This window comes from Phyllopteryx taeniolatus, chromosome 17, assembly GCF_024500385.1.
Source record: "Phyllopteryx taeniolatus isolate TA_2022b chromosome 17, UOR_Ptae_1.2, whole genome shotgun sequence".
Taxonomy (NCBI): Eukaryota; Metazoa; Chordata; class Actinopteri; order Syngnathiformes; family Syngnathidae; genus Phyllopteryx; species Phyllopteryx taeniolatus.
The window spans coordinates 5,466,988-5,539,076 of NC_084518.1; the positions used below are offsets into that span (position 1 = coordinate 5,466,988).

The following is a 72,089-nucleotide window of genomic DNA, read 5'->3' on the forward strand; positions in this document are numbered from 1 at the left end:
CGCCCCAGTGCTGGAGATAATGTGGTTGCAAAAGTGTGCACACCCTCTTATCACCGGGGTATGTGGTTGTCTTCAAAACGAACCATTCACATGCAAACAGAGTGATCAGTTATTCTAACAAACAAAGACTGTAGGTAAAAGTGAGCAACGGCATAAATCGCTCTGTTTACAAACGACGACTTCATGCTCCGCTGGCCACCCTGCAATCAGTAGGCATTAGACTGACGTGGCTGTTCCCTGCAGAAATTTAGCAGCAGGTGACAGAAGTGCACCTATGCAAATGTGACAGGCTACAGTGTTACTTGTCACAGCAGCCGAGTGCAGTCGTTTCATGCAAATGCCCCCCTGAAGTGCATGTCTTCTTCACCATCCCGCTGTGTATTTGTGTAAAATGCTCCTTATGATTTAATCAATCCGAGGAGCTGTCCAAGTTAGATTTGTTTCAGGGTGATTTTGTGTTCAATTCTTTCATAAACCTTCTGGGGACCCTATTCTGGGCAAAAGGTTACCTAATACACTCTTTGGTCACCACACAGGATCTATGGAGGCATGTGAGCATGAGTGATGTGTATTTATAAATTACTCATCTTTTTAAAAATAATAATTTTTTTTGTCCTGTTTGGCTGTTACTTCAAGCAGAATGGAAGATCTGTATCACTTTTATGCCGGAACAGTTTTATTGTGTCACAGTGGAGTTTTTAAGCTTGAGAGTAGACCATAAGTTCCTGTCCTTCAACTCTCATGTGATACAGCCATGTTAACCTCTTGCCTTTTTCCTTCAGTCACCTTTTCTTCTATACACGCAGATAGAATAGATCGTAGGAGGTTGCTGTTTGTATGCAAATGAGAACAGCCTATCCTTTGGAAGTGACTGTGTTTGCCTCTTTTCATGGAGGACCAGAGAAACATTTGTAAATTAAACCAAAATGCTTTTGGCATTAGCAGGACTGCAAAAGAAAAAATAAAGGGAGTTCAAATTTGAGCCCAACATAATGCTATGACACCCGTGAGTCAACAGTTGACTGCTCATCATTTTTAGATCTCCGATGGATTTTTTTTCATTGCACAAATGGAAAAATGAAAGACAAAAACTTCAAACTGCTGATGAATGTTGGCAACACGCACGACTACTGATGGACATTTAATTGTGTTAGGGTTAATTTCTTGAATGTAAATGAATGAAGTAATAATTTCAGTAAGCCGCCACAAATGCGAACGTTTTTCTCAAGTGATGAAAGGATGGCAGTGATGAGACAACAAGAGATTGCCTCAAATGCGCATGGTGGGTTCGCTTCGTGGGCTGACCAGGAGAGCAGGAACAAGGGCCATTCATGGAACTCAAGCATGTACCGCTCCGTGAGGATGCCAAGCACGGGATACACTGAGACCAGTCTGAGGGGGACCAGGGAACCAAAACTAGGGGTTTGGCGGTGCTGACCAGGCCAAACAGAGATGTCTGGGCCAAGCAAGAGGCCTCTATGGCTAGCCGTTTGAACGTTTTTTCAACATTCAACTAGTGTGCAGTATTGTCCCAGTACTAGTATGCTCTTTGTCCTCACTAGTAAGACAATTCAGCACACTAATAGAATGACTACTGCATTCTACTAATGTATGGCATTCATACGTACGAGTAGAACAACTGTCAGGCACGCGCACAGACATTTTTGGGGGCAGGTGCTCAAGCCAAAAATAAGGCCCCCATTGCCAAAATTATGAACACAATTAAGAAAAATAGTAGTAGATAGATTTAACTTATGTATTAATTTCTGTGAACACAATCAACACAGTCAATAAACGTATACTCTCAGTTGAAGGGAAGCTACAATGGATATAAAATGTCTACACACCCCTGATCAAATGTCGCCGGCTTGTGTGCAGTGTGGATCAGCGAGGGGCACAATTCTTACTATAACTCAAATAAATACCCATCTGGCATCAAAACACTCGGGGGGAATTGATGACAGAGGGAGTATTTTTCATTTTTGATGAATGGAGCAATAAAAAGGGCTCCAGGCAAAGAAACAATGTCTCATCCAGAGCTGAAGGGGCTAATGCTACAGCACCACCGGGGGTCTATCTGTGCATATGCATGACTACTATGTCTTACTAGTGACTTTTGTGTTACTACTGCAAGGGTGTCCAACTCACTTTTTCTGTGGGCCGCGTTGTCGTTGCGGTTTTCCTCAGAGGACCATTTGTGACTGTGAAAGCAGAATAATGCATAATAGGTTGCCAGCCAATCGCAGGGCAACAATTACAAACACAGACCCACCTGCTATAGGCAGGCCAATATTTGTTCAGGGGGGCTAGGATAATAAAACTTTGCCATAAACACATACTACCAAATATATTTGGGGGGTTGCTTGACAAGTGTTTAGGGGCGCTTCAGCCTAGCGAAAATAGCGACGCCACTTGGTTTAGTCATAAAATAATACTAGCAATAGTTCATTGTTATTAAAAGTGAAGTCAATTTGCAATTTTAATATAGATTCTTGCAAGAAACAAAGTAGACGCACGTGATTTTCTTTAGCGGGCCACATAAAATGATGTGGCAGACCAGATCTGGCCACCAGGCCTAGAGTTTGACACCTATGTACGACTCCCTTCCACTACTGTATGATATTTTTGTGGACTAGTAGAACAACTACATGTTACTAATGAGGCAAAGCTGGGCACCAATTGACAACTTTGTGCTACTAGTACTACTAGGGACATACATCGTATCTGTTTCTTGTAATTAATCGTGTGGCTATTGGGGCTGCTGGCGCACTGATAAGAATGGAGAAATATACCAGACATGATCACTGCGTGGCGCTGTTTAATTCTGTGCATAGGCTTTCGCATCCCACAAGTATCTTACAAGAAATCACATGCGAGTAGAGAAGAGTAGCCAAAAATAGTACTCAAGTGAGAAAAGGGTTCCTTTAAAATAATATGAGAGATATATAAACAGATGTATAGTCTCCAAATAATTACTTAAACAAGAGTAAGTGGATGTACAGTGAACTACTACTCAAGCACTGAATAACTGGTAAGCCTTTGTTCTCTTTTTTAAACAGACCATAAACATCAAACACGATGTTGGATGGATGGATGAAATAACTGATGAACCAAATCTTTATAAAATAACACTAATTAAGGCAAATTAAGCCCCAAGAAATGGTCTTATACTTTTTTGTTTACATTTGTTAAACAGTACAATAGGCTCACCAGGCAGAGATTACAAAAAAAGGAAGGCTGCTCTATAGTGGATCCAAAAGGTCTACAAACCCTGTGCAACAATCCTGCCTCTCAGAGGTCAGTCTGGTTTGGGATAGGGAACTTGCAATTGTCAGTGAAGATATAATAATAATAAAAATAATAATACATTTTATTTGCTACGTGTGGTCTGTGCTATGCTGGTCATCTCGAGTATTCTACTTACATACGACAGTATGCATTGTGTGTAGGTTCTCTCATATTAGAAAAAAAAACTGTTAAGATGTTAAAAACCGATATGTGTACTACCGATTGCAAAATCTGTTCAGCTGTAATGTTTAATATTAAGATTTACGTATTACAATAACACTATCATCATGCAGTGCTCCTATCGTCTCCAGCTCTGTCGTCGCTCACCCGTGTCGCTTTCACCTTCAAGAAAATGGCACAGCCTTTGCATGCTTAAGTAAACTTAAGTAGAGAAACTCCGAGTCACAAATGTACTGTATAAGCATGTTGTGTTACGTGGCACTAAAATGCCAGAGGATGCCAATCCGTTCAAGTTTTTATGACAGATGACTCAGAAGCCTTTAGGTAGCCAAGAAGGCTTAGTCTGAAATGAACAACCGTCTGTGAATAAGACACCTGTTTAAGAGAATTAAAATAAGCTTTCAAGCTTGTCTGCTTCAAAAGATGAAACAGTTTGTTACCAGTCCTGTCCTTATAGGACACTCACTTTTCCACAAGTGGGATTTGATTTTTGTGTACCAGCACTAAGGTACTGAAAATTGAGGGTGTCCTTAAAATCATTTGAGGACACCCACAACTGTACTATAAAATCCAAATGTGTTTTGTGTCATTCATTTTTGTGTTTTAATTGCTCATATAATATTTTGTGTATTCTATTCCTAAGTAGAGGCATCAAAACAGAGTAGGCAAGGCAGGCGTTTGCTTAGGGGCCCCAAGGTGAAGGGGTGCCCGGCCGGGGGTTGGCTGACACTGGCCCATATCAATGAAAAGGACAGCACTGCTTTCACAGTGCAATGACATGTGGCTGTCAGCAATGCCCGCAAAGGGGCCCCTTACTAGCGGCCGGTGGTGAGGCAGGTATGTGCTAACCCGTCGGTCACTGTGCCACCCAAAACAATACGCATCACTTTAAATTTGTTTACACAGACAGGCGTATGCCATTATTAGACGTTGCACGAAGTTAGCCCTGTGCTGACAATGATCATTTCTCCCATTAGTAGAATAATGGATTTCTTGTCAAATGCTAAAATTGATAACAACCTCAATTGTGCCTTGGAATTGGTTTGTCCAAACTGGTACTTATTTGTGCTTGGATGGATGGATGGATGGATAGATAGTCACAAATTAATTCCACAATTGACGGCATTTGTTTTTTTGGAAGCTTTGCTTTTCTCTCTAAACTGCTGCTGTACCTTCGCTGCCTTGTCTGTGTTCCTGTCTTTGAAACACACACACACTTGCTCAGTAGTGGTAAATATAATTTCTATAATATTCTACTGTCAGGTGAGTTTTAACATATATGACAAAAAGTGTTTTTGTTTTTTGACTACAAATTCTCCCTTTAGGGGTTTCATTGTTGTTTTTTTGTCATTTATTTTATAAGTCAATTATGTAATAAAATACATCTTTTTTACTTATTTATTTATTTGTAATTTTTTTGCAGGGGGTGGGCGGGGCAGATGGTCCTTCTTGACTGGGGCCCCCCATGGGGTCTAGAAACGCCCCTGTTCATAAGCATCTGCATATATGCGATACACAATTATACGTTAAAACAACAGCTTCATATTGATGCAATATTGCTTTGCAATCATCACAATCGGATCTCTGGTGTTTACACCAGCAAAAATGATTGAAAACAAAGTGCTATTGTGTCAAGGATTTTTACTCGTGTTAGTTAGCTTCTTTTGCCTGCCTCTCATTTGCCTCTTTGTTGGTTAACAATTTTGGGGCGGCATGGTGAGCTAGTGGTTAGCACACCCGCCTTGCAATTCTGAGATTGGGTATGCTCTGGGAGCTCTCCCGTTCAAAAAAACTTCTTTCTTAGATGCATTGAAGACTAAATTGGTTGTAGCTGTGAATGTAAGTGTGATTGGTTGTTTGTCTATATGTGTCCTGTGATTGGCTGGACCAGTCCAAAGTGTTCTCCACCTCTTGCCCAAGTCATCTGGAATAGGCTCCAACTCACCTGCAACTTGAATGAGGCTATAACGACTGGATTGACGGATGCCATGGTGCCCCTTATATACAGAACTACCTTGTCAATCAGAGTCACCAGCAGCACCTTGTTCACCTTCTTGCGTCTCCTGATGTGTGACCTTTGCATTTGAGAAATGACTCATGTGAGGAAAAAGCTGAATTACTAGGAAAAGAAAGGCTCGCACATTCATTGATTTTCGCTTTTCACAGCAGTGTTTGGACCGTAACTCCTGTGAAAGGGATTATTGTAACGTTAATAAAGGAGCAAGGATCTTACATCTGTGCTCATGAAAACTGCCTGAATGTTTATTTACACGAACATACTGGCTGTATAGAAAAATCAGGTATCTTAGAAATGTTCAGAGCACTTTAACTTTACCCAAGAAAACATATTTTACTGAACTGCAACAATTTCAACATCTCTTACAACGTAATGTCAATGTATTTAATGAAAAGAGGCAATATACAGCAGGAGTTCAGTACAGTCATTGGATTAAGAGTCTGCAGCATGTAATAACATTGAGGCTTTTATCCATCAGATTTGCAAATCTGTATAATCTGCCTTTTCTTGCTATCGTCTGTGTTAGCACAACAGGAAATGAATATGGGCGTAGACTAAAAGAAAAACATTATTGTAGAGAAGTTGAGGAAAAAAAAAATGTCCACCTATAATTTGCACTGTCATGTGCTGTGCAGTCAGACACTTTGCTCAAAGATCCGACTTCTGCTGCTACACATCTTGTCAAATCCTCTTTTAGTATTCATCGTATTTGTTGTTTACAGAGAAGTACGTCCAGCCTGGAGGCTTCTATGGTCACCGTACGATGGCACAATGATTTGTTTTCTGCTCTAATCTCCTGTATGGTTCCATTCAAAGTGCATCTGGCCTGACAAAGAAGCAGTTGGTCCACTTACATTGGCCAGTGTGTGTGTTTTGCTCTCTTGTTGACTAGATGGATGATTTTCCATGGCATCATCTGGGTAGATATTCTCTTGGAAGTCCACTAAAATTCCTGCTCTGTAGTGCCGTGTCGACGTTATGAATGAAGGTATCAATCATTTGCCTCATGTGAGGTGTAAATGGGTCAAAGGACGGCTGCTGGGCCCCTGGCCTTTTAAAGTAGCCATCCTGGTTGCTCTGCGCACAGATCAGTCTCTCCTCGGTCGCGGTGACATTCAGGAAAGCTGTGATGAGCCTGAGCTGAGGGAGGAGAGCCCTTTGTAGCTCCTCATAATGTACCACGTGCAGGCGACGTCCAAACTTCAGCCAACTCAATGCATGGGATGACCACCAGGGGGCGTAGCTGGAGACGAATTCTGGCCATTCTGCAGTAAAACAGCATAACAGAGGACTGTTAGGAACTTGGACATACGATGTACAGTATATTCGGAGCCACTTTCATTGCATTCATTGTTACATAGAGATGAATTCATCTAAATTTTGTCCAGGTTTTCGCACTTTGTTTCCATACAAAAAAAACAACAACAAAAAAACTCGCCCATTTGTTTTCCGGAATCGACATGCTCATCTGAAGCATTTCGTAATTGTCTATAATGGGTTCAACAGACAGAAAGGGATATTCCACAATGCAAATTTTATTAACAACTCAAAGTCATCCGCTATATGTGGAACGTCAAGTGACCAAACCTGAAAAACAGGTTAGCAGAATTCCTGTATATGCCATGATGACCAGCATCACAACGGGGTGATGACATTATGCTTTGAACCCAAACTTTCTGAAAGAAACCAAAAAAATCTTTGTCTGGTGTCTTCGGAGAAAAGTTAAATACATGCATATCATTTATCTCTATTCAAATATGAATTGATATATGTAAACACAAAGAGTAAACATCGGATAGTGTCATCTTTGGTATGTTGTGTAAAACAAAAGACATTGTATACGGGTGCTTTGTCCGGGACTCATTTTATACACATACGCATAATGGCTTATCTAATTGTCACACTCAATAAACAATTACAAAATAGTTTGAGTGTAACTGTTAAATAAACCACCATAGGGCCCAAAAAGTGTTTTTAAAGTGTTTCAATGAGTTAAAAATTTTGGGGAACAACTATTACATTTGCATAACAGAGCAAATGACTAAATATGCTCTAACAGGCTAAGGAACTAAGTGGATTAAATGCATCACATACAAATAGCTCAGTAGTCTGTTTGTACACAGAATGTCCCGCCTGCACACAACCTAACATTAAGAAAGGCAAAAGCTCAATCAATGACTATGATTACGAATGCCGGGGAGAATAACAAAACTATATGGCAAAACATACACAAATTAAGTGCCAGAAAGTCTACACATTATAAGAACAACCTTGAAATTAAAGTTAATAATCAACTAGAGAACAATGCAAAGATGGTTGCTGATGAACTATTATTTAATCAACTCCATCCCAAAAAAAGAAGTGCTTTTTAGATCAAAATAGCTGTTTGGAGTTGTATTTCTAGATTTGGAAAAGGGCTTTTTATTCTGTTAACCATTACATTTTACACAACCAACTGTTCCACACAAGCAATCATTTGAATGAAATCATATCTTTCCAATTAAAAGGTGTTGTGTGCAGGTCAGTGGCATAAAATCCTTGTTATTGGAGTGTTCTGCTGGTGTTCAACAAGCTTACGCCCTTGGACCAATTTTATTCTCTTTGTACTGTATATTAATGAACTACCGAACGTTTGCTCCATTAATATTCAAATGTTTGCGGATGACACCGTAATTTATACACTGAAGCTGCTAAGATCCTCACACTACCAGCAACTCAAATACAGTCCTGTTTGTCAAGTAACTCTCTGCTACTGAATACTAAGAAAACAATACGTATAATATTCTAAAAGAACAGCAAATATATGTCTCTAAAATCTTTCTTGCAGGAGAAATGCTACAAATTGTTGTTTTGGATTCTGCTCTGTCTTTTAAGAGTCATCTAAAAAATCCAATACTTTAAAATTTAACTTTAATTTCAAACAAGGCGGCCTTTCTGTATTCAGTGATTCTCTCACAAATTGACTACTGTGTAGTACTAGCTGGCTGTTTTACTGGAGCAACAAATATTAAACCTTTGGAGTCCTTATTCAAAAAAGCTTTGGAAAATCTCACAAAAAATTATTATTAGTATTGCAAAATCCTTTCAAAGTAAAACCTGGTCCCTTTTGAAAACATTAAAATATTCAAGTTTGCTTGCTTTTACAAGGACTCACACCATCACCAATCTAAGACTTCATCAAACAGAAAAATAGGTGGCCTGTAAATTCTGGAACAGTCTATCACTCCCAGTCAGAGAATCACCCAGCTACATAACATTTAAGAAGCATCTGAAAGTGTGGATAAGGACCAACCATATCTGTGACAATGTGTAATTACTTATGTATACTTGATGTAACAAGGCAGTGTGCAACAGGGCCATGTGCAATTTCTCAAGCACTTTAAGATGCAGTATAGACTTTTTTATTTACAACTAGTAGCTTCTTATACTGCTTTTTAATAGGGTAATGTGCAATATTCTTTTGTACTTTTGTAAAACTAAAGCACTTTATTTAATATCTATAACAAGTAGTACTTTTGGTGATATGCAGTAGGGCAGCAACGTGCAATATTCCTTTGTACAACCCCAATTCCAATGAAGTTGGGACCTTGTGTTAAACATAAATAAAAACAGAATACAATGATTTGCAAATCATGTTCGACCTGTATTTAATTGAATACACGACAAAGACAAGATATTTAATGTTCAAACTGATAAACTTGATTGTTTTTAGCAAATAATCATTAACTTGGAATTTTATGGCTGCAACACGTTCCAAAAAAGCTGGGACAGGGTCACGTTTACCACTGTGTTACATCACCTTTTGTTTGAACAACATTCAATAAACGTTTGGGAACTGAGGACACTAATTGTTGAAGCTTTGTAGGTGGAATTCTTTCCCATTTTTGCTCGATGTACAGCTTCAGCTGTTCAACAGTCTGGGGTCTCCGTTGTCGTATTTTACGCTTCATAATGCGCCACACATTTTAAATGGGAGACAGGTCTGGACTGCAGGCAGGCCAGTCTAGTACTCGCACTCTTTTACTACCAAGCCACGCTGTTGTAACACGTGCAGAATGTGGTTTGGCATTGTCTTGCTGAAATAAGCAGGGGCGTCCGTGAAAAAGACGCTGCTTGGATGGCAGCATATGTTTCTCCAAAACCTGTATGTACCTTTCAGCATTAATGGTGCCTTCACAGATGTGTAAGTTACCCATGCCGTTGGCACTAACACAGCCCCATACCATCACAGATGCTGGCTTTTGAACTTTGCGTCCATAACAGTCCGGATGGTTCTTTTCCTCTTTGGCCCGGAGGACACGACGTCCACAATTTACAAAAACAATTTGAAATGTGGACTCGTCAGACCACAGAACACTTTTCCACTTTGCATCAGTCCATCTTAGATGAGCTCGGGCCCAGAGAAGACGGCGGCGTTTCTGGGTGTTGTTGATAAAAGGCTTTTGCTTTGCATAGTAGAGTTTCAAGTTGCACTTATGGATGTAGCGCCGAACTGTATTTACTGACATTAGTTTTCTGAAGCCTTCCTGAGCCCATGCGGTGATATCCTTTACACATTGATGTCGGTTTTTGATGCAGTGGCGCCTGAGGGAGAGAAAGGTCACGGGCATTCAATGTTGGTTCAGCCTTGCCGCTTACATGCAGTGATTTCTCCAGATTCTCTGAACCTTTTGATGATATTATGGACAGTAGATGATGAACTCCCTAAATTCCTTGCAATTGTACGTTGAGGAACATTGTCCTTAACCTGTTCCGACTATTTTCTCACATACTTGTTCTCAAAGGGGTGAAACTCATCCCATCTTTGCTTGTGAATGACTGAGCAATTCAGGGAAGCTTCTTTTCTACCCAATCATGGCACCCACCTGTTCCCAATTAGCCTGTTCACCTGTGGGATGTTCCAAACAGGTGTTTGATGAGCATTCCTCAACTTTCTCAGTCTTTTTTTGCCACCTGTCCCAGCTTTTTTGCAACATGTTGCAGCCATAAAATTCTAAGTTAATGATTATTTGTTAAAAACAATCAAGTTTATCAGTTTGAACATTAAATATATTGTCTTTGTAGTGTAGTCAATGAAATATAGGTTGAACATGATTTGCAAATCATTGTATTGTTTTTATTTATGTTTAACACAACGTCCCAACTTCATTGGTATTGGGGTTGTACTTCCTGACACAAAGCGGCACTTTATTACATTTGCTCTTTCACTTTACAAGGACATTGTGCAATTTTACATTTTCCTTTTTTTTTTTCAACATATTTTTTAATGCAATCTGCGTTTGAAATTGTCTTTTGCCCAAACATTGATATATCTTCTGAAACAAATAACAAAACATATCCCAAGGTAATAGGGCTTCCCACCACCCTTTTTCCCACTGGGGTTGTGGGGAGGCTTACAGCTGCAGATCCACTGCCCCTGTCGCCCCGCAGTTATTAAGCAAACAGCTAGTGCTCAATACCCACACCGAGCAGGGGGCAGGCTCATTGCTATGGATCCCTACAAGCCCCGCAATGCAATACAACCATGTTGCACTATGCGGCCTGTCGATGAATTTCATGTGAAAGACAATGAGTTTCTTTTATTGCATCATATTACCATAGCCACAGGATAGTCATGACACTTTTTTTTTAATTTTTTTTAAAATGAAAAGCAAACTGGCGGCACGGTGCTCAACTGGTTATCACAAATGCCTCACAGTTCTGAAGACCAGGGTTCAAATGATTGTTTGTTTCTATGTGCCCTGCGATTGGCTGGCCACCAGTTCAGGGTGTACCCTGTCTCTCGCCCGAAGATAGCTAGGATAGGCTCCAGCACGCTCGCGACCCTAGTGAGGATAAAGCGATACAGAAAATGGATGGATGGAAAAGCAAACTATGGTATGTCTTAGAAATTATTAATCCATCCATTCATTTTCTAAAATGAACCAGCTGTGAGTCACTGTGCTGCCCTTTTTAATACTTTTTTAAAATTAAAAAGTCTAACATAACATCTTTGCTCGCTTTTGGCTATTTGTCTTTGTGTGTGATATTTTAGTGGCACGTGAAATGGACATCTTATTTTCAATGACAATGCTTTATTTAGTCGTATCATAAGTGGAAAAGAGCCGGAACGCAGCAAGCTGCAACCAACGTGAAGTTTAACACCAGAGACTAATTGCCCAGTGCCCTTTGTGTCACTGTCATGCTGATATCAGCACGCGTCAAATTGTAAAAAGCTCCAAGTCACTCCCACACTCCAAGACTCTTTGCAACATACCAAAATACTGCCATTCAGTTGAAATAAAACAAATAACACAAATGTGAAAAAACAGAAAGTTCAAATCATAGCAAACTCACTGGGAAAAAAAAAGAAATGGCATGGAAGACTGACATTATCCATCCATCCATTTTTTGTACCGAGAAAGCCTATCCCAGCTTTCTTCGGGCAGGAGGCGGGATACACCCAGAACTGGTCGCCAGCCAATCGCAGAGCAGATGTGAACAAACAACCACTCGCACTCACATTCACACCTACGGGCAATTTAGAGTCCTCAATTAACCTACCATGCATGTTTTTGGGATGTGGGAGGAAACTGGAGTATACGGAGAAAACCCACAAAGGCATGGGGAGAACATGCAAACTCCAAACAGCCGAGGCTGGGATTTGAACCGTGGTCCTCAGAGCTGTGAGGCTGATGTGCTAACCAGTCGCCCACAGTGCCGCCAGATTGACATTAATAAACACCATTTAGTGAAACCCTGCATAGTCACAGATTTGCCTGTGCACAGATTGTCCGGATTGCCCCTCCTGTTGGTACTGGTCAGGGCGCTTCAGTTCAGCTGGGGACCGCCCTGAGTCTTGGGGAGTGGGTGTCTTCCCCCTGGTTGGGTCCCCCGCTGGACGGGCTTGCTGGATTGGCCCCTTCTTGCGGGTGGAGGGGGTCGGACCCACCCTTCCTAAATGTGCCGGGTCAGCAGCTCCGTACACCAGTTGCTAACATGCATGTGATATGGTGTTCATTCACTCTTATGATCGAAAGACACGCTATCGGCTTTAATTGCTTTTGCTGGGACCACTGATAGCAACACAGGTTATACTAACATACCAACTCACAGTTTCTTACAGGTGTTTTGACACCAAAAAAGAATCCCACCGCACTACTCGTCAATAGCACTGCCTTGCTCATTTCCCAGGTCCTGTTCTGTCCTGCCCTTTTCTGTCCTCTCTCATCTTGTTCTCTTGGTTAGTTATTGCATGTCTTCAACAGGTGCCGCCCCCCCCCACCCCCCCCACTAATAACAACACAATTCGACTGTTGTAACATTACTTGTGTTCAAATATGTAGACTGTCTTACTATTGTTCTGCTGTGGTTCGCACGCCTATTCCCCTTGTCCACTCTTCCCTCTTTCTGTCCCTTTTCTGCCTGGCTGCAACTTCAAATAAACATCAGAATAATAAAAAAAAATAAGCAGAGTGAGTATTTCAAACACCCCTGTTGCACAGCAAAACGTTTCCAGCACAAAAGGCATACGGATGCACCGTTCTGCTAGGCCCTGCAACTGAACAGGACAGGTTAAAAAACAAAAACAAAAAAAAAGCAACAACTCAGTGCCTCGTGTCCCTCCCAAGGCTACAGCGTAGCCTCTACACTGGTCTTAGCGTTGCGTCGCAATCGATTGGGCGAGAGGCGCCATGTCATTCGCGTTGGCCTCTATCCCAGCAAACGCTGACTCACGGGTCGGGATCGGCTGCTACTGGACCTTCGCTACGTGTGCCCACATCCTGGCCGGCGGTGGCGCCGAATTATTTTAGCATATTGTAACAATAGCATTCTTTATTGGTGTACGAGTGAGTGTTAACTCAAGTCGAAAGTTGTGGGTGAAAGAACATCACACGGAGAGAGAATAACGATTCCAAGTCCTCGTTACAACATTCTGCTGCCGATACAGTAGTCCCAAAAATGAAATAATAAAATAGGTCCACTCTGTACAAATACAGATATCGACGCCAAAATAAATCTTACTTAAATACTTCCCTCTCTTTAAATGAAATGTCTACATTTCAAATGAAAACATATTACAGAGGCTGCTCAGAAACATAAACCATCCTACAATATCACTAAGCGGAGGAAAAGAAACTAAAGATTCCCATGCCAAGAGTGCTCCAGCGTTTATGACTTCACTGTAAATTTTGGACTCCAGCAAAGAAATCACTGTTAGTAGGCAGTATACCATTTCTAACGTTACAAATAAAAAAAATGACAATAAATGCTGTTCAATTATTGAACAGACAATTCCTAAATGAACAGTTTTGTTATTGCAAACATATATTATTGGTACAGCAATAATGCTGTTTTGGAAGTACAGTGTAAGAATGTAAAAATTGGATGGATGGGGACAGAAGTGTACAGAAATAGATGATTTGAAACTGTCTTTTTCACAAAAACCTGTGGGAAAATGCACAGAAACTACTAAAAGCTCTCTTCTCCCCACCTGTACCGTGAACCTTCCTGCAATATTGCAATAATTACCGTGAGATTAATACCGTGATAAAAACGAACCGTGAGATGTAGATATCGTTACATCCCTAGCAAGTACCGATACAGGGTATTGGTATCAGGGTGTATTTCAAGGTATTGGGTACTCGTAAAGGTTGCTGATACCAGCTACAGATAATTAAGCCAATCAAATCTGACATGGAGTAACACCTCCTTGCCAGTAGTTGGCGCTACATTGTGGAAGCTTGACACATCGGCGAACCATCATGTATATCAGAACGAAAGGTTTTTGTTCACACTTATCTGCCATTGTGTTAATTGTAAATTTATGTATCAAAAATACTATTGTATTGGTACCCGGGATCGGTGAGTACTCAAGATTGAATACTCGTAATGGTATTGGTCTGAAAAAAAGTGGTATTGAACATTCCTAGTTTAATTCATTGATGGTGTTTTGTTGACAATTCTTGAATGCACCTCGTGTACAGTCAAAGTGTAACTGAACTGTATGTTTTTTCTTCTCTCCCAGTGTAGCTACTAATAGCCCCTGTAATGTAATTTGTACTTTGCTGTTACAATTTGCATGTATTCCCTACCATTTGTTGCCGGTATGTGTAAATGTTAGTGCTGTTTTTTTTTCCACGACCCACCCACTGTTCACTGGATGAACTTAAAAGAGTTAAAGTATGGTACAGTGTGAGCAGCTGATTTGGGGATAGTTCTCTTGGGCAGCGGTGCCCTTCCTTCTTCTTCACAAGTCGTTTGCGACTGACAACACTACTTGAGCCCCATCTCATTTCTGACCCCCCAATGCTGAAATGACAGTTAATCCCCTGTAATGAATGCCCCTCTTCTCCATTTTAAGTGCTTTGTCATTTTGTGTCAACTTGAGGCAATTAGACTACATTGTGTGTGTGTGGGTGTGGGGTTATTACGCTCTGATTTTCGCTATTTGCGGCAGTGCTTAGTCTGCCTATATATATATATATATATATGTGGACACTTAACGCCAAACTCACCTGAGGCTCCTGTGTCATTCTTGCAACTACTGCAATTTTACAATGTTGTTAATGTTATTTTTAGAATGAAATCTTTTTTGGGTTAGCAATTCTTGGGGAGACTCAAACCCTTCATTGTGGAGCTCAGATGCCCCCAACTGATGCCCAGCAGATGAATCCGACAGGCACAGTAGTTGGGGAAAGCCACCAGAGGGTACGCACCCTGAGCTGCAACTGTGAACCAGTGCCCCGCTAAGGGCAAAACCGGTTTGCTGACACAGTTGATGCACAAGTTGGACGTGATTCAAGCAGAATCCCCAGACTCACAGGCCACATGTTTGGCAGCAAGCAGCTTGTGGGCCGGCGGTTTTCCATGTCTGCATTATCACCATCAAAAGCTACTCTCTTCCAAAATCAATTGCAAGGCCCTCCAAGCAGAGAATAATTTGGCCTCTATGTTCTTCACAGAAAATGAGCCAAGGCCAATTAGCTTCAGCTTGCAACTACAATGCATGAAATCTCTTGCTTCTTCCACTAAAATCCACCATTCGGCCCTGTAGCTCGTTCAGCATTTTATAGTGCTGTTTCAGTGTGTACAGTAGGTTATCTGCTTTTGTCTTCCCACAATCCCACAATGGAGAGGTTGTAGAAGTAATGAACAACAATGGTCACAAGAAAATCAAATATGTCCAATGGTGCATTGTGCCGATATAGAAAAAAATCACCATCACACCTCTTGACTCCCGCTTCTGCGTTGACCATCCACAAACAAGAGCGGAGATGCATCTTCAAACTACAAAAAATCAACAAAGCGGTAGGCCCAGACCTTGTGTCCCCATCCTGCCTCAATGTCTGCGCGGACCAGCTCGCTCCAGTCTTCACACAGATCTTCAATAGATCTCTGGAACTGTGTCAAGTACCATCCTGTTTCAAACGCTCCACCATCATCCCAGTCCCCAAGAAACCTCCAATTTCGGGTTTGAATGACTACAGGCCTGTCGCCTTGACATCTGTGGTCTTGAAATCCTTTGAACGCATTGTGCTTGACCACCTCAAGAGCGTCACAGACCCCCTACTTTACCCCCTGCAGTTTGCCTACCGAGCAAACAGGTCCGCGGATGATGCAGTCAACACGGGACTGCACTACATCCAAGAACACCTCGATGGCGCGGGGACCTACACGAGGATCCTGTTTGTGGACTTCAGCTATGCGTTCAACACCATCATCCCCGAACTCCTGTCCTTCAAGCTTCTCCAGCTCAGCGTCTCGCCTGCCATCTGCCAGTGCATTTACAGCTTCCTGATGGGCAGGACACAGCAGGTGAGGCTGTGGGACACCACCTCATCCACATGCAACACCAGCACCAGGGCGCCACAAGGAAGTGTCCTCTCGCCGCTGCCCTTCTCTCTCTACACGGACTGCAACTTAATGCACCCAGCTGTCAAACGCCTGAAGTTTGCAGACGACATCACAGTCATCGGACTCATCAAAGATGCTGACAAGCCTGCATATCGTCAGAAAGTGGAGCGGCTGGCGCTGTGGTGCGGCCGACACAACCTGGAGTTGAACAAGATTGTAGAGATGATCGTGGACTTCAGGAGGCATCCTTTGCCACAGCTGCCCCTAACGCTGCCCCGTGTCAACCGTCGAGACCTGCAAGTTTCTGGGAATTACAGTTTCTCAGGACCTGAAGTGGGAGACCAACGTTAACTTCGTCCTCAAAAAGGCCCAACATAGGATATGCTCCCTGCGGCTTCTCAAGGAAGCACGGCCTGCTAGTGGAGCTGTTGAGGCAGTTCTACAGAGCAGTCATCGAATCAGTCCTGTGTTCATCCATCACAGTCTGGTTTGGTGCTGCCACAAAAAAGGACAAACTCTGAATGCAACGGATAATCAAAGCTGCTCAAGAAATTGTTGGCCAGACTAAGACATGAGCATGGAAAATCCTCTTGGACCCTCCACATCCTGTTCACTGGCTCTTCCAGCTCCTTCCCTCAGGTAGGTGCTATCGAACAATGCAAACTAAAACTAGCAGACATTCCAATTGCTTCTTCCCTCTTGCCATTAACTGCTTAAATAGTTAACTTACAATTCTATTGTAACATGCGGTCAATTTTGTCTTGAGAATGTAGTCACATCTCTGTCGGACCAATTATACATTACTCGAGCACTCACTGTAGTAGTCTTGCCACCCTGCAATACTGTTGTTGACCAATACTAGCCACTCGTGCTTGAGAACCATCTGCACCATTTGCACAATTGACATTGTCCCAGATTATCGAACTACTAGTCACTTTAAACAGCATCAATTTCTTGAACTCTCTGCACCATTTGCACAATGGTCACTGCACCAGGCTATTGTTCTATTAGTCATTTCAAAATGCTCTAATTGCTAGAGGACTCAGCATCATTTTGCACAATTGTCAAAAAAAAAAAAAAAAATAGAATAAATCAATAATTTACGTGACCACATCACTGGTAACCTTTTATTGCTCAGCGACTGTATTTGTATGTTTTTATGTCTCGACAGTATCCTCTGTCAATTGACTGTCAGTCGTCGTACTAGAGCAACTCCAACTACCGGAGACAAATTCATCGTGTGTTTTTGACACACTTGGCAAATAAAGATGATTCTGATTCTGGATTCTGATGATTTTCAGTTTCTGGGGTATTGTTTGATTTTGGTTGAAATTCATGAGTTGTGGCACGAAAATATCTTTAATATAAGTAGATGAACTCATCATCAGGGATTGCTATATCAAAGTGATTTGTTTGTAGTAATTTTGTAAAATAAACTCAGTTTAAAACAAACACAAGTTTGTTATAATGTCTTGATTTGTCCAATATTTATTATGGAAGGTAAACTAACTGACGTTGATCCGGTAGGTTATGTGACAGGAATTATGTAATTAACGGTGCATCTGAGTATTGAGGGTACTATATACTTCAGGATATACTGTAAAAAAAAAACTATACAGTGGACCCCTGCATATTTACCTATTTGCTGAATTCTTTGAAGAACCTATCCTGTTATTCATGGAAACCGCTTATTCGCATTTGTTTTTTTTTTGCCCAATCCACACTTATTTGCATTTTTTTCTTTTTTTTCTTTCTTTTTTTTTTTTTTTTTTTTTACCGGATGCCCTGCTTATTTACGTTTTTGGTTTTTTTTCTAATTTTTTAGGGGGTCGGGCTTGGTATCTACCCTTGCCAATAGTGGTGGTCTACTGTATAGTGAGGAGTAGGAAATGATAATTGCTGAAAACGTGCAAGGACTAAGAACTATGTTGTACTGAATTGTGGAGATATAATGTTAAACTTGTCACTGATGGTGTAGCGGTACACTCGCCTGACTCTGGTTTGGGCAGCATGTGATCAGTTCCCACTCAGTGACGGTGTGAATATGAGTGCGAATGGTTATCCGTGTCTATATGTGCCCTGCGGCTGACTGGCGACCACTTCAGGGTGTAGTCCGCCTTTCACCCGAAGTCAGCTGGGATAGGCTCCAAGCGCCCCGTGACCCTGAACAGGATAGGTGTTGTTGAGAATGGATGGATGGATAATTTTAACAGTTTAACAACTGTTTTTCACCATTTTTTTCCTTAATTTTTTTGGTCATGGCTAAAATGTTACGGAGCTTTACACACTACGACGACAGGACACCGGTAGGATATATTCCAGTCACCGGAGGCTTTAAGATGATATATTTTGACGGATGAAAAATATAGGGATGTGTAGGCATAAGAAAGTTGCCAGACAAAGTAGCATCCATTTTTCTGCTAGGCTTTGTTTCACGCATTCAACCAACACACCCACATCGTAAATGCTCTTTCACTAGATGGCTGAAGGTCCATAATTCCTATCATACAACAGAATAAATTATGGCACACAACTAGTAAGTCAATTTGTGAGTAAATTGAGACTTATTTGAGTACTTGTACAATATGTTTTGTGACATTTTTGTTCGGTAGATTTTTCAGATCTAAAATATGTGCCTTGGCTCAATAAAGGTTGGGAAACACTGTAGTCAACAGTTGAGCCTGTCAACCAACCGTGTATAGGATTTAATACTCATGTGAGTAATGAATGAGGGAATGTGATATTAAGTATTCTGTGGTGTAATAATTTGTTTGCATCAGATTAAGACATGATATCACAGTACCCAAGCAGTACTAGAACCAGTAGACAGTATGGGTACATAGATTAGAGTGTGTTACCTTTGCTATTCCATTGGGCATCTGATGCATGTCCTAAATGTCCAGCACACTTGCGGTTGAATTCAGCCATTAGGGACCGATAAGGGTTCCGAATCAGCAGGATGGCGGAGTCGAACATCTCAATCTCTTTCTTTCCGCTCTCATGAGTCTTTACACAAATGTTGCGACCGCTCCTCCAGAAGTCCTTCTCTCCTTTGAAACCTGGGAGAAGTAAACAAACACAATTTCAGATGCAAGGCAATGTGTCTCTCAACGGTCATCGGAGGAAAGGATGCTATTCCCACCTCTGCTGTACAAGGTGCCATCAAAATAGAAGCTGCCAGTGTAGTAGCCTGTCATGAGCTCGATCAGGTGTCGGACCCAAGTGTTGCCGGCACCAGGAAAACTGGAGAGAGCCACGAGAGAGCTGGATCTCTGTGGTAGAAACATCCTCTCCTTGCACCTGGAGTCTGGAAGAGCAGTTTTTTGTTTGTCGGGATGTGGACAGAGTGATGAGTGGATTCATTTGAGGCAACACCAAAGTAATATGTAACCAGAAACTCACAACAATAATAAAATACTGTCACTGACAAAGTTCAGTGTACGAAAAACTCCAAGAGAAATGGGAGCTTTTAAAGGTGCAACCAATCTCAAATTCAGTCTCATCTCTTTTAGTCCATCAGGCCTATTCCATTTTCTAACTTCCCCATTCCTCAAATGATTCATGTTCCAACTACAGTGAACCCCTGCATAATAGTAAATGGGCATTCGTGAATTTGGCTGTTTGCTGACATTTTGGAGGAACCTATCCTGTTGTTTGTTGGAAACTCACCTATTTGCTCTTTTTGTGCTCAGGCCAAATCAATAACAGTATTGCATTGGTGAAGTCGGTTGAGGAGCTTCATTCAGACAAAATTATTTTCATTTGGGGGGCATCAATTACTGCCCCCTACCAGCGGCACTGTATATACTGTTACAAGATGGTGGATCCAAATGCACACAAGGAGGTGAGGTTCAGGCAGCAAAAATCTTAGGCTTTATTATATTCTTCATATTCTTCAAAACGTAATCAGAAAAGAACCTAAATCAAACTGCTTCTACATCACACAAAACAGTTCAAACAATCTCAATGAGAACCCTGACATACAGTATACTTTGCTAAACCATGTGCATTTAAATGCTTTTACATTTTATATTTGGTTTGTTCCAAACGTCACCCTGTTTTATGATGGTACTCAAATTATTTCAGTCTTCTCTTAATTTGCTGTAATTTGAATGTTAAAAAAAATGCATTGCAAGAAACATGTACTTAGGGCTAATGGGGTTGTGTTACATTGAATGAAAATAGATTACTGAAATGATTTTAGCAGTAACTGTATTATAGTGGTTGTAGTTTGCAGTAGGATCCAATTGCACTCCATTACACTAAATGCGTTTCTAAAATCGTTCCCTTGTCATTTTGGTAAACAAGGTGATTGCAACATTAAAAAGAAAAACATATCAGTATAGTTCCATGTGACTTTATAGCTCAGCAAACTACAGCCATATAATAATTAAATAATTTAGAAAATAGTGTTGAATGAATGTTGTGGCGTGTGAGTGTAAATTAAGGTAAAGCTAATACTGAAAAAAAAAAAAAGTGGCCTCTTGGCTGGATTATTGTAATTCACTATTGACAGGTTGCTCCATCATGTCCCTAAGGACTCTCCTCCAGGGAAGACTCCCTTTACATACTTGAGTGTAGACCTATTTTTTTGATAAAGCCTGACTCAGGCTTGGCCTTAATTTCAAACCAGAGCCTTATTTCTATTTATGTATGTAACCTTTATTTACCCAGGCAAGGCAATTGAGAACACATTCTCATTTGCAACTCTGTTCTGACAGCAGAGTAAAACAAAGCAAAATAAAAGCGAACATAAATATATAGATAACTACGGAAGCGTATTGCTGCCACACTAGAAAAAATAAAAACGCTTCAGTCTCACATTTTAACGTGATACGTATCAATTATAAAGTGATACGTTTCACATTATAATGTGATAACTTTCACGTTATAGTGTGACGTGATAAGTAATAAACGTTATAATGTGATAAAAACTTAATAAATTTGACTTCCGCATTCGGCAAACCTAAACAAACCAATTTCTTCCAGTTCAGGTCACTGGTGGAGTCCTTTTTGTGTCGTATATCTCAAAGTTGCTAGCTACTGTATATGCAACTATAGATAGACACCTTCTCTATGTCTGCCTGTGTCGCTAACTCCACCTTGGAAGGATGTGAGTGACCACAGGGTCGCAACAACAGTTGAGGAGTCCACCAGGAAACCAACTTTTTCACATTATAACGTGATAAGTTTCACGTTATAATGTGATACTGAACCTTTTTTATTTTTTTTTCTGGTGTGGCAGCAATACGCTTTCATGGATAACAAACTATACAGTGTGATATACAAAATTGACACAGGTTTATATTACATGTATAATAAATATCTCACCAAGTACAGGTGTGTGATAGACCTGATAGTAGTCCTGCTCAGTGGGTGTTGTATGTGTGGAGTTACTGATGCTGTTCAGACCAGTGGTTTCCGCACATTGATGTCTAGCAGACTGCTGGTCCAGACTGAAGAGGGAGGATGTCCAAGTACAGAAACAATGGGGCTTCTTGAACACAGCAAGCGGGAGCTCCTACAGATCAAATGCACAAATGTTCATGTTCATTTCATGACTTCTCAGATTTATTTACACGTTCGTCACGGGAACCACAGAGGTGGAACGCCTCCTTTATGTTTCCTCACACGTTCCTGCACATTGATAACACTTAGGATCCCATTTTCATGAACGCTGTAAATCCTGTGCGGCGGAAAGCACAGCAGTGCTCCAGAGGTGGGTAAGAATTGGGTGGTAATTTCGTAGACAAGTGCATTCTGGTGGATCTGAGGGTGGGTGAGCTGGGCCACTGTGGTAGTGTAGCCAACTTCATAGCAGGTACCCTCATTCCATTTAAATTTGGCCAGCAGTGTTGATGAGGACGATGCGTAATCGCAGCAATCTGTTCTTGAGTGGCGCATTGTCACTGCTCTTGGCCGGTGTGGCAAAAGACAATGTGAGCGGGTACCCTTATTAAATACAGAATGAGCTAACGATTACCGCTGGCGACTTAAATATGTCAGTGGAGCTCAGTATTTGTCCGACTGTGGCCCGATCAAAGTCATCAAAACCGCATTAGACGACAGCAGTGGTCTAACTTGTGCCAGGATTTAAAAGTGGTCTGAGCAGGCCTAAGTTTTGTAACTTTCTGTCACCAAATTTTCACTCCGCCAGGAGTATCTCCAAGGACACACACCGCTGTGAAATGAACACAGAGCTTGGCGCAGAATGGTCTGCCAAAGTGGCAAATATGAGCAGCGAGCCTTCCGATTGCACGGAAATCAGGATATATATGCCAGTGTTGGCACCTTGCTGGAGATGTGCTGTCTAAGAATCAAGGTGAACACGACATGGACAACTTCTGGAACATTTTTGCATAATTCTGCCGACACGGTTGTGCTCCACACTGTCGCCAGTAATATTTTATACCAGTCATTTTTGGGGGAGAGGAGACAAAGCTGCCTGGAGCAGGATTATCATTAGAGGAACAAAGGCTGATCCAATGCAAAAATCCCAGAAGATGTTTCTATGTGGTCTTGGACGTGACTCTTTATAGGCCAGGTTTCGGCAGTTCATCTTCTAAAGGGGCCATGTTAGAACCGGAACAGTTGTCGAGGGCAACGCTAACATGCTAACCTCAATTGTGCTCATTATTAATTTACTGTATTTATAATAAATCACTGAAGTGTGTAACGGACATGCTCTCGCCCGATGGCACTGTGACCCCAAACTCCAGACCAAGCGGCATCGCTGTCGCTGTTTCAATCAGATGCTGCTTTTATGTAGAATATAGTATACATTGCCATGAAAAAGAATCGGACCCTTCTCAAATTCACAAATTTTGCATTGTTTCACCACTTTTAATGTTTTAGCTCATCAAACAAATGTAACTAGAAAACCTCAGTAAACATAAAATGGGGTTTTTAAATGTTGATTTTATTTATTAAGGGGAAAAAAATATTCAAAGCTACCTGGCCCCACGTGAAAAAGCAATGTTTCCTAAACCTAACACATGGTTGGGCCACCCTGAGCAGCAACAACTGAAATCAAGCGTTTTTTTATAACTGGCAATAAGTCTTCCACATCTTTATGGAGATATTTTGGCCCGCTTTTTTTTGCAGAATTTTTTTTTTGTCCTGTTTGGTTGTTAGGTCAAGCAGAATGAAGGATCTGTTTCCCTTTTATGCGGAACAGTTTTACTGTTTCACAATTTTTAAGCTGCCGCTGTGGTTCCTCAGTATTACAATTGATATTTATTGAGAATCAGAGTCGTTCAGTCGAACAGTACAAACTTTCTATAGGGGAGTAACAGACGAAGACAAAAGACGGAGCACTAATTGTAAACAAGATGAGAAAATAAATCATTACATATCTAGAACAATGAAACGTTAGATATGAGTGTTGTGTGGGGCTGTAGTGCTACACCCCGTGAGGGAAGGACAGGACAAGGACAGGAGAAGAAGCATGCACGACAAGGGTCGCGTACCCGGCTGTACAACTGAAGTGTGGTGGGAGTGACTATGTAAATTATAAAAGTCTATAGGACGAGAGTATGAGTGAGGGGATTCACAAGCAATTTGCATATTCATGAGTTATTTGTCGCAATAAGTGAGTGGCCCCACACCCAGCGGAAAAGTCCCAGGGGTGAAATCAAGCGTTTTTTATCACTGGCAATAAGTCTTTCACATCTCTGCGGTGATATTTTGACCCACTCTTCCTTGCAGAATTGTTTTAATTCATCAACGCTGGGGGGTGTTCGAGCATGAACGGCCTTTTTAAGGGCATGCCACAGCATTTTAATCGGATTCAGACTTTAACTAGGCCACTGAAAACCTTTTTTTAAGCCATTCAGAAGTTGACTTGCTGGTGTGTTTTGGACTGTTGCAGAAACCAAGTGTGAGGTCACAAACTGATGGCCAAATATTCTCCTTCAGGATTTTCTTGGAAAGAGCAGAATTCATGGTTCCATCAATCACAGCAAGCAGCCACGGACCATCACACTACCACCATGTTTGACTGTTGGTATGATGTTATTTTTCTAAAATGCTTTGTTACATTTACGCCAGATGCATGGACACACACAGCTTCCAGAAAGTTCCATTTTCGTCTCGTCAGTCGAACTTGGAACTCAATTGTGCCCAGTCTCTTCCCTATTGTTGAGTCATGAACACTGACCTTAACTGCGGCAAGGGAGGCCTGCACTTCTTTAGCTGTTGTCCGCTCTACTCTTGGGGTAATTTCTGTAGGCCAGCATCTTTTGGGAAGGTTTACCACTGTTCCGTATTTTCTCCATTTGAGGATAATGGGTTTCACTGTCATTCGCTGGAATACTAATACCCTTTCGAAGCAACTGTATTTTCATCAGTTCTTGAATTTCTTCTTTTTGAGATCTTTTGGCTGACTTCATTTTGTCAAACAGGTTCTACTTCAGAGATTTCTTGAATGAACAGGTTTGGAGGTAATCAGACTTGGGTGTGGTCAGTGAAAATTAAGGCAAAAAAATGTGATTTGAAACAGCATGGAACAATAGCACACGACGCCGAATGAACAGGCTGTTTGGCACGTGTTACATCACAGCGCCGGATCGAGCCGAGCCGACCAGAAGGCGCTGGACGCAAAAAGCAGAAAGCGCATTCTGAGTCATATTTATCGATTTAACTGCTGTGTAACTGCTATATCATCACTTTGAAATGGCAGATGTGGTTTGTAAAGCGGTTCTAGAGTTATCAAGAAAATGTTTGACATCTTTGTCCTCTGACCTTTAAGTAACGCCCTATTCTTAATCTATAAGGTTTAATATGACGTTGATCCACAATTTACAACTACGCTGTATAACTCTACAACTCTTCTGGGAAGGCTTTTCACATGGTCATTTTTTGCCATTCTTCCAGAAGCGCATTTGTGACATTACACACTGATGCCTGGCTCTCAGTCTCCGCTGTAATTTATACCAAAGGTGTTTCAATTAAATTGGGAAATTGTATAAAACATAAATAAGAACGGAGCACAATTATATGCAAATCCTTTTGAACTGACATTCAATTGAATACACTACAAAGACAAGATATTTAATGTTCAAACTGATGAATGTTATTGTTTTTACCCCCCCACCCAATATTCTCTTATTTTGAATTTGATGATCAACCCAGGACACGCTGGAGAAACTACGTCCTTCGGCTGGCCTGGGAACGACTCGGGATCCCCCCGGAAGAGATGGATGAAGTGGCTGGGGGAGTGAAGTCTGGGCGTCCCTGCTAAAGCTACTGCCCCCACGACCCGATCTCGGATAAGCGGTAGAAAATGGATGGATGGATGGATGGATCATCCATGTTCCATAACATCATCAAATAATGAAAATCTGGAGAAATCTCTACACATATTGATAAGGCAGAAAACCACCATTGAATGCCCATGACCTTTGATCCCTCAGGTGGCAGTGCATTTAAAACCGGCATCATTGTGCAGGATATTGCCACGTGGGCTCAGGAACACTTGAGAAAACCATTGTCAGTCAACCAAGTTTGTCGCGTCATCTACAAATGCAAAGTAAAACTCTACCATGCAAAGCAAAAGGCTTTTATCAACGACACAGAAAAACGCCGCCAGCTTGTCTGAGCCTGAGCTTATCCAAGATAGGCTGGTGCAAAGTGGAAAAATGTGCTGTGGTCTGACGAGTCCACATTTCAAATTGTTTTTGGAAATCATGGACGTCATGCACTCCGGGCAAAAGAGGAAAACTACCATCAGTGCAAAGGTCAAAAGCCAGCATCTGTGAAGGCATCTTGTGCCCATGGCACATCTGTGAAGGCACCATTAATGTGGAAAGGTACATACAGGTTTCGGAGCAACATATGCTGCCATCGAAGTAGTGTCTTTTTAAGCGCCATCCCTGTTTAGTGCAAGCACTACTTGTGGCCTGTCAGCAGTCGAGACCTGTCTCCCATTGAAAATGTGTGGGGCATTATGAAGCACAAAACATGACGAATACTGTGGAGTGATTGCCAGCAGAGTCTGTTGACTTTTGGAATGCGGATGTGGGCCGTAGGGCATACTTTGCCCAAGTCTGCCATCGGTAATATAGGGCTCACTACAACTGCTAAGTCTCCAAATAAAGAGAAATAAATTCAAACCTTGTCTGTGCAAGTCTCGATGCAGGACTGTGTTGTTAGATTGGTCTGAAATGAATGAATAGGGAAGGTGTTGATCGTGTTGTTCACCAATTTGAAGCAGCCTCGCCGGTGAGCATTCCTGACTGTGGTGAAAGGAAGAAACAAAACAAAACAAAATCACAAAAATGATTAATAGCTTTCAGGAAAGAAATTAATTGGTTAACATTTTTCCATCTCATTATTTTAAATTGGCTTTCAAAATAAGTATTTCTGACTTTGGATGACCTTCTTTTTCTTTGACTTCTCTGACTTTTTATAATTGACTTACAATAAATAATTATATGAAACAGAAACAGCAACATTTCAAAGAACTACACTCACCAAACACTTAAATGAGTTTTAATATTGTATCAGAAAGCCTTGCCTTTTAAACTAATGCTTAGGTATGACTGTCATTGTCAGAGATCTATTTTTGTACTTAAATCTGTAGTTGCTGGTGAAAGTATAAACAACCAAAAGGGGCCAAGTACATATTGACTGCCATATTGTTTTGTTTTGGTGGTGGAAAAAAAAAAGAAATGCACCTGAACTGAATTTGTGGCTACACTGGCGCACTTATGACATGCTAAAACATTGGCATTATCATATAAACATTTCAGCAAACACACAATTGCAGGGAATCACTGTATTTAAGACCATGATGGTGGAGAGCTGAAAACAGCCAGGTGGGAATCGATGCGAATTACTTTCAAAGCTGAGAAAAACACCCGAGGCATGTTTGCATGCATCCTCAATGGGCACAGCAGAAGGATAAAAAGGGATGGAAAATATTTTTCAAGGAATTAATGGTGGCCTGAGGAAACAAGTGAATTGAGAGGCTGTTGCGGGAGTCGACTTGCTATGTCAGCAATTTGACGTTGAAATAATTTGTACAGGGTTAGAGCGCATCCAGATAGAAACATTCCTGATCAAATGAAGGCGAACTAGTGTGTCGAGTAGGCCTACTGTGTGACGGTGTGTGTGTTTTTTCCACACCAATCTGTAAGGATCCTGGGATCTTGAATCTTTACCCTCACATTCCTTTTTGTGAGTCACAGTTTTTCTAACTCTGCTTCCGTCGATTCATCTTGACAATCTGCGCCCTTTCCTCGACAAAACAGGTGAGCTTCTTCTCCTCACAGAGACTAACAAAGACTTTGCATTCTGACATCCCTCTGCTTTATTGAAACTTGGCTGAGTGAAGACATCGCTGACAGAATGATACAACTGCCCGGCTTCCAACTCCACCGAGCGGACCGTGACACAACGCTCTCGGGAAAAACAAAATTTGGCAGATTATGCTTCTACATCAACGAAAAATGGTGTACTGATGTCACGGTGCTTAACACACACTGCAGCCTAGTCTTGGAGACACAGTTTTTGAACTGAACGCCATTCTATTCACCACACGAGTTTTCCTCCATTATATTCACAAACTTCCTAAAGAAAAGCAGCACATTGACTGTCCCACTAGGGAAAACAACATTATAAAGCATTGCTATACCACGCTGAAGGACACATAAGCGATTTGTTGCCTGTGCAGCTGAAAAAACAGTTTGCCCCTAACAACTCTGGGGGAGTTTGGAGAGGATTACACTCATTGACCAACTACAGGAGACCATTCCCCCAAGCAGAGGACAATAAAGGACTGGCGGACAACCAGGGATTACTGTACATGCAGACTGGAAGGTAACATGTCACATGTTGTGGTTGGTATTCTACACTTGAAGTTCCAAAAAAACTTGATGTTGGTGACCCTGGAATGTGTTATATTTATTTCCACTAGCTAAATTTTGGGGATTTTTTTTCTGACCTTAGATCTTACGCTATATTTTCGTACTTGCATTTGTTCAGTTTGTGCTCCGAATAAAAATAAACTTCACTTCATCTTCACGGAGGAAGACTTGACTCACGTTTTCGGTGACCAGGCTTCTGCTCCTGCACCTTGTAAATGGAGAGACGTCCCACGCCGCCACAAGGAGACCCCCTCTCTCCCCGGCACGCCAGATTACAATCCTCCTCGGCAACCTGTGGGCTACTGATCCTGTTCCCACAGTGACAATCAGCGCCATACTCCAACCCTGCAAACTGGTACCCACTAACAACACACACACACAGACTCATGCACACACACACACACACACACACAGACACGTGCAACACATAATTATTGCCAATTATTGCCTAAAGCAAGGTCAGTCAATAACATCCAGCTATTGGCCTCAGGCTAAGCACATCGCACAGGACATTTGTTATAATTTCAATCTATCGTTTTCGTCAAACCTCCTTGCTTGAAATCTACAGTACATGATGTTATATTTATACCACATCCTTCTATGCTCATCGAGCAAATTATTTTTCGAGCTATAACATAGTAACTCCTTCTCAGCGCCTTCATCTTTATCCTCTGTTCTTAGAAAAAGACAGACCTCATCAAAAATGACCTTTCCATACTTGCTTTTGACGCTTCCTCGTAAATTGCCTTGACTTTTTAGTTTTTGCTAGTTGCAGTAATTGGCCCACTCGGTTAACGAGTAGGATTTCCATCCGTGTGGATTGGGGATGAGTGAGGGGCCAAGGGGCTATGTGAAGGAGATTTGGTTGGGTGTTTGAGAAGTGAGCAGTAAATCTGAATTCACCTCAGGTATTAAGGTATTACAAGGAATAATTCCTTGATTTTTCTTTGAAGAAATCCACCTGCTTCTTCACATCTTGGATTTTTCTGTGAAGTGTAGCTCCTCCAGCCACCAGCCACTGATGTCATCAAATTAAGCATGCACGCCCCCCCCCCCCCCCCCCCCCCTTCTTTCTTACTTTCACAACAGATCCGCCCTTATATTTACTTCTTTCAGCCCGCCTCATCTTTTACTGTCATCTGGCCACCTGGCTCTCCTCTGGCTCAACACACAGGAGGCTTTCATGAAGGAGACTGAGAGCTAAAGCATTTACTCAAACAGCAGGGCTTCTGTAGTCCCCTCATTGGGGCTGCGTGAAAAAAGCATTACCTTTCTGAGCAGGTGTCTTGACACAGAGAGCTGGTCATTTTCCGCAGGTCATAAAGCATAATTCCTCCAAGGGCTCGCTCGCTGGTGTTGTGCAGGAAGCAACCAATGTAGGTCCCTATTAATATCAGGAATATTTTTGGTCAGTAAATAGAGAAATGCATCCACCATAATATTGATTCTACATTGACAAACTTTTGTCTTAGGAAATCTAGAACTACAAATATAAAGTCATTGCATATTTCTGAAGCAAAGGCATGGAATGAATCAATTTGGCAATAGCGTAACAGTAAATCAACTGGACAGATTGGCCAATTATATTTACTCTGAGATGAAGGCAGGACTTCATACAGGACTTGCTGAAATACAATCAAAACCCCACTTTATGGTACAATTTGGAGTTCAATTAAATTTTCTGGAATCATTAGCTGCACAAGTGTGATGAAAACTTTGACTTTGAACGGCCATCGTGTGTTTTATACAGCAGAAAATCTTATTGGACTTAATCTCAATGAGCATGAAAAGGTTAACTCCATAAGTGTGAGTTTTGCTTTTTTTTTTTTTTGTGAAACCACCACAGAAGGTTGATGCAAAAAAAGTAAATGTGTGATGAAAACCACACAACGAGGAATCAAACTAAATATACAACTGATTATCAGTACAATACAGTGGTACTTTGAAGTCTGAACACTGAAATAGCTTATCGAAATATATATGAGGTATGTTACAAAAAAATTAAAACCACATGTATATCAAAACAGTGAGACATCTTTTGTAAGAATTAGATAAAGATTAAGGATTTTATGCCACATTTTACATCCCAAAACGGCTCAGATTGACTTGTCCAAAAATCAATGTAAATCAATAGGAAATGTGTGACCGAAACCATGACAGTTTGGTAGAAAAATGTCTATATATTTATTAGTTGAGATTAAAATGTGATGTTTTCAGATTTTTCAATCGTGGCGTCCGCTTGAGCCATCTTATTCCGGACCATGCCGAGAGCAAACTGATTGTCAGATTTATATCAAATTTCACATAAAACAATATAATAGTAGATCATCACCTTTCCATCGTGTCGAAATCCTACGAATGTGTGATTTTGGACGCCGAACTCATGGAACTTTTTCATCTTTGTCAGAACCACAGAAAATTTCATCTGAATTGAAATTTTCAAAAACGAGGTGGTGCTGATGCATTGCCGCTGGAGAAATTACTGTCCAAAACTAGGCGCCCTATGTGATGCTCAGAAATTGTCAACGTAACCACGGGTGGGTTGTAGCGCTGCCCTGGGTGGCTACGCATATTGCACTTATCAGAAACCGCCCCCTTATCAGAGCTCGCCACTGAGATGATCTTCACAGAAGGAGGAGTTTGGTAGCCGAGCCTGAGGATATGCACGGATGTTCGGGGCAGTGGAAAAACAGAGGCAAGAAAGAAGCCAATGCTGGAGGTGGACGGCAGCCCCGATGGCTAACTAAGGGAGCTAGAATAAATTCTGGCGAAAGTACTGCACTTAAAACTAAAAAGACAAATTTTGCAGGGAGAGGTGGCAGCCAAAATACACCAGTGTACTCACTTCCGGTTCCAGGACTTAAGTAAGCAGAATTACATTTCTCAAAAGACTTCTGCAATTTTGTCCAGTCTTAGCAAGGGTTTTTAGTGCGATGATAGTTGGAGATGATTGCCAAGAGCCGTATGGATGACGGAGAAGGGTTTTTTTTTCTGTTAAAGGTTTGATTCTGGCTCTACTTCTTTTTTTTTGCCCCAATTGGTTTGATAGAACTCTGTCTCAGCCGCTGGCAGTATTTAACAGGTTTTAGTGAACGAAACACTTTGACTAAATATGAATACAGGTATTGCTTCACTTGCTCCTGTGAAGATGACAGGAGCATCCAGGAACTCCTAACACAAGTTTGTGCATAAAGTGAAGAGCAACTGTACTGTCAAACCAGTCTGCCAGAAGCTATGTTGCCTGCCTTTGTTCTGTTATTGCCTCTGTCGCAGCAAAACTGAACTGTTGACGGAAAGATGGTGTTATCCAAAAGATTGATGCATCTGCCTGGGTGATGCTATTGTAGTAACTGGTTGTAAAACTGGTGGAAAAAGTACAGTACGTCCACCAATCTACAGGACTGAATAAAGCTGTGATTACAGAATGCTACCCCTATCTCATGTGCAACTGTTTCCAAACCTACAAGGTGAAAAGATGCTTTCTATAATTGACCTGGTGTACCAGCTACCACTACATGAAGATGACACAGGCCCCGTTAGCCTTTCAGGAAAATTGATTGTTGGTGTCGTCAAGGGCCTTCCAGGTTTCCAAAATGATTTAAAAGAATCTCATCGTCAATGGCCAAACCTTGACTACTAAACATGACAGGAATGCAGAGGAATGTTAATCTTTTGTTGTTTGAAGATGCGTCTCACATCCTGTTCATGGATGGTTAACGCAGAAGTCAGAGGTGTGGTTGTGGTCGCGGGTGCGGCCGGGTGGGTGTGTGGTATGAAAGTGTCCTTTTCAAATCTGCAGTAGAAGGTATTCAAGTCGTTGGCTAGTGTGCTATTGTTCTCAGCTTGGGGGGATCGTCGCTTGTAATTAGTCAGCGATTGGAATGCATGCCAGACTGATTTAGAGTCGTTTGCGCTAAACTGTTTTTTGAAATTTGCTGCATAATTTCTCTTTGCAATGTTAATTTCTTTAGTCAGCTGGTTTCTAGCTCGATTATACAGGGCCCTGTCCCCGCTCTGATATGCGTCCTCCTTAGCTTGGCGAAGCTGCTTAAGTTTAGCAGTGAACCACGGCTTGTTGTTGTTGAATGTGCGAAATGATTTTGTTGGTACACAAACCTCTTCACAGAAACTGATATAGGATGTAACCGTGTCCGTATATTCATCCATCCAGGCTGCCAGCTGAATTTTCAAAGACACTCCAGTCTGTGCAGTCTAAACAGCTTTGAAGTTCCATCTTGGCTTCATTTGTCCACTTTTTCACTGTAGGCTTCGCGCATTTAAGTTCTTCCCTGTACGTCGGTATTAAGTGAATTAAGCAGTGATCAGACGAGCCCAGGGCTGCAAGAGGAATAGCACGGTATGCGTTTTTTACCGTGGTGTAGCAGTGGTCTAAAGTATTATTTTCCCTGGTAGGACAGTCGATGTGCTGCTTGTATTTAGGGAGTTCGTGGTTGAGTTTAGCTTTGTTAAAGTCCCTGAGAATAATGAGGGGTGAGTCCGGGTGTTTTTTTTCAATTTCGTTGACTTGTTCGGCGAGCGTTAGCAGTGCGGCGTTCGTGTTAGCTTGAGGCGGTATGTACGCGCCAGCCAGTATGAATGATGCAAACTCACGTGGCGAGTAGAATGGTTTACAGTTTAAAAATAGCGACTCCAAATGACGTGACGTCCGTACACCATTTTTCGTTGATATAGAGGCATATCCCGCCGCCCTTTGTTTTCCATGTCGCGGTCCGCTCGATGAATGTGGAAGCCGGGAAGCATTACGGCGTCATTGGGTACAGCGTCGCAAAGCCAGGTCTCCGTGAAGCACATGGCCGCGGAACGTCCGAAGTCTTTACTGGTCTTTAACAGAAGATGAAGCTCGTCCATTTTGTTGGGTAGGGAGCATACATTCGCGAGGTGGATCGACGGGAACGCCAATCTGTGTCCTCTCGCGGAGTTTCACCTGAATGCCGACCCGTTTCCCTCTGTGGCGCCGCTTCCGTCTCCATGCACCGAAAACCGCCGACGCCACTCCGGTGAGTAACTCGGGGAAAAAACTGAGCGGATTTGCAAAAGTTGGTGACATTAAGTCCGGAGTAGCCTCCTTGATGGTTAGCAGGTCTCCCCCTTGTGTAATGATTCGTGTAAGGTCTCCAAAGACGGACGAAAAACACAAAAACAATACGAGAGAGCGCGTTAGTCGCCATCTTGGAAACTATGGATAGATTTACAATTTGCTTTGCTACCAGAAAAGTTCTGGGAAAAGGACTGGTGCAATAAGTTTTGAACTATGAAAAATGTACAGTGGCTCAAAACAGTCTTCAAACTCCTTGAGGTTTTAGCAATTTCAGAACCACATATGTAATTTTTTTTTGTTTTTTGTTTAGATTTAAAGTATTTTCACTCTTTCGTTCACTCGCCGCCATAACTGAAGATGTTCTTCCTGACTCTCATGGTAACCCAGAAAAAAAATGTCACGGATAATGGTCCTAAGTTCGCATCTGCCATTTTTGCTTCATTCATGCACGACAGAGATATGTTTAACAGTTTATTACTCTTCTGCTAATGGCGCTACTGAGAGATTCTATCATGCGCTCAGAGGCTGCATTCATCTGCCATTCTACAGTCACTGTCATGGTAGTAGACTGTAACGCACTGGATCAAGGTGCATTGTGCCTTGCCGCATATAGGAACATCTTTTTCAATGCATGAACTCAGTTATGGTTAGAAAATGCGCACAAAACACGACATTCTTCTTATGCCATCTGCCATGTTTCAATTCAGCAGTCTACTGTTCAGTTCAAAGACAACAGGACAAAATGCAGCGCTACTCAGATGCTAAATGGTGCACACAAGCCTTCTTTTCAATCAGGAGACAAAGTGGGAGTAAGAAACTCTCATCATGTTCCAAAAGCTCTCCCAAGATTCACAAATCCAGTGAGAGTGAAAATGACAATTCAACCCGATTATTATTCGGTTTTGGAAAGACTTGGAATGCCTTTCACCCTGCTCACTTTCCCTCAATTGCTGGGCAAGCCCATGATACAAGTGGACTGTACATCATTGCTCTTTTCACAATTATCCACGTGCTCATTACACGCTATTGTGGCACAACGACAATATTATGCCATAATCTGCATTACAAAATGTAATTATTGTGAATATTCGACTGGTACAGTTATCAAACAAAAGTGAAGTTCTTATTTTCAAACTCAGTTGCAATTATGATTTTGATTGTTAGGAAGTATTACATGTTTAATGTGCCTTATGAGAACAATTATTTCATTGCCATGTATTAACTTCAAGATAATTATTGTAATTTGACTTGCTCTTTATTTCTATCAATATGTGTGAATTTGTAATTTTTACACTGAGATGTTTTGTTTTGTCATTTTAGCTGCTAGAGGTCTCTATTTGAATTCAATATAAGTTCAGATGCTAGAAAACGAGGAAGAGTCAGACACTGCTTTCAGGAAATAGCTACCTCATAGTGCACTGAGGCCTGTACTGTCACCAACGATTAAATTGACTACAGCCCTGTTAAAATGATTACAGTGCTTTGCTTTTTATGAGTCCACATAACAGCATCTTCTTCTTCTTCTGTGCTGTTGTGGTACGCACCAGATGGGAGAAGACAAAGGCAACTTCTACCCCAAGAGATGCTAAATACAGTAGTCAGCGGTGATAACAATATGAAACGGTAATACTATTAACTGTTTCTCACAGTATACCAGTAAACTGCAAATCATCTCAACCCCCAATAAATTGTTGATACACACATCTTTAACTTGACTTGGATATGCTGCCTTTGTTTTGACAGCATAGCCTTTGCATCAACAGCTCGTCAGAGTAATTATAAAACCTGGAATGTGTGGTGAAACAGAATATCTAACCACGTCTAATTAATCATTACATAGCCTATTCTTATTCCTACAATGCTGTGAATGTATTTACAGGCAAAAAAAAAAAAAAAACCGGCGGGTAGAATGATATAATGCATTATAGGCAGCGACAGACTATTATGATGTGGTGACAAGATTAAGGCCCTTTTTAAAATGTCACCCAACTTCCGCCTTTGATGGTATCCTTTTCTTTTCATAGCTGACGCATAAAAGTCGTCCTTTCCAGACATTGTGACCTGAAGTGTGTCTGCGTGTGTTTTCTTCAGAAGACTTCATTTATATCAATCCCCTTAGGTGTGATGCGATCATATTTTTAGACTATATGGCACAGGTTTTACTCACTGAAGAATGATATGCTGTGAAGAAATGATTTTCTGTCTTTGGGTGCCTGGACTGCATTCTGTGTTGACTTTTAAATATTGTTCGGAATCTCTCCCAAGAGTCTGCTTTCCAAGATGTTTTTGCTTTTAAGAGTTCAAGGATACACTGGTGTGAGCTTCCCCTTTTTTTTTTTTTTTTTTTCTTCCAACATCAAATGAGATGCTGCTAAGGGCCAAAGAGAGAATCCAAAAGGTGTTGCAGAAGATAAATTTAGGCTGAAGGCATGTGGCAGCAAGGTGCGTAGAGAAGATGGGGAGCAAGCAGCAGAGAATGGAATATCTGGTGCCTACCATGCACTAGTGTATGGAATTCATGAATTCAATCTGCTAGAAATACTATTATCTATGGCACATTGGCTCATGACTCAGCAGCCAGGAAGAAAATTAGGATCTCAAAGCACAGTTTCCACCAAGCAGTACTGTATGGGACTCAATTTTGGGGTGTTTGTGTTGTCAAAAGTTGTGCTGGGTTCTGAAATAACAAATACATTCTGTACCACTTTTCAGCCCGTTTGGATTAGGTTACCAAGCCCAATCATAGGGAACCTAAAGGGTGGATGGAGCAAGGCACCCATCAGTTCAGTGATTGTTTCTTTTACAAAGTTTTTTTTTTTTTTTCTCTCCTGTTCGGTCGGCTGTTAGGTCCCCACCAAATCAATCGAGGGGCGGGCTCGAGCCCAGGGGTCCACCTGAGAGCTGCCCAGTGGACGGGACACGTTCCACACGACAGACCAGAGCGGTCTGGCGGCCGCACCGAGGCGTCCCGACAACTGGCAACCCGGTGGGGGCTGCAGGGACCCAATGCCAGCCCCCCAGCCAATCCCTGACTTGCCCCACCGGGTCCCCGACTGGCAGTCATTGGCCCTACCCTGTGTATCAGTGCCCCCCCGGAGTGGTGTGGTGCATTAAAATCTGGAGAGGCCCGGTGAGCCTTGGGCAGGTCTGCCAGGCACTGCTGCCTAGCAGCCAAACATCTATTATGGTCTATTATGGTAGCATCTATTATGGTAAATTGAGAATTCTAGTAATAGGAGGTCTGGTCACAGTAAATGTAGACTTCCTAACAGCCCTGTGTTCTCTTCCATGGTTATTTTGAAAGTGACATACTTGAACATGCACACAACCTCTGTTTTTTGCAGTATTTAGATGGGAACAATAACACAGTGACATTTAAAAGTTTGTTTTTAGGCTCTAAAAGCCATCATAATTATTTGTTCTCAATTGTTAAACTGTGTTTGCTTTATCTTGTTGAAATTAACTGCCAATTTACACTGTCACTTAGGTATAATGTGGCACTATTTGCATCAAGTAGCTGATGCAGCTCTTGGCGAGCTTGACCAGCTCCATGTGCTTGGCGTCCCAGCCGTGCTTCTGACCAGCCGAGCCAAGCACCTTTTATCTGGCATCCCAGACGACCACCAGAGCGTCTTGTTGTTCTGGTCAGCCTCAGGAACAACCTGGACAAGCGCATATGTCCCACACTTTTTTGAGCCTGCACCCGTTTACCTTTGTTGGCCTATTGTTTGCCTTTTTATATTTTTAGGAGAAAACTCCGATACTCCAGCTTTGCCTTCCCTGTTCTCTGTGCTTGGGACCACCTGCCTTTTGCCTGCACTATAGCTCAGTGGATCCTCACAACAGATCCAGAGGCAAAAGTCGAGATGAATTCATATTTTTCTCCATTTTGAATTTCAGGCATTACTGTACATATCTTGTGTGGTAATTTTTTCGAGTGAGTTACAAACTGGCGGCACGGTGGACGACTGTTTAACACATCAGCCTCACAGTTCTGAGGACCGGGGTTCGAATCCCAGCCCCGCCTCTGTGGAGTTTGCATGTTCTCTCCTTACCTGCGTATTTTTTCTCCGGGCACTCCAGTTTCCTCCCACATCCCAATAACATGCATGGTAGGTTAATTGAAGACTCTAAGTAGCCCGTAGGTGTGAATGTGAGTGCGAGTGGTTGTTTGTTTCTATGTGCCCTGCGATTGGCTGGAAACCAGTTCAGGGTGTACCCCAACCTCCTGCCCGAAGATAGCTGGGATAGACTCCAGCATGCCCACGACCCTCGTGAGGATAAGCGGTACAGAAAATGGATGGTTGGATGGATTGAGTTACAAACTACTGCTGGCATCGCATCAGTGTATTACTATAATTAGTGAGTACGTTATACCAAAGGTGAATTTTCATGATGTAGACCTTTACTATCACATTTGTTTTATCACATTAAGCCTTTGTCTGCCAGTTCTCTGAGACACATTTTGCAAACATCTGTCTGAAAGAAGGTAAATTACCAATGAGCTGACCTTTGCTACTGTCAAAAAAAAACAACACACTGATTTGTTGAAATATGGCCTAACTCAGCCAAACTCAAGTTTCATTTTCATCGTGCAGATTCATGACAAAAAATATCTCCAGTCACTTTATGGTGGAGCATGGGTTGCCAACACCTGGGGCGAATTAAGAGACATCATACCTGCCTACGGCTATGACCGACAGGGACTTCAACAGGCTGGGAAGGGAGGCGCCAACGCAACAAACCAGTTAAGAGCAGGAGGACGCTGTCAAGGCACCTATTGTAAATCTGAAATTAAGGTTATGATGCCATTTTGTATTTAATTAAAAGTATGACCGCTACTATTCCTACTAAGTATGTGCTTGCTCTTCTTTTGAATTCCAGGACTATGCCTCTCACACGCTGAGAAGGATGAGAACCAGAATCAACAGTGCTTTGCTTGAGCAACCACTTTGGCAACAGAGGCAAGGCAACTCGTCTTCAAGGGAAAAAGACAACAACCTGGAACACCAGCAGATGCTGCATTCAAGAATTAAAGAGATACTGGTGTAGGAAGCATCAACTTAGGTTAGAGTGCTACCTCACTAACCCACCCGGCAGGCGCTTTAATCCAAATGAAGAAGCAGCCAAAGACATTTGCAGCTGGGCTTAATGGAGGGAAGCGGTCCAAAGTCTCAGACTGAATAAAAATGAGTGTGCTTGGGTCAGACACTGTGCTGCTTTCTTAAATGCTAAGACAGATGACAGTGCTGGATATGATCGTCTCTGGCAGGATTGGAGGAAGAAGACTAACGACATGACCAAGTAAAAGGGCAAGCTCTAACCGACACTCCCTTCTGTGCGGTTGACTGCGTTTCCAATATTCTTCATGATCACTGATGCAAGGAAAGTCATCAAACCACAGCAGGCAGGGCCTCATTGCATGCCGCGCTAACCCAGGTCGGGGTCAGACGCTAACGCTTGGAAACTCCAATTATCCAGCAAGTTACGAGCAGGTCTCTTGATTTGTGTGTGCAAATAAATCTAATAGATTATTTTTATTTTTTTTTTGCAAAAGAAAAAGAGATTTTTTCAAGTACCTTCACAGATCTCTGTGTGAATTATTTGTAATGCAAAGTGATCACATAAAGGGACGTTTGACACATCTCTGCAAGGCATTCAGTTCCTTGTAGCAGACACACCATTTGAAATATCTCCCTTTATTTTGTTTGAGTGCTGTGGGTAGAGCTGCATAATCTTGATGCGACAGGGTAAACAATACCTTTTCCATCAAATACAATGTTTTTGGTGCTATTTTTGTACGTTTGCCTCCCAGTGTAGAAAATGACGAATGAAGCAATTTCAATCTAAAATATTTAAAAAGGGTATATTGCAAATTGATGACAGAGTATACAATATAAGTACAAGCATGTGAATTATGAAACATTGATTATACATAATTCCAGAGTATAAAACAAAGGTGGACCCCTGCAATATGTGACAAAATACCACGAACTTGGCATTTAGTGCATGAAATGCCAATGTACTTATTTTTATGCATGAGTGTCAAAACATAAAACCACAGCTCGCAGACTGGAAGTTGAAGTATGATGGCTTTTGCAGTTAAATGGCATAGCATCACACCTCCAATATCCATCCATCGTCTGTACCGCTTTATCCTCACAAGGGTCACGGGCATGCTGGAGCCTATCCCAGCTATCTTCGGCCGAGAGGCCGGGTTATACCCTGAACTGGTCGCCAGCCAATCGCAGGGCACATTTAAACAAACAACCATCCGCACTCACATTCTCACCTCCGGGCAATTTAGAGTCTTCAAACAATCGACCACGCATGTTTTTGGGATGTGGGAGGAAACCGAAGTGCCCGGAGAAAACCCACGCAGGCACGGGGAGAACATGCAAACTCCACACAGGCGGGACCGGGATTTGAACCCCGGTCCTCAGAACTGTGACGCAGCTGTGCTAACCAGTCGCACACCGTGCCGCACATCCAATATCGTTACTGAAATGTATTAATCTACCTTTCATACCTGGTTTCTAAAATATATTTTTATAATGAAATGGGATACACTGTAATTTAACGTGGGGTCATGTGGGTGTTAAATGGCTAAAAGCCTTATGGGTTCTGTACTCTGCTTGTTGCAATGAGGTTGCTAAGTAACCAGCAGATGGGTACTCTGAACCCCAACCCCCGGCCCACCAAAATTGGATGTTATTTTGAATGCAGACTCTAAATTGTCAATACGTGTGGATGGTTGTTTGTCTATATGCGGCCTGTGATTCTGGGTGGACCCCAACTCTCAGCAAGTCAGCTGAGATAGGGTCCAGCTAACCCATGAGCTTAATGAGGACAAGCGGTATAGAAAATGGACGACTGCAGTGGCAGCTGGTCAGTAGAGTGTGCCAGGGTGCCGTCCTACCGCTGAAATGAGTCACCTTGCATTAGACAAAAAAATAATGAAAATGAAATTATATTTTTATATCAGCACAATAAATAGTAGACAGTCAACCCTCGTGAGGAAAAGCGGTACAGACGGATGGATAAGGATAATTAAAAAAAATTAAAATAGGGTCAAGGTAGGGCGTTGACTTCCTGCGCTCACAAAGGAATGCACCCTCCCACCATGGAACTGACGTCACATCAAGTTCGACTATTGCCCATCGACTAGTAGAGCAAAATGTCTGCTCTGTCTCGCCGTTCTGTGTTGACATGTAGACCTCCGGGTGGAATCATGATTGCTGGCTTTGTGAAGTGTGCATGTGTGTTGATCACGAAAATTCTTGTTTTAACATTTCAAATATGACTAAAATGTTAGTAGTGTCTTTAACTAGTGATTTCTTTCTCACCGCTGTTTCAAGATTTCTTTATATTTTAAGCTGTTAAAGCGAACAATGTCTTTGCCTCGTGACTCCATCAGAGAGTTGGTTTGTGTGTTTATTTTAAACCCTAAAAATGTGTCAGCAGGGATAAATTAAAAGGGTAAAAATGCCTTTTATAATTTTAATGTCATGTAATCCAGCCATCCATCCATGCATGTTCTGAACCGCTTATCCTCACTAGGGTCGCGGGTGTGCTGGCAGGGTACACCCTGAACTGGGCGTCAACAAATGGCAGAGCACATATAGACATTTAGTTGAAAAGATAAATGAACGATGAATGAAATTAATGTTGTTAATAATGTTTACAATACGGTCAGTATACTGTACAGTAATCATCAGCCATTATCTATCCACTGCGGGATGAAGGCCTCTTCTTCATGTTTCCAACGTGGCTGCTTTGTGGCCAGTGGTATCCAATTGATAGTTTCTGTGGTCCAACTTTTGTCAGCTCTTCGGGCAACGTGGGCAACACATTTCCATTTAAGGCTTTTTATTTTTTGAATGACGTCGGTAACTCGCATCTGCTGTCTTATCCGACTGCATCTTTTCTTGTCGCGAATGCTTATTTTCAACATTTGCCGTTCCATGTTCCTTTGGGTTACACGAAGTCTTTGTATAACTTGGGCATTCGTAGTCCCAGTGTCACTACCGTAAGTGAGGACTGGTAAAATACATTGATCGAAAACTTTTCTTTTCAAGCAAATGGGAAGATTGTTCTTGAATATAACACGAAGCTTTCCATAAGCCTGCCAGGCGTTCAACTTCAGTGCTTGTATGTCGATCCATTGTTACAAGTTGGCCTAAATAGATGTAGTTGTCGACGGCGTCTAGGACATAGTCCTCCATTTTGATATCCTTTTGTGGACAGTAACGATTGAACATGACCTTGGTTTTGCTTGTGTTCATTTTCCTATCTGAGCAACGGCTTTCTAACTCCAATTCCTGACTAAGACACTGTAGTTGTTCAGCATCGTAGGAGAATAAAATGATGTCATCTGCAAAACGAAGATGGCTCAAATAAGCGCCGTTAATTTTTAGTACTTCTTTTTCCCAATTGAGCTTTTTAAATATTTCTTCAAGGCAAGCTGTAAATAGCTTTGAAGACAGTGTCGCATTGCCTGACCCCTTTTCCTAGACTTATTTGCGCTCTTTCATCATCAATTCGTATTGAACCTGAAGAATCGTTGTATATTGATTGTAGAATGTTAACATAGGTCGGCTCCATCCCTTGATTTACTAGCTCCTGCAGTATGGAAGTGGTGGTGACTGAGTCAAACGCTTTTCCATAGTCGATGAAGGCTACACACAGAGGCATTTTGTACTCGTTGTGTCGTTCGATTATTTGTTGAACTGTCTGTGTGTGGTCCATAATATTAAAACGGCTACGAAAACCCGCTTGTTCTATCGGCTGTGCTTCACTGAGTTTGATTCCTACTCGTTTGTCCAATATCTTTGCAAAGACTTTATAAATCGTTGAGAGCAGGCTTATTGGGCGATCATTTCTTAGGTCCATTTTATCACGTGCAGTTTGAACAATCCCGTTTAAAATTTCGTCGTTGTGTGTTGACAGATCTGTGTCGTCCAGCATTAGAATAGCTTTAAAACGATTAGCCAAACATATTTGAAACTCGTCGCTTCTTTCCTGAATTAAGTTTAATCTGGTAAAATTGGTCTTTAGAAGTTTCTTTCGTTCAAGTTGGCAGTTGATTTGCACTTTGACCCGAACCAATCTGTGGTCACTCCCAATGTCAAATTTGTTTAGGGTGTCGTTGGACAGGAAGTAGTCTATGATGTTAGTGTTACCTTTGGGGCTTATCCATGTCCACTTTCTGTTCCATTTCTTGTTAAAGAACAAATTGATAAAGTATAAGCCTTCTTGTTCAGCAAATTCTATTAAGCGTTCTCTTTCGTCTCTTGATCCCATTCCCTAGGATCCAATTGATTTCTCGGCAGAGTTAAGGCCAATCCTGGCGTCAAAGTCACCCATGACTATTCGAAATTTGTGCGTCGATTGACTATAAACGGTATAAATCCTCGTAAAATGCTTCCACCTCATCGTCGGCGCATATATTTGTGTCAATTTAAGCGAGTAACGCTTTCTAATAGAGATGGTACATGTGGCAATTGTATCGGAAACACTTTTGACGCTGGTAACGTAATTGGCGATACTTTTATTAGTAATGAAACCAACTCCACCATTGCGTCTGCTTTCTGATCTTCTGTAATAAAATAGATCGAGAGTCAACATAGCTTCATCTTTTTATGTATATATATATATATATATATATATATATATATATATATATATATATATATATATATATATATATATATATATATATATATATATATATATATATATATATATATATATATATATATATATATATATATATATATATATATATATATATATATATATATATATATATATATATATATATATATATATATATATATATATGATGGTAGCAGGCGGCACGGTGGCCGACTGGTTAGAGCGTCAGCCTCACAGTTCTGAGGTGCGGGGTTCAATCCCCGTCCCCGCCTGTGTGGAGTTTGCATGTTCTCCCCGTGCCTGCGTGGGTTTTCTCCGGGTACTCCGGTTTCCTCCCACATCCCAAAAACATGCATAAATTGGAGACTCTAAATTGCCCGTAGGCGTGACTGTGAGTGCGAATGGTTGTTTGTTCCTATGTGCCCTGCGATTGGCTGGCAACCAGTTCAGGGTGTACCCCGCCTCCTGCCCGATGACAGCTGGGATAGGCTCCAGCACGCCGCGACCCTAGTGAGGAGAAGCGGCTCAGAAAATGGATGGATGGATGGATGGATGGATGGTTTAGAATTTTTAAGTATTACCTGCCAATGGCAAATGAATAGATCTTGTTTATAGTTGGAGTCTGTGTTTATGAGTGGTATCAATATAAGAATGGCTTTCTTTTTATCCCTCAGGCAATTTCGCCTGCAAACCATTTGTGTAATTAAAGACTGTGTTAGAGTTATACTTGTTTTATCGAAAACTTTGCCAGGTGGCAGTTATTAAAACTGATCTCTTTCTGGCCCTCAACATTTTTCATCTGTATGACTCCTCATTGACCAGGTAATTGTCTATTCTCTTGAAGAAAAGAAGGAAAAAAAGGATTAAGAGCACTTGGGGGATGCGTTTCAAGAATGAGCCAGGAGAGCAAAAGTTCCACTGGACGGAATTCCATTGTATTTGTCATCTCAGCAAAAATGGTCAAAGCACTGACAACCACGGAAAGAAATCTTTAAGGATACATTCATGGACTTATTTAATTTTAATGTTTTTTTTCACAGAAGACGTTGTGAGGGCTTAATGCTAATGGTTATATTTTTTAAATCCAGTGGTGACATACAGTATTTAAGGTGGGAACGTGCTACATTTAATCTGTTACATTTACTCATGTAGCGTTTTGGATAAATTGTACCTTTCAGAGTAGTTTTAATGCATCATACATTTTACCGTTATTTGAATATTTATGTCAAGAAGAAACGATACATTTTCTCCGCTACAATTATCCACATGCCGCTCGCTACTTTTATTCATTAATTATTGCTTGCGCGATCTATTTTCAAACTTTCGTTTTCGACTTCCACAACAGCACCGTCGCACCAATCCAACGTAACTATAGTGATGTTTGACTCAAGTTTACCAATCAAACGACACAAGAAAGTCCCATGTCCGCACACAATGTCTTCTATCAGCCTTTGTGGGCCAATCACAGTGACTCAGAGTGAAAAAAAAAAAAAGCCGCGCCACTTTACATTTACATGCATTTACATTTCAGATTATGAAGAACCACAGCTTTATCATTCAGTGCCGTCTTGTAACATGAAACAGAACAAATAAAAAGCTTATACTTTATCAATAAATCTGGTCAACAAAGAAGCTTCTTCATTCAGCCGTTCTAGGTAATGGAGCAAATAATGTTTCTGCACGGTGGGGGATTGGGTAGCACATCTGCCACACAGTTCTGAGGACCGGGGTTCAAATCCCGGCCCGGCCTGTGTGGAGTTTGCACGTTCTCCCCGTGCCTGCTTGGATCTTCGTGGTAGGTTGAGTGAAAGACTCTAAATTGCCCGTAGGTGTGAATGTGAGTGTGAATGGTTGTTTGTTTACATGTGCCCTGCGACTGGCTGGCGACCAGTTCGGGGTGTACCCCGCCTCTCGCCCAAAGATAGCTGGGTTAGGCTACACTAGTGAGGATAAGCAGTACAGAAAATGGATCGATGTTTCTGTAAGGCCCTATACATGTGTTGTTGTTTTTTTTGGCCACCTAAAAACGAAAATGGTCACAGGTGCGTGTGGACTCCCATTGAACATGAGTTTGAATGTGATTGGTTTCACCTGAACACAGTCACGTCTCATTTATAGTTGGGAGTGCACCTTCATGCAGTCAGATTACATTTTATTGATTTTATTTAAGCTTTATTTAACCCGGTAAAACACCAGTTGACACAGAACATCTCTTTTCCAATGGTGACCCGGCAGCAAGTTAAACCCCAAGTCTAAGTCAATCATATTCAAGTTTATTTTAGTTGTTTATTTTCACGTTCCCTCTCAAAAAGATACAAAAACAAATCAATTGAGTTGTACAAATTCTAGGTCACAATAATGGTGTTTGAAAACAATGTATTTTGGTCTAAATTATTTTACATCACAAAAAACTGGCATTTGAACAGGGGTGTGTTGACTTTTTTAAGTCCACTACAGCCTTGTTCCTGCTGTTGTAATCTCTGTAGCCATTTGTGCTGTTTAACAAGTGGAGACCATTTCTTGGAGCTGAATTTGTCTTAATTTGTTATTTTATAACTATTTTGTTTATTATGTATTAGCTTAAGTGATATTGTTAAGCAACATCTGAATATCCGCATATTTTATTGAGTTATTTTTATTTTATTTGACAATGCTTTGATTTAAAAAATAAATAAATCAGAAGGTACTCAATTCCTCAGTACTTGCAGTTTTTTTCCACTGAGTACTTTCTTACGCTGAAGCAATTATATTGAGGACTTCTCAATATAATTATTATATTAAGTAATTATATTGAGTCGTATTATTCTAAAGTAACAGTACTCTTACTTGAGTACAATATTTGGCTCCTCTACCCACCTCTGGCAGTATTTCAAGAGTCATTGTGACCACTACAATCTAAAAGATGTAAAGCCTCCACATCTGAAAAAGTCTTCTAAACGTTCTAAATGTTCTCAGGTCACGATTATCTGCTCATGAATGAACAATGAAGTCTGCTGTGAATGTGTTATGTGAGCCCCTTGTATTACCACTGCCTCAGGCTATCTTCACAATGAGACACATTTCAACACGAACATACAATAAATGTGTAGGTTTTCTCCCTGATATTTTATTCAGCCTAAGTTTCGCTCCAGACAGCCTTTACATGAAGGTCATGCATCTTCTCTTTCATTGCATCTTTTTCACTGCAAACCGGCATCACATTTGATGAAATAAGAGTGGCGCACACTTTCCGTTAAAAATAGCGCAGATTGCGCGGTTGTTAAGTAGATACAAGATATATGTAGCTAGACGATAGACAGGCACAGAGGTTAATGGGTAGGTAGGTAAGTGCAGCAGTTGGGTAAGTAAGTAATTTGGCTATTGATACGTCGGCGGGTATGTAGGTGGAGGGTCGGTTGATATGGAATGGTTGAGTAGATTGAGAGATACAATGGATGAATAGAGCAATACCTTTATGGGTGGTCTTCTTTCGGGCAGGACTTGCATGCTCTGGACTCTCTGGTACGATACCATGAAGCCAGTGGCGATGCAGGTGTTGGACTCCCAGGCTTCGGGAGGCGGGCCAGGGCTGCCCGGCCTGGGCACCAGTGCCAGATGCAGATTGTACTGCGGCCCATTTGGAGCGCACCCTCACACCCATGCCTGCACTCCCAAGGGTGGTCGGAGGTGCTGCGAGTGACAGCAAGGGAGGAAACACGAGGAGGCTTGGCTGGGCTACTCGGATGTTGGACCGCTGCATGAGCAGGACGCTGCCTGCCATGAGATAGGCAATGCCCAGGCACAGCAGTAGCATCTGAGCCTGCTTCAAGGGGCAGTGCAGTCTGAAGAGCAGCACCGCCATGGCCGCTCCGGTTACACTCTCTCATCAAAGAGGAGGGCCATTTCATGGATTAGTTGCGAGAATGACAGATCTAGTAACCTACTTACAACTTCATAATCTTGGCAGGAGCTGCAGCTTTTGGCAATGTCGCAGACATTTAGTCTCGGTCCTTCGTTGGCACACAGTCCAACAGTGCTGGTGGAACAATGGATGCGTCACAGCAGAGAGGGATTTAATATCCCACTTTGTGGTCACTGACTCCAGGATGGTCCTTGGGGGAGACACACACACACACAGGCACGTAACATATGCAGCTGGATTTAAAGCACAAGTATGTATTACAGTCGGTGAGCCCATCAAAAGGAAAAAAAAAGTACAGTGTATATGCCTGGAGGATTAGACGCATGGTCCATCCAACTTGACAAGTGGGTTTGTGTTTGTGTCTTTGTTTGTGTTGTTGATTCCGCTTCTGATATTTGTCTGTAATCCAGAAGCCAGTCTGTAGAATTTGTCCTTTTTACGATTGTTTTAGACTATATTCTATTGCATATTACATAGAAAGGGAAGACACTGCGCGAGTTCATCAACCTTTCATACCATTTTTAATCTGGATTATCTTTCAGTGCAGATGTTCCATTTACTTGCAGTAGTGTCTGATATTGTGTATCTCACCAACACTAGCGCTGCAATCTGGGACGCAGGAAAATGACATCATGTAATATAAAAAAAACATAATAATAATAATCTGGAAAGGGCATTAAGCATGCCTACGAACTGAGATTTATCTCAGCAGGGTGACCTCTTCTATTTGCTTCCATTTGGAGATAAATTCATTAATATGTTAGAAAATAAGGTGTAATAGAGATACCTAAAATGTACGTTTATTCTGCGGTTAGAAGAGCTGTTTGAAAAACGATTTTTGACTTTCAAAAGCATCTTCCGTGCCACATCTGATTTTATTTTTTTTTCATTTTTTTATTTTTTTTTGTGCTGCTCCATAAAACAAAGTCCCCTTCATCTCAATTCTCTTGCTGCCTCGCTTGTGCAGACACTGCACCCACGAAAAGTAGGGGTGCGGTGCTCCCGAGGACAGAAGCAACAGTTTGCTGAACAAGTTAGGTTCAACTCCGTATTTGAATACATGAAACCGCATAATCGCATCGTCGTACCCTGGTTTCATCAGGCAATGATGGGAGCCCGAAAGAGAATGAAGCAAACACCTCGCATACTAAAGACGCCGAGGTCCGCAATTTCCAACAGCCCCTTCTCTTACACAATTCCCCACTATTTACATAAGAGGATGTTTGAACATAAAAATTACCTTCAATAGCGGATATCCACGAACAGCTACAATCACTTTCTCAGGTTATGGCCATCCTGCCTCGTTCCGGTCACCTCGGCTCGCCAGCGTTCCCAAAGCAGCTTTTATATAATCTCTCGCTCTCTCTTGTGCTCTGTCTCTCTCTCTCTCTTTCTCTCTCTCTCTCTCTCTCTCTCTCTCTCTCTCACACACACACTCTGTCACTGAGACGTTTGCACCGCGATAGACTGTACTGCACTGTGTGTGTGTGTGTGTGTGTGCGTGTGCCTGTGGTGGGGGAGTCAGTCTCATTTGCATCAATGATGTGCACGCGTCACGGCTCCTTCACTGTGCAAACGCGTGAGTCGTGTTCAGTAGTCCTCAGGGTGTTCAGCATGGTACCGTAGTGTAGTACCAGTCAAAGAGCTTGACTCGGTACTGACACCACAGTGAGTTTTCATGGAGGGGGGAAAATACACCAACCTCGCTTAAACCCTTAAACACGTGGATCTGAATTCGCTTGATGAATTCCTGCCTCACAGATCGAGAAAATCACCAATATGTTAAGGCTCGGTCGGTACTCTACTTTTGGTGAAAGACTGGACTTAACCATGAGTCATAGATGACACATCAGCCAGTCAACCGTGTGTGACCCAGTTGACGTCTTTACATTTCAGCACCACGAACAGCACCTCTTCTGCACGGACAGATCAAATGAACGAGTGAAGAGCAAAGCGCCTCGTCACGGCTGATTGACCTTCAAACTAAGCCTTTAAAAAACCAATATGGCCTGGATAAAAGTGCTCGCATGGTGTCTTCAAGGATGCCACTGTGTGCGTCTCCAGTCTTTTCACCTAACGGAAGGTTTTGAAATGTTAATTTCTTCGGAATGTTAAAAAAAAAAAAAAAAAAAAAAAAAGTTATATTTCATAAAACATCTGAAGAAAGTGGCAATGCTGAAAGGGGATTCTTTCCCTCAAGTCAAGTGGTTTTGAAGACTTTTCTCCATTTTGGGAAAGTCATGGATGTTGGAATGTGAATGATCCACTTTCCATGGGATGGGATGTATTTTACCTTCTTGTATTCTTGTTCCATTTTTCTTTTGTTAAATGTCCCCCCCCCCACCCCCAGAAAAAAAAAAAAACCTCTTCAGTATTAATGTTGCATACATCACACAGAGCTCAGTGTTTGATGGCTTGCTCAAGGGCACCTTGACAGTTGTCAGTAAGCAGGCTCACATCTCTTAAACAACCAGTCCCAATTTCCATTCCTTTTCAGTTCCGTAATCTGATTTTAAGCTTCCCGGTGTCCGAGCCTTATGGACTGAGCAACCGCTATCACCACAATATATACAAGTTAGATTTTTAGAAAAACACTTTATTCACGAAAGAGAAGACCAAAAAAAGAAAAGAAAATGCACCACAATGAGTTTTCTCTATTGCTTAATTCAATGAGACATAGTTTACGTACATTTTTTTTAAATTCACAATTTAATAAAAGTCCCAGTTGTGTTAATAACATGTCTGTGACCTGCTATTCACAAAATACATAATTAGTCATGTTACTTTGAAAGAGTTTTCAACAGGGAAAGTCATAATTGCAACCAACTATATTTCCAAAGTATTCTTCCCCAACACTCCCTGGGGACGAGTCCCAATGAGCTGCTAAAGTAATGTAGCGTGATTAAACAATAAAAACACTCAACCTTCTGATAACGTGTGACTACGCTTAAAGCAGCCCAAACAGATGGGACTCAAATGCACCCCAATAGTCACAGATGATCCACATCAAATTCCTATTTTCAAAAACGCAGGTACAGGTCCTGGCCTAAGCAACACAGATCTAGGAGAAACAAATGAAAGAAAACTGGAAATTACGAGGTACTAAAATAAAATCAATATAAAACAGTAAGCGTGCTAAACACTGCTTAACGGAGCCAACACTTCGACTAAATCTCCACATGGCTCCTGGTAATCATCTCCTGCTGGCGTGGCACTGAAAACGATGGTAACACTCGGCAACTTGTGCTCTTCTCTCCTCTCGTAACTTCCCCTTGTTGACGCTGGTCCTTCTTTCAGAATAAGTGTCTAAAATCAATCAATCAATCTTTCAATGTCATTCCAACGTGGAAGTCAGATCGGACTATTTGAATAGCAGGATACGGGAGCTGCCAGTCAGTGGTCCGGATCTCGACTCTTCCTGTTTCTGTCTTTTTCTGAGCAGCCTCGTGGACATTGATCAATTCAGACAAGACGGAAACACTTGCTGCTGTCTCTATGCTTCAGAATCTTCCTGCAGCACAATACCTCAATATCTTACTTTTTTTTTCCGTCTGCCTCTCTCTAGTCATCACGGCCACTTCTCCATTAGACAGCAACCAAGCTTGCTTTAGAAAAATGCTACTTAATGGAACATAGATGCTTTCTGACGCTTGAGATCCATACTTGTACATATATTCTTACATACTTGTAAGGGAAACAAACCGAAAAATGTTGTGCTGATATAAAAATGCATGTTTGAAATTGTAAAGTTGTATGCATTTCTTCCAGCATTTATGTTAAATGGATGAAATAATGATTTGATCCCTCACTGATTTTGTAAGTTCAGCAACTGACAAAGGCATGAATGGTCTATCATTTTAATGATAGTTGTATTTTAACAGGGAGAGACAGAATACCAAAAAGAAAATCTAGAAAATCACATAAAACAAAAGATTCCATTTATTTTGCAATTCATTGAGCGAAGTAAGTATTTGGCCCCCCATCAAAACATGATTTGGTATTTGGTAGCGAACCCCTTGTTGGCTAGTAGAGAGGTCAGGCGTTTCTTGTTGTTGATCACCAGGTTTGCACAGATCGCAGCAGGAATTTTGGACCACACCTCATTGCAGATCCTCTCCAAATCCTTAAGGTTTTGAGGCTGTGCCTTAACAACTCTAGGTTTCAGCTCCCTCCACAGATTTTCTATGGGATTTAGGTCTGGAGACTGGCTAGACCACTCCTGACCTTAATGTGCTTCTTCTTTAGCCACTCTTTCATTTCCTTGGATGTGTGCTTTGGGTCAATCATTGTGCAGGAACTCCCCATCCACGATCCATTTTAAGTTTTCTGGCTGCCACCCCGGATTTTATGGTACAAGGCTCCATACATATTTCCCTAAAGGCATTGAAGTTGACCTGTCCCCTTTGCAGAAAAACACCCCCAAACCATAATGCTTCCACCTCCACGCTTGACCGTGTGGATGGTGTTCTTGGGGTCATAGTCTGAATTCCTCTTCCTCCAAACACGGCGAGTCAAAGTGATTCCAAACATCTCATTTTTTTTTGTCTCATCTGACCACATCACCTTCTCCCAATCATTCTCGGAATGATTGAGGTGTTCATTGCTGCTTTTCTTTCCGTTCCTTTCTTTTGATGGTTCGCTGAAGCTAGTGATGATATGACAATCTCCCCACACATAAATTTCTGATGGTTGTGGGCTTGTATCCTAACTGCTTCTAAACGTTTGGTTGGTTGTCCTTTCTCTATTTTGGGTGCTTTAGATTTCATTATCCTTATCTTCACCCACAGCCGCAAGTCCAGTAACATCCAGCCCTTCAGATCTTGTTCACACTCATTTCCTTAGATCAATAAACCACACTAAACTTCAAAAAGATAAGGAATTACCTTTCTTGTTAATTTTTAAAAGACAAACATAAAGATTAGGGCTAGGGAATGAACCAGGAAGGAATTGAGATGCCAATGCCAATAAGCACTGCTTAGACTAGGATTGCTGTGACAGATGTGCTCAGGCAGTCAAACTGGAGACTCGAGGATTTCTCTGTCTCTAAATGATAGGTAATGTTGGACTCAAATAAAAAAAAGTCGTGTTAATATGGTCATTAGGTGTGCATGCTGGTGGATGTTGAAAAGCAGGAATAGCCATTCGCTATACACTCGCATTTAAAGCTAAACAAAAGGAGTTTACTTACATAATGGGGATAAGCCGTACAGAAAATGGATGGATGGATGGTGCCAATTCACAACAGATGTTATCGCAAGACGTAAGAAAGAGAGGGAGACCGACAGATAGACAGAAAGAGAGAGAAACTATTGCTATGGCAAAAAAATGATAACATTTGAATTCAAATGGCTGCATACATGTTGACACAGCTCTGCATGTTTTCATGAATCTTCTGAGACTTCAGTTCGGAGAACATCTGAACATAAACCAGTGTTTTGCTGCTAAGCAGCAACCTTTTTGTATTTTTTTTTTACTTTCATGACAATTGCGTATGTTGAAATACTACAGTGTCCCCAAAGCACTCCCTGATTTTAAACAGATACTGTGTATGATGAAACTTTATTGTAATATCACAAAGATTTAAGTGTATGATTTCATAGTTTCGTGTGGTATACAGGGTCGAATTACAGACACTGTATGTGCACCCCGCTGTTTACTTTGCAAACATTGATGCAATAGTCTAGCTCTGTACTGCAGCACATCAGGAGCGATCATGCATAATGCTCCAGTGGTACAATTTTTCAGACCATCCAGGGGTTGCAGGAAGCGGGGGGTACATAAACCTCAAGTCACCAGTGGTGGTGGTGACATTGCACACCATTTGCAGAAGACCTGATCGTCTTATTTTGCTGGTCCAGTCAACCTGTTTGGCAAAAAAAATCATTGATAGGGAATCTATGAGCTTTAAATATCATAATGTCAATAAATTTAGGGAGTGTTTTATGGACACCCTGCGTTTTAAATATAGAATTTCATGAAAATAAATAATGTCATTTAACGCTATATATAGCAACAGATTTCCTTGAAGCTGATGAACCAAATTTTTCTATGAGAAAAAAAATATTCTAACTTCTGACAATAAGTGAGAGCAAATGGATCAGTGGCACTGGGAGCAGTAGTGCCTTTAACAAAAAAACATACGCCCTGCGGGCCAGAACCGGACCGTTTCCATGCACTGCCGCAACTTAATTTTTGATGTATACATTTAGAAAGGATGCATAACTGAATGGTGCACGCTCACTGATTCATAATACTGTTGAAATAATTTTTGGTTAAAAATGTTAAACTGCTCTTATGATTTGCAACAAAATTTGCAACAAGATAATACTGAAAAAAATGTGAATTTTCCGAAAGTACTTGTAATTATTTGCACCAAAACAATGGGGAACATTTTGAATAGCTGTTATTTATGGATTTTTAAGCCACAAATATTGAGATCCCCTGGTTTAGTACATCCTTTTTCACAAAAGCCCACAGTGATCTAAAGATTCCAATGGGGACCGAAGTATACACCAACATAAAACATGAAACTCTTGGGACATTCACTTCATTCGCTTTTATTCTCCAAAGGTGTGAGGATGCAGGTCTGAAGCTAAAGTGAAAAAAAAAAATTACACAACAAAAAAAAAATCCTCTTGAATAATTTCACACCCTGCAAACCACCCCACACAGAGAGCATCAAAACTCTCAGAAAGAGGAAAGCCTGAAGTGATAAGCATATCTGTCTATCTTCAGAACTGCTATTCAGCTTCTTGTTGGCTCTGCAGGCACACTTCAAGGATTTCTACCATTGTTGAAGCAGACAGGACATCTTTCTTCTCATCTTTTGGCATACACATTGAGATTTGTATCATCCACCTGCTAACTGTATTTGGACTTTGAAAATTTTTTCTCTGGAAAATAAATATTGTATTTGTTGTAGTGAGTCACCAAATACCCTTTTTTCATGCAGTCTCAGAATGATCTCTGAATGAACGCATCCATAACTAAATAACCTCCATGTCTTGTCCATATTCTAGGCACTACACCGTTATCCTGGCCAGGTTCCCCGATAGACCTTTTACCACCTTATCTAACAGCCATTAGCTCATTTCCTGCTCTATTAATCTAGCTATCTCTCTCAAGCTGACAGTGCAAGACCTCGGCTCCAAACCATGATTTATTTTCAAGCCTAAATTTCCTCTCCAACAACAATACAAGCATGTTAATTCACATTTGCATCCCTGACAATAGCAGTGAGGCCTTTCAAAAAGCAATATAATAGATAGAAGCATGAAGATTTGTTCCTGCCGTTGATTTATGTGCAACTCGAAACAAACAAAAGACCCGTTATTGCCTGTTTAAACATCACTGAGAATACATGAGATGCTGGAATTGAAAACATTGCAAATTGCATTCTTTCGCTTCTGTGTAACACACCATCAATGCTTTGTGAAGGTTTGTGCTCATTGTGATAATAACCCTGAAGCAGGCAATTAAAACCTGGTGAGTGTTGAATATCCAATTTTATTGAATGGGCAGTGTTGCATCACATTTTAGTCACAGTTACCACATTGATACGCACCAAACATGCAAAAAAAAAACAAAAAAAAATGAATTAATTCCAAATTGTTTGAACCTGCAATGTTTTTTTTACAGCTCATTATTCAAGTAACCACTAAATATTACAGTCAAATGGAGGTATTCCTAGAGAATACCTGCGTCTCGCAACATAAAAATTCTTGTCTATTATGGGTGTCATTGAGTGTGTAAAAGTTGTGAATTGATTGGTCACGCCTGGAGAGCAGGCGAAAGAATGACGTGTTAAAGTGGTGACTGTGTATTTGGATGAACCAAACTTTCTAACGGCGGCTGGACGCATTCAACATTTCATGAACAGACAGGGATGCACAAACTGAAAAAATCTCCCCCCCCCCCCCAGAAAAAAAAATAAAGCCTTTTTAGTAAAACATTTCCGCCAGTATTCTGTGGTGGACAACGACGAATATCAACTCTTGTTGAGGACACTGGAGCTGTGATATCAGATCCTTTCGCGTAGCCCCTTTACACAAAAGGTCATAACCGTTATTGTAATAATAATAACGGAATGTAATAATGTAATAATGTCAGCCAGAGATGTGGTTACTGTGGAAAGATGCGCTCTTAAAACTAGTGTGTTGTTTATTTGTTTTTGTTTTTTGAACCTTGTCATGACGATTCTTTCCTCACACAAAAAAAAAAAAACAAAATAACCTTAAGATACTGAAAAGAGCTAATAAATAGAACGTGACGAAATAAGATGCAACAGAAAGCATTAGTGAGATACAGTCGTCCTATGCTATCACATTTGAATGGTTTTGATTCTTTCCGTTTCTTTATTTAAGTTTTCAATTTACCACTTTCAAAATTGGGATAATCCCTCCTTCTCCTACTGTCTCGTCAAGCCAGGATGTGGAGGTAGCAGTTGAGGAGAGAGAAACGAGACCACATATTCATGCTACATAACATACACGATATACACCTCAGTACAATAATGAAAGGCAAGGATAATGATAAAATATATTTTTTTTTAGGGAACACATACATAAATTACTAGTTGGTCATGGTCTGCTAAACATTAAGGGCCAGTATAAAACAAAAATGCCAGTGCTGGTTTATTCGTTTTATTGTATTTTTTTCCGTCCCAGTTCGTACCTGTACGGGGTATGAACATTGAGGTGAGTGTCTAAGTATACGATGGCGCACCTTCGATTGAAATCACTTTAGCTGTAAAAGACTGTGGGTCATTTTCTCCTTTCTAACTGTTTGTCAGATTACGCACGAGGAACAAAGTAAGAACAGTGTCTCCATATTTGTCATTCACTTTTGCAGTTGCCTATTCGCTCAAGATAAAAGCATATCTTATGTAAAAATATTGTTTTGGTGCCAACTTGTGGCATCTTGGTGTCAAGGAACTATGCTGATGTGTGGGGAGGAGCTTCATTTCAGACCATAGCTTTGTCTCATAGAAAAAAAAGATCTCTGCCACCATCTTGTGGCAGCTAATGATAATAATAAACCTTTTTGGGGGCGGCAATTACTTGCAGCTCATTGATATATGCTGCAGGGCTCAGTCAGGGCTAAGAGGAATACTATAGTCTGACAATAGGGCAATCAAAATTCAGACTGGTCTCAGTGAAAGGGAACATGATGAGCAGCTTCCACTGGCAGTCGCTTTTCTAATGCAGTGGATCTGTCAATCACGTTCATATTTGACACGGCACGTCCATCATGTAACACAGAGTCGGAAATAGATGACTTGAAATCCGTCATCTGATCGAATGCAACTGCAGCTTGAGGGGTGACTGCATCAGTGGATGGAGCTCACTGGTGCACATTGCATAACACGCATTGGTGTTTTGGGGTGAAACAGTGAAAAGCAATGCAAATGTGCATGTTTTATTGACTTTGTTAACATCAAGTCGTTAAAAAATAAATAAATAAATAAATCGATTTATTATTATTTTGGAAATATGACAATCTACTTTGTCGAACACAAGCACTGGCTTGAAAGTGTCAAAAAGGCGATGTTTTGGCAAAGCGCAACATTACAAACAATTTACAACTGTTGGCGAGTAAGTGAGTTTGTCTCCACATCACACTAATTTGGTCAGCACAGCCAGTTGCGACCAAAATGATGATGTAAGACAAAAAAAGGAAAGGAAAAGTAAGGAATTTTGTGTTCAGTAGATTATATTACTATGTAAGAATGCTTCAAGGCAATAAATCATCAATCAACCATTGGAAAGCCAGTTTAAATTTGTAAGAATCATGCATCTGTATGATGGGCAGCAGAGTTGGCACCTCCTGGGGTTGGGGTTTTTCTGTTTCATGCTCCTTTCTCCTCCCCTCTGTGTTTTTAGTCTGTCTTTGTGTTTTGTGTGAGTCTCTGGCAGGGCGAGTCTGGCCTACTTTCTGGCTTCTGCTTCTACACCTAAATCTCATCTATGGCACTCAACTGCACACTCTTGACAGCTTAAAAGACTGCCTCACTCTTCCACTCCTTGCGAGGTCATTGTTAACTAACTGTCTGGATTACCTGCCGCCAGAGGTAGGTAGTAATGCGTTACATTTACTCAAGTAACATTTTGAATAAACTGTTACTTGTGAGAGGCGGATGACTGGTTATCACATTATCACATTTGCCTCACAGTTCTGAGGACCCGGGTTCAAATGTGGCCTTGCCTGTGTTGAGTTTGCATGTCTCCCCGTGCCTGTGTGGGTTTTCTCCGGGTACTCCGGTTTCCTCCTACATCCCAAAAACAAAACATGCATGGTCGGTTAAGTGAAAACTTTAAATTGGCCGTAGGTGTGAATGTGAGTGTGGATGGTTGTTTATTTATATGTGCTGCTGGCGACCAGTTCAGGGTGTACCCCGGCAAAACAACAGCTTTGTCATGGAGCGTATTCTTAAATTGTGAGCGCCCAAACTTTGATATTTCAGCCCACTTCTAACTTGAGAAAACACCTTGTTTTTACTGCTGTTTTGGCGCTGCTTCTGGCAACATTAGCCCTGTTTTATGGTCGTAAGTCACTGTAAACATGCTTCTTTGGGGATACATGCCATGCTGTGATCTCTCTCGCTCTCTCTCTCTCACTCTCTCTCTCTCTCTCGGTCTCTCTCTCTCTCTCCCACACACACAAAACTATCAATAAGTCTCGTCAGCAAACAGCTTCTTCATTCAGTCATTTAAGTGAATAAATAAAATAATGTTTCTGTAAGCCCCTATGCATGTGTTGTTGGTCACGGGGCACTTAGGAATTAAATTTTTTGCAAGTGTGTGTGGACTCCCATATATTATTATTATTAATTTATTTTATTTGACATTCACGCTCTGATTTCTATTTATTTTTTTAAATCGGAAGTCACGAGTTACTCTCTACTGAGTACTTTCTTACTCTTACTCGAGTGAATATTTGGAAGACTACTTTTGACTTTTACTCTAGTCATATTATTCTAAAGTAACAGTACACTTACTTCAGTCCAATATTTGGCTATGCGACCCACCTCTGGTGATCATGTTGGGTTATGTAATAGGTATATTAAATAGCTTGGTGCTGCTACGCTTCAAGTTTGAAACTTCATCAACATTTTTTACTTTTTAAAAACAAAGTGATAGCTCTTCAAGCCAACACTGCGGTTTGCCGCCTGTTATTTTCAGCGATTCAATGCAGCTTTTTATTTTAATACGTTTAACAGTGATCTGGTACCACGAAGGAGATGTAAACTTACTCTCCCTCTCTGCTTGGCACTACTACCAGGAGATAATTGATCCTGATAGTAGTATATGCTTGTCATTATTATTATTTTAATATTGGTTGTGTTTTATGTTTTCATAGAGCCGTGTTCGTTGCATCCGCACCATACAATGACAATAAAAGCTTCCTATTCTATTTATGTTCAGTCATTATGTACAGCACTTTGTTACAGCTGTGGTTGTTTTCCAATGTGCGCAATAAATAAAGTTGAGAGTTGAAAGTCTCAAAGATGAAGCCTTTTAAGTCTAAGTACATATGGACCTGCACTACATGCTGAGACACTGAATAAGTGCCAGGAAGCAGGGGAGCGCACCCTCGCCAAGCGGGCTCAGGCACCACAGGCATGCCAGTTCTAGTCTTGTGAGGCGACCCACCACCCGTGTAATTAGTGTTATTTCCGTCACATTTACCAATTCCTACACTGGCAAACATGGCTTGCGGGAATCTTCCTGCGAATACCCACAAAACGTATGCGTGATGAAAGCATTCAAATTGGGGGAGCAGGTTCAGAGAGGTGGTGAAACACTGTGCGGCATGGCACACAGCTCTACCGCAACCTACCCCATAATACCAAGTTGTATTGTCTTATTTGCTTTCGAAAATGATCTGCAATTCATGCAAAGTCAAGTTCAATTTGTTGAAAATTTGATTCTGATCATCTCAGAAGCAAAACACTTTACTTTCTCAGCCCAGGTAAATGTCCAGCATCTATCATGACTCCAGTGATATTTGAGCCGAGGCACACAGACATCAGTAACTGACTTGGATGTCAGGCAAAGTCTAATCTCCTTGAAGTTGAGACTGCCTCGTTCACCATCTTCTGGGTACTCAGACTATTAGCAGGCAGGTTAGAAAAATATTATAAACGATGACTGAGAAGGAGCTATATTAGGGTAAAATATGTTTATCAACAGCGGTACGGTGGCCGACTGGTTAGAGCGTCAGCCTCACAGTTCTGAGGTGCGGGGTTCAATCCCCGTCCCCGCCTGTGTGGAGTTTGCATGTTCTCCCCGTGCCTGCGTGGGTTTTCTCCGGGCACTCTGGTTTCCTCCCACATCCCAAAAACATGCATTAATTGGAGACTCTAAATTGCCCGTAGGCATGACTGTGAGTGCAAATGGTTGTTTGTTTCTATGTGCCCTGCGATTGGCTGGCAACCAGTTCAGGGTGTACCCCGCCTCCTGCCCGATGATAGCTGGGATAGGCTCCAGCACGCCCGCGACCCTGGTGAGGAGAAATGGCTCAGAAAATGGATGGATGGATGGATGTTTATCAACAGGGCACAACCAAATGGCATCAACATGCCATTAAATAATATAAAAGCCACAACGTATGCTTTAAAAGCTCTTAGGAATTGTTTTGAAAATATGTGTAGGATTTGTTAAATCAATACTCATGCAATACAATAATGTAATATCACTAACCTCAAGAAAACAACTTACAGTCACACTGCATTTCATGCTTCCTCTATTTTGCTGTCACAGCAGTCCTTTAGAGTCACTCACTTGCAGCTTGCTTTTCTATTCTTGTTTGTGTCCAGATTGTGTCTTGGCAAATCTAAACCTGCATTGGCATGTCCTTCATGCCATTCTTCGGTCCCTCACGCTCTGCTCCTGCCTGATATAATTTCTGAATGCCAATTGCCAAGTTCCCAAGATGTAGGATGACTCGTTAGAGAAAAATAGCATTTGACCATAGTGATTTTTGTGACAACTTTACCACATCTTCTCAGTGATTAAAAAGTCACTGACCTGCATGACCTGCAGGAAATGAAATGAGTGAATAGGATGACTGAATCCAGGTTCATCGCTTCATGGGACACAGAGCAGGTGAAGTAAACTTTGTTGTATGTATTGTATTCATCTTAGCTCATTTTTGGTCAGTTTAATAAAGAAAAGAAAACTGCATCAAAAGGTACAGGAGGCTGCTATGGAAACAAATTATTTTGGTACAGTCAAAATACTTATTGAGGTCTCAAGACATACCAGCAGTTTATTAGACCTAATTACAAAAACAACAGTTTTGCCTGAAAGGACGTGATCAGAATTCAATCAAAGTCCTGTGAGAACTTTGAATTGTGACCTTCAAAATAACATGCACTATTGTGTTCCTCCCTCTGTTGTTTGTCTCACCCTACCACAATTTTGATGCATCTGGAAAAAAAAAAACAACAACAGCGAGCTGCAGACACTGGAGGCATCTAAATTGGGGAGGCTATCCGCATGTGTATATTACAAAGACGACCTGCATGCTATCTCTGATGGAAGGGTTGCTAATGTTCCTAGCACTTCTTGTTCTGCCTTTCTTTGCATTTCTGAACCTAACAAGCAATGGACTATACTAATTGTAATTCTCTGCTCTTATTTGCTTGCTGAAGGTCAAGTAACAATCAACAAATTGGCTAGGAGAAAGCATGCTCTGTCTGCTCTTCTGCAAAGTAGAATGGATTAAGATATTGGGAAGACAGACAAGCGCAGTTATGGCAAACATAATCCAATCGGTATGCCTCTTTCAATCAGCCACCCGTAATCATACACTCTGACTGTATCATCTCCCCACAGCATTTGCACATGAGATGAGGCAACAGTAACAGCTATGAAATGGTTTATGATTCTCTCAGGTTTCATGTGCCCGACAGCGCAAAGCGTTCTTTCAAGAATTTAGTAGTATATCTTGAGCTGCAATATTTTCCAATAAGATAAGTGATCCTGCACCTGTGTGAGCAAACCATATACCAAGTCACACTCCAATAAAGAGTGAAGTGAGTCAATCTGTAACAATCTACAAAAATAGGGTTAGCAGGTTTGAAGTTACGTGGGACAAAAAGCTTAGCAGTGGCTAAAGTCGGTTGAAGCCTAATATGTCTACAATTCATTAGGCTAACTGACACTTCTCGAGATCTTTGTTTTTTGAAGTTAAAGTTAGCATGACAGCATCCCAATGGGCCTCGATCACAAATACGTAGCACAGCAGAGCATAGCACAGTAAGGAGGCATTTGTAGGTTAAAAAAAAAAAAAAAAAAGAATCATGAACTTAGCGTGGGAAACGACAGAAAATATGAGCAATCATTAGCAATCATCAGCTAGTTGTAGTAACATACAGGCAACCACGCCAGCGGCGGGTGTCCAAAATAATGTGTGTTTGAATCCAGTAAATTACATCACATTTGGAAGAATCCCAGAAAAATATACTGGTAGTTCAGATTAGTCTTGGGGAATGTGAGTTTACTCACCAATGGACGAACTAACAGCTGTTAGAAAACTGCCGTTGTTTGTGTACATTCAACTTTCAGTTGATGACGTTGTAGACAACACATATTATTATTATTATTATTGTTATTATTATTAATGTGTTTTTTTAGTTTTGTATGTTCAATCTTTATTATGTACAGCACTTACAGCTGCGATTGATTTTTGAAAGTGCTCTTTAAATGAAGTTGAGTTGAGTTGAGAGCTAAGTTCTATGGTCATGATCGCACATTTTGTCTTAGCCATCACTGGTACACATCTATGCAGTAGTTACAACAACAACAACAACAACAACAAAGAAATGAAGCTATGGTCACTAGATATGCTGATGTCCTGTGACATCAAGTATGATAGGGGTTCGACCTTTGGATTTTTATTCTTCTGTAGGGGCACAAATGAGAAAATGTATTGGTGTGGAGGTTAAATGACATTCGGTAAACTTTGTATATTGCAGGATCACACATCCTGTCTATTATGGGGTGAAATGCTTTCATAATGCAAATTTTATTTCCCCATTTAATTTTTGTACAAAATGGAGAAAATAGCCCTTCCCTGAGCCGTCACCTTATCGCGATGTAGGGGTTTATGTGTCCCAGTGATCCTAGGAGCTAAGTTGTCTGGTGCTTTATGCCACTGGTAGGGGCAAACAGGTCCGAGGTATGGGACAAGACAAAGCAGGTGGGGCTCGAAGGCGTGTCCCTGGTGGTTGGGCCTGCACACGTGGGGCCCGGCAGGGCACAGTTCGAAAGCGTAATGTGAGACAGGTTCTTCTATAACCGGGTTTGAGGTCATTGAGGTGGTAAAAAAGCTCTTCGGTGGCAAGGCCCCAGGGGTGGATGAGATTCGCCCGGAGTTCCTAAAGGCTCTGGATGTTGTAGGGCTGTCCTGGTTGATACGCCTCTGCAACATCGCATGGACATCGGGGACAGTGCCTCTGGATTGGCAGACTGGGGTGGTGATCCCCCTTTTTAAGAAGGGGGACCGGAGGGTGTGTTCCAACTACAGGGGGATCACACGTGAAGGCGGACCGTCGGGACAAGGAAAGTGTGGGAAGCGGTGGCGTGAGCAGGTGGGAGGGCTTGACGACGTGGCTGGAGACATCAGCAAGGCGGGGAGCACGGAAGAAGCACTGACCCACTTTGTACTCAGGCGTGGGGGAGCGACGAAGGTCAGCGAGCCGTTAATTCCTCTCAGCAGACTGAGTTAAAGCTGCCCTGACATACTTCCACATAGACTGGGCCCTTCGCAGGTGATCCCTCACCCCAGGAACCGCCACCGCATGCTCCTCTTCCCTAAACAACGGAGGTTGGAAACCGTAACAGGCCATGAAAGGAGACATACCAGTGGCGGAGCTGGTGAGGGAGTTGTGGGCATATTCAATCCATGGGAGGAAGGCGCTCCAGGAGGTGGGATTGCGTGCGGCAAGGCAGCGAAGAGCCGACTCCAGAGTCTGATTTGCCCACTCCGTCTGGCTGTTGGACTGTAGAAGGTATCCGGAAGACAGATTGGTTGCTGCCCCCACCGCCTTACAGAACTCCTTCCATACTTAGGAGGAGAACTGAGGACCTTGGTCCGAGACGATGTCAATAGGGATTCCGTGTTTAAAGACGTGACTGACAAGGAATTTAGCAGTTTCAAGGGCAGATGGTAATTTGGGGAGGGGTAAATAATGGACATACTAGAATCGATTTATAATGGTAAGATTACCTTCAGAGGGAGATTGGCCGGTCATGAAGTCCAAGGTGATGTGGGACCAGGGGCAGCTCGGATAGGTAAGGGGCGCAGCAGACCAGCTGGGGGCAGAGGTGAAGTCTTTCCTCGGGCACAGACGGAGAAAGCTCGGAAAAACTCCCGATTGTCTTTCACCAGGCTAGGCCACCAGATGTGCTGTTGTATGAATCGGATGGTCCGGGTGGTTCCGGGGTGACAGGTGAGTTTTGAATTGTGTGCCCGCTGGAGAACGTCAGAACGTCCCGAGTCGGGTACAAACAGCCGGTAGGGAGGTCCAGTCTTGGGATCCGGTTGGGTTTCTTGAGCATTTTTAACTATCTGTTCTATCTCCCAAGTGGCTGCCCCAACAAAGCAGGAGGATGGGTTCAGGCTTTGCAGGGCTGGAGGGGGGTGAGTTCATGCGAGAGGGGGCGTCAAGCTTGCTGTTGTGGGAACAAGGGGGGAAGGAGAGGCTGAAGTTAAATCGGCTCAGGAAGATGGCCCACCGAGCTTGTTGGGGGTTTATCACGTTTGGTGGAATGGAGGTTGGCAAAGTGGTTATGATGGGTCCATATGATAAATGGAGAATCAGTTCCCTCCAGCCAATGCCTCCACTCCTTCTCCAATGTCTAGATGATGGCCAGCAGCTCACGATTACCAACGTCAGAATTCCATTCGGCATGGGACGGGGGGGGAAGCACAGAGATGTAGTTTCTGGGAAGTGGGGTCCCGCTGGGAGAGAACGGCCCCTGCCCCAGTGTCAGAGGCGTCGACCTCCACAACAAACTGGAGGGAGGGGTCAGGGTGCCTCAGGATGGGGGCACTGGTGAATAAGTCTTTAAGACGCTCAAAGGCTTGGGATGCAGCTGGGGTCCACTGGAATGGAGAGCTGGTGGAGGTAAGGCTTGTGAGAGGAATAGCCACTTTACTGTAATTGCGGATGAAGCGGCGGTAGAAATTGACAAATCCCAGGAAACGTTGTAGTTCTTTGTGGGTGGAGGGAATGGGCCAGTTCACGACTGCTTGAATCTTACCCCTTGCTCTCGTGCTCTTTCCCACAAATGGTTGTCTTGGCGAATGGATAATGAAATAAGGTCCTCGAGTGAGGAGGGCTCGTCCCGGGCAGCGAGCTCGTCCTTGACCTGCTCAGAAAGCCCTTTAAAAAAATACCCCTTACCGCGGCGTCATCCCACCCGCACTCACCCGCAAGAATTCCAAATTCCACCGAATAGGATGCCACGGAACAAGAGCCCTGAGTGAGCGTAAGGAGGCGTCGAGTGGCTTCCCTGCCCTGAACGGGGTGGTCGAAGGCTTTTTAAAGTTTGTCGGAAAAGGAGTTAAATGATGCGAGTACCGGGGAAAAATTGTGCCATAACGCCTTTGCCCATTTAGCAGCTTTTCCACATAGGAGGTTGGTGAGGAATGCTACCTTGGGTAGTTCCCGGAATAGGGCTCGGGCGGAAGAACATGAGGCTCTTTGTACGGGACGCAGGATGGATCGGAGGCTGCGGGCTCAGAAGGAATACTCACAGGAGGATGGGTGGACTGTATTTGGGAATAAAGAAGGGATACCTGTTGAGAGAGGGTGTTTAACGAGTCCATGATCTCACAGAGAACTTTGTCCTGTCTTCCAATGTGGGCGCCTTGGTGGGTGAGTGCTTCTCTTAGCGCCTCCGGGGTTTCTGGGTCCATGATGGCCAGAGTATTCTGTCACTATACAATCGTATCAGGTTTGACTGGACCCAGAGGCAGGCGCAGACAGATGAAGTTTGTGGAGAATGGCTTATTAGGATTGCATTCAGAGTTGGACCTCCAAGGCATGATGGCGGACAGTCTGGACAAGGAACGTGCGGGAAGCGGTGGCGTGAGCAGGTGGAAGGGCTTGACAGCGTGGGTGGAGAGATCAGCAAGGCGGGTAGCACGGAAGGAGCACTGAGGACGAAGAAGAACATGGAGGTCAGAACAATTGCGAGAAGTAGCGTAGCTTACGTGTGAGTAGAGAGCCGGTGTACCACAGATGAATGTTAATACTCTGGCAGTGGAGTCCTGGATCTGGCAAGCTTAAATGCAGGCAATGATGAAGGCTGATTGACAACAGGTACGCGGCTGAGGTGGTGCTGATTACTGGGAAGAGAGAGCGAGGGCGAGTGGGGCGCAAAGCGCCACCCAAGCTCCAACAAAGGAACGGCAGGGCACAGCTCATGACGCCTTGGTATAGAAGAGAAAACTAGAGTAATTTTGTATTTAATTTATTGTATACATTCAATGAAAAGAGAAAACACACTTTCATAGCCGATGTAACTGTACATTTGCCTAGATGCCTGAATCAAATTAACACGCGAGAAGGATGCTATTTAGTTTGCACAGTAAATGAAGAGACATGCAAATGGAACCTGAAGAAGCACTTATGGTTTCATCAGGCTTTAAATGGTATGTGTGTGGGGGGAAAAAACATTTAATTGCCTTTATGACACAGAATTACATTTTGTTATTTTCTACAATTAGACTTGAGGGTATAAATAACGACAAAACTTGGCTCTTAATTACAGTCAGTTATCCTGAACAAATATCTGCTTGAAGAGATTCCGAGCCATTGTGGGAGCTCCTGTTTAATCTCAGATGAATCACAATAAACCTGCATTAGCTGTAGTCACACTAAACTCAGTTGAGTGGCAGAAATTGGATTAGCAAACGTGTGATTTGATTAGATTTTGATTGCATGATATGATATATCATTGTGCATATTTTCTGCTTAAGTTACTGCATTGTTCTGTCTTTTTTTTTTCTTTTGGTCTTTAAGAGTTCAAAAACATTTGAATTTACCAATATCATTTTCCTTTTTTAAGTCTCTTGCACAGCTTCCATCCATCCGTTGTCTGTTCCGCTTTATCCTCACAAGGGTCGCGGGCGTCCTCGAGCCTATCCCCGCTACCTTCGGCTATCACCTAAGGACAATTTAGAGTCTTCAATCAACCTACCACACATGTTTTTTGGGATGTGGGAGGAAACCGGAGTGCCCGGAGAAAACCCACGCAGGCACGGGGCGAGCATCCAAAGTCCACACAGGCGGGGCCAGGATTTGAACCCCGGTCCTCAGAACTGTGAGACAGATGTGCTAACCAGTCGTCCACCGTGCCGCTTCAAATTCTTCCCAGCCTTGAAGAGGCATGCACAAATAATGCAGCTTGTGACATTAACCAACACAAGTAGTGGGATGCCCTATCAACAGGATGCACACTCACTTACTCACTGATGAGGCGTGCCATCTACAGATGGCTGGTAGAGACACAGCTGTGGGTAAGCTTTTATGCACGCCTAAAAGGCAGATAAAATAACTATGGCCATGGAGTTCTGCATAATGCCACAATGCTTCCATGGAGATGATAGTGAAATATTCACTGGCACTCAATTAACTTTTAATACATCAGGTTTTGTCACGACAAAAATGTAATTAGGTTAACTCTTTTCTTCATATCCCCTTACCAATATATGCGGCATTTATATATATTGTTCCTTCTCAGATGATTTGTTTCATTACGGTTTGTACCCTACATAAAATACACACGTAAAGCTACATAGCATATGTTGGGTATTTTCTAATGTAGTTGTTTATGCCACCTTGCTGAGCAGTGAACATCCAATTTAGCATCAAAGGTGATTAATCGACATATTGTGGTGTGAATAATTGTGATGACAGTCTGTGTTTGATTAATCCATCATAGGAATTTTTTCTTTTCCTCTGATTATATTGCACATTATGTCTTATTGATCCATTAAGACATTTCTTGTTGCTTTCTCCAGTACTCATCCAAGCCATATCTCGCCCGTCCGCAGTCTCTGACCAGCCCTCGCAATTTATAAGAACCTAAAATAACGGTGATTTTATTTTGAAAGTTGTGCTTTTATTTTAATGTACACGTATGTGGGTGGTACGAACGAGCACGAGCAACGACATTGGTCTTCAGTGTGGTCAACTTGGCAACGTCACTATGTTTTTGTGAATTTAACAACCCGCAGTGACTGTTTTACAAAAAAGCAAATAGTGACAACTACTGACAGCCAGTGGTCCAACATTCATAATTCCTGGACATTGGAGGGAAGAGGGGGATTTGCCCTTAAAATCATCTGGGAGTCCCAACTTCAAACAGCTAATACTGTACAGTGTGAGTTAGCGGTTGGTGCACAAAATGTCACATTTAAAAAAAAAATGCACAGTTTTTTTTTTTTTTTTTGTGTGACTGTTGATTAAACAGTGACATAATGACAATGATGGTGTAGTGGCACACTCGCCAGACTTTGGAGCGGGCAGCGTGGGTTCAGTTCCCACTCAGTGACGGTGTGAATGTTAGTGTGAATCATTGTCTGTCTCTATATGTGCCCTGCGACTGACTGGCGACCAGTTCAGGGTTTAGTCCGCCTTTTGACCGAAGTCAGCGTTGACAGGCTCCAGTGCTCACGACCCTAACCAGGATAAGCGGTGTTGAGAATGGATGTATGGATAATGATATTATCATTTTACTCAACATTTGTATTTCTTAATTATAACAACATGTACCTTAACACAAGTAGCAAGCTTATTCAGAAAATAAAATGTAATGCTTTATATAAATACACAAAACACAAAGGAACATGAGGTTAGCATGTTGGTGTGGCCCTCGTTAAACGTTCAAGTTTCTCACATGGCCCCTTTAAAAAATTCATTACCCTCCCCGGCACTACAGGTATTCTTGTTGTTCTTTGACATTCATTCCAGCATTTTATCTCCACCAAGTGCAAAAGCTTGACAGCAAAATGCATTGTTTTGATTGTCATACGTGGGTTTATTTAGTAATTATCAGCCAATACACAAAATCGGTGAAACTTTGTGAAGGGTTGGAACACATACCAAGCAAGAACCTATAATATGGGTCGCTATGGTAACAAAATCTGGATTTGACATCGACCCCACTGTAAAAGCGGATCGGGTGTGCAGTTGCTCATTTGCATGAGACAGGCCCCCTCAAAACGGTTAATTTTAGAGAGATAGGAATAAATATGGTGAAAAGTGTGCTATAATTATGACAAACGCATATCACAGACATGTAACTAAGATACTTGGGAGTTGTTCTCAAGTCCCTTTAGAGTAAATTCATAGATTAGTTACATTATACATTTTTGAAGGTAAGTGCTGAAAACATGTGAAAAGACTTAGAACTACAGTGGGTACGGAAAGTATTCATTCATCCATTATCTGAGCCGCTTCTCCTCACAAGGGTCGCGAGAGCGCTGGAGCCTATCCCAGCTCTCATCGGGCAGGATGCGGGGTACACCCTAAACTGGTCGCGAGCCAATCGCAGGGCACATTTAAACAAACAACCATTCGCACTGACATTCACACCTACGGGCAATTTAGAGGCTTCAATCAACCTACCACGCATGTTTTTGGGATGTGGGAGGAAACCGGAGTACCCGGAGAAAACCCCCGCAGGCACGGGGAGAACATGCAAACTCCACACAGGCGTGTTAAACCCAATTGAGCATCTCTGGAGAGACCTGAAAATGGCTGTCCACCAACATTCACCATCCTACCTGACAGAAATGCAGAGGACTGCAAGGAGGAATGGCAGAGGATCCCCAAATCCAGGTGAAAAACTTGTTGCCTCATTCCAAAAAGACTTATGACTGAATTAGCTCAAAAGGGTGCTTCTACTAAATACTGAGCAAAGGGTCTGAATACTTATGGCTGTGTGATATTTCAGTTTTTCTTGTTTAATAAATCTGCATTTTTTTTTTCAAAAATTCTGTTTTTTTCCTGTCAATACGGGGTGCTGTGTGTACATTAATGAGGAAAAAAATGAACTTAAATTATTTTAGCAAAAGGCTGCAATATAACAGTGAGTGAAAAATTTAAGGGGGTCTGAATACTTTCTTTAATCACTGTATGCAGTACTGAATTGTGGAAGACAGAGCATGTAATTATTTTTAACTATTTCGGTGTTCCTGATTTTGTGTGTGTGTGTGTGGCTAAAACGGCATAATTGGGCAACATGCATTAGTCCCCCCTCCCCCACTATATAAGTATATTGATGTATTGAAGTATATTGATCAAATTTTCTGATAAAGTGACAAAATATGTTTTCTGTTTATTGATGGCTCAGCTTCCAAAGGTCCCATGCGACACATAAAAAAAAAAAAAAAAAACATCTTTGATGTTCTTTTTATCGGGTTTCCAAGTTAATTTGGGTTGGAAATGCCGACAATTCCCTTTTTCAAGCTATTCTAGTTGGTCCAAAACGCCTGGCAGATGAGACAACTGGATTTCTCATTAATATTCAATATGTACAGAATCTTTGCTACTACAACTATTCTTCCTATTTTGAATATGGAAAACAACTTTTATTTGTAGTAGGCTATATCTTGGCATCTATCATCATGTTAGCTGGGGGATATACTAAAGGAAATGTTACCACAGGGATAACTGGCTTGTGGCAGCCAAGCATTCATCGCGATGTTGCTTTTTTATCTATCCTATGTTGGCTCTTCCTGTCATTGTAATTTTGTGAAGCAGAATTAACCAAGGGTAGGATTGTTCGCCCACTTGGTAGGGAACGTGAGCTGGGTTTACACAGGTTAGTTTTACCCTACTGAGAATGTGTTGTCACAAAAGTAATCATGAAAGTTGCTGAGTTATAGCATACATCTGACCAAATACAGATAGCTAGTTGTAGCTGAAATTGCTTTCCTGTTTTAATCATAATTAAAGTGTTCCCCACCACAAGAAAAAAATGGTAAGGTCCTGTCATCATGATTTGTATGACTATGTTAGACTTGTCTTTGTAATGTTCGCAGAGTTGACTTTTAAGCAGCTCCCATGGAATCCCATGGTCAAAAATATGACATATAAACATGTTAAAAGAGTTTTAGCTGGTCCTTAACCGATACTGGACTTGCTCAAAATGTAAGGATGGGAAACCGCATCTCCTCCATTCTCATCCTAGACACTGGAACGCCACAAGTGTGTGTCCTCAGCCCCCTCTAATTCCTCTTCACTCATGACTATTCATCCATTCACCTCAGCTTCAACTCACCAACACCATTGTCAAATTTGCTGATGACACAATCATTGTAGGATTGATTAAAACAACGATGAGTCCCCCAAAATGGTTGTGGTACGGCATCTGAGGTGGTACAGAAGGTGCGGTGGTGTCTGTTGTATACTGTATACAACAATGTAACAATGTCTGTTCTATTCTATTAGCATGGGTATTAAATTATTACCTTAGTAAACATAACACCTAAACAGTCTCTTCATGCTGGGATTGCATCATCGTCATGGCTCACTTTTGTAGAAGCTGTACAGCGTTGGAAAGACAGCGGAAGTAAAAGAGCCAGAATAGAGGATCAGATGATTCCAAAATCATAATCTATAATGACATGCTGGAGCAGAAAGCAGTTTGACATCAGTAATGTGTGGTCTCGTGAAAAAGGAGGCTACAGTTTGCACGCTTGATGATTCGTTACAGCAGAGCTGCACCTAAGTACATGCTCACAGGGACATCCTGGCCCCAAACACATTTGCTTCTGGGTAAATTAGAGCAATTTCACATGTCGTTGCCTTCTGGAGTCACTTGAGAGTTGCAGAAAGTTAAAAGAATCATTTATATATGTACATTAGCACATTAGAATTACTATTTAGAACTAAACCAAGCAAAACTCCATCCAATCTGTATTTAACATCGAGGGTGAAGATATATGTGAACTGAAAGATCTGAATCTGTACTGTCATTAATTCATACGTTTACATGCATACTGATGATATTTGTCCTCTGCATTTAACATTACAGCAGGGGCAACTATAGTTATAGACCTACAGTTTAGGAATTTTGGTGCCTTGCTCAGGGGCTCCATGGCGACTCGTGTGATCCGGGACCCCGTGTGTGGCAGGCAGCAGTCGGCTACGTCTATCTACCGTTTTGTTTTGTTTCACAATGGAGAACAAAATAAATATTTGCCTATTTCTAACAGAGTATTGGGACCGACACACCTTCCCATGAGGGAGCAGAGTCTGGGTTCTCTGAGGCGGGCTCTCCTATCTCTGGGGTTGAGGTCACCGAGGTGGTTAAAAAGCTCCTCGGAGTTCCTCAAGGCTCTGGATGTTGTAGGGCTGTCCTGGTTGACACGTCTCTGCAACATCGCGTGGACATCGGGGACAGTGCCTCTGGTTTGGCAGACTGGGGTGGTGGTCCCCCTTTTTAAGAAGGGGGACCGAAGGGTGTGTTCCAACTACAGGGGGATCATACTCCTCAGCCAGGGGTGCTGGAGAGGAGGGTCCGTCGGGAAGTTGAATCTCAGATTCAGGAGGAGCAGTGTGGTTTTCGTCCTGGCCGTGGAACAGTGGACCAGCTCTACACCCTTGGCAGGGTCCTCGAGGGTGCATGGGAGTTCGCCCAACCAGTCTACATGTGTTTTGTGGACTTGGAGAAGGCGTTCGACCATGTCCCTCGGGGGATCCTGTGGGGGGTGCTTTGGGAGTATGGGGTACCGAACCCCCTGATAGGGGCTGTTCGGTCCCTGTACGACCGGAGTCAGAGTTTGGTCCGCATATCCGCCAGTAAGTCGGATTCATTTCCGGTAAGGGTTGGACTCCGCCAAGGCTGCCCTTTGTCACCGATTCTGTTCATAACCTTTATGGAATTTCTAGGTGCAGCCGAGGCGTAGAGGGGGTCCGGTTTGGTGGCCTCAGTATTGCATCTCTGCTTTTTTGCAGATGATGTGGTTTTGTTGGCTTCATCAAGCCGTGACCTCCAACTCTCACTGGAGCAGTTTGCAGCAGAGTGTGAAGCGGCTGGGATGAGAATCAGCACCTCCAAATCTGAGACCATGGTCCTCAGTCGGAAAAGGGTGGCGTGCCCTCTCCAGGTCGGGGATGAGATCCTGCCCCAAGTGGAGGAGTTCAAGTATCTTGCGGTCTTGTTCACGAGTGAGGGAAGAATGGAACGGGAGATCGACAGGCGGATCGGTGCAGCGTCTGCAGTGATGCGGACTTTGTATCGATCCGTTGTGGTAAAG

At 42.0% G+C, this 72,089-nt stretch overlaps 1 protein-coding gene and 1 long non-coding RNA gene across 3 annotated transcripts; one reads left to right on the plus strand and one right to left on the minus strand.

Moving 5' to 3' along the window:
• Positions 1 to 5,709: 5,709 nt before the first annotated feature.
• Positions 5,710 to 48,196, minus strand: wscd1b (WSC domain containing 1b). Of its 2 annotated transcripts, none has more exons than XM_061752421.1 (9): positions 48,046 to 48,196; positions 46,355 to 46,995; positions 29,458 to 29,572; positions 28,366 to 28,550; positions 26,522 to 26,556; positions 21,653 to 21,842; positions 19,464 to 19,628; positions 19,180 to 19,380; positions 5,710 to 6,750 (listed from the first exon to the last, which is right to left on the minus strand). In XM_061752421.1, exons 2-9 carry the CDS (start codon positions 46,743 to 46,745, stop codon positions 6,398 to 6,400), a joined length of 1,635 nt encoding a protein of 544 aa, XP_061608405.1. In that variant the 5' UTR covers positions 46,746 to 46,995; positions 48,046 to 48,196; the 3' UTR covers positions 5,710 to 6,397. The 2 variants fall into 2 exon arrangements, with proteins under 2 accessions (XP_061608405.1, XP_061608404.1); XM_061752420.1 differs by having other exon boundaries at positions 26,435 to 26,556.
• Positions 16,927 to 25,569, plus strand: LOC133467494 (uncharacterized). Its single transcript, XR_009785233.1, has 3 exons — positions 16,927 to 16,960; positions 24,192 to 24,326; positions 25,454 to 25,569. It is a non-coding gene; the product is annotated as an uncharacterized LOC133467494 (long non-coding RNA).
• Positions 48,197 to 72,089: the final 23,893 nt, after the last annotated feature.

Coding starts and splice junctions, on each gene's coding strand:
- wscd1b (XM_061752420.1), bottom strand. CDS start 46,745: ATGGCGGTGCTGCTCTTCAGACTGCACTGCCCCTTGAAGCAGGCTCAG. Junction 19,629..21,652: donor CTATCACACACCTGTACTTG/GTGAGATATTTA, acceptor CTGCTCTTCCAG/ACTCCAGGTGCAAGGAGAGG. Junction 19,381..19,463: donor TGGCACCTTGTACAGCAGAG/GTGGGAATAGCA, acceptor TACTTCTCCCAG/GTTTCAAAGGAGAGAAGGAC.